The sequence below is a fragment of the Rhinoderma darwinii genome, chromosome 1 (genome assembly GCF_050947455.1).
Source record: "Rhinoderma darwinii isolate aRhiDar2 chromosome 1, aRhiDar2.hap1, whole genome shotgun sequence".
Classification (NCBI taxonomy): domain Eukaryota; kingdom Metazoa; phylum Chordata; class Amphibia; order Anura; family Rhinodermatidae; genus Rhinoderma; species Rhinoderma darwinii.
In genome coordinates, this window is record NC_134687.1 from 33,601,603 (window position 1) to 33,655,854 (window position 54,252).

At 43.8% G+C, this 54,252-nt stretch overlaps 3 protein-coding genes across 3 annotated transcripts in view; 1 reads left to right on the plus strand and 2 right to left on the minus strand.

The window, feature by feature from the left end:
* Positions 1 to 7,133, minus strand: part of SLC75A1 (solute carrier family 75 member 1) — a 38,861-nt gene extending 31,728 nt beyond the window's left edge. The window contains exons 1-3 of the mRNA XM_075857348.1: positions 7,063 to 7,133; positions 3,139 to 3,324; positions 1,645 to 1,741 (exon numbers count right to left, since the gene is read on the minus strand). Coding sequence (XP_075713463.1) covers positions 1,645 to 1,741; positions 3,139 to 3,294 — 253 coding nt within the window. The 5' untranslated portion in view covers positions 3,295 to 3,324; positions 7,063 to 7,133. The remainder of the gene's footprint in view (positions 1 to 1,644; positions 1,742 to 3,138; positions 3,325 to 7,062) is intronic.
* Positions 7,134 to 8,531: 1,398 nt separating this feature from the next.
* Positions 8,532 to 15,770, plus strand: LOC142749390 (vimentin-like). The gene is made up of 3 exons (XM_075857360.1): positions 8,532 to 8,976; positions 12,833 to 13,495; positions 15,534 to 15,770. The coding sequence occupies exons 1-3, from the start codon at positions 8,532 to 8,534 to the stop codon at positions 15,551 to 15,553; spliced, it is 1,128 nt and encodes a 375-aa protein (XP_075713475.1). The 3' UTR covers positions 15,554 to 15,770.
* A 3,500-nt stretch (positions 15,771 to 19,270) lies between these two features.
* NOP14 (NOP14 nucleolar protein) lies at positions 19,271 to 46,449 on the minus strand. Its single transcript, XM_075857372.1, has 18 exons — positions 46,172 to 46,449; positions 45,019 to 45,153; positions 43,268 to 43,409; positions 42,265 to 42,407; positions 41,021 to 41,155; positions 37,762 to 37,884; positions 37,119 to 37,247; positions 34,380 to 34,698; positions 32,016 to 32,146; positions 31,099 to 31,184; positions 30,628 to 30,763; positions 30,385 to 30,486; positions 30,150 to 30,303; positions 26,018 to 26,177; positions 24,919 to 25,066; positions 23,327 to 23,448; positions 22,836 to 22,991; positions 19,271 to 20,764 (listed from the first exon to the last, which is right to left on the minus strand). The coding sequence occupies exons 1-18, from the start codon at positions 46,361 to 46,363 to the stop codon at positions 20,662 to 20,664; spliced, it is 2,616 nt and encodes an 871-aa protein (XP_075713487.1). The 5' UTR covers positions 46,364 to 46,449; the 3' UTR covers positions 19,271 to 20,661.
* Between the last annotated feature and the right edge of the window lie 7,803 nt (positions 46,450 to 54,252).

Consider the following 54,252-nt stretch of genomic DNA (forward strand, 5'->3'; position numbering starts at 1 on the left):
TAAAACTGGAAATAAATTTTGGGAGCACTAAACCACTGAACACCAGAGAGTGGGACATCAAACCACTGGACACCATGGACTGGGACCTAAAGCTACTGGACACCAGGGAGTGGGACATGAATGCACTGGACATCAGCGGCTGGGATATGAAACCACTGGACATCAGGGATTAAGACCTGAAAACACTGGACACGAGGGGTTAGGACCTGAAACCACTGGACACCAGAGAGTGGGACATCAGCGAGTGGGACCTCAAACCACTTGACACCAGGGACTGGGACAAGTAGTCATTGGACACCAGGGACATGAAACCACAGTACACAAGTAACATGAACATAAAGCCTCAGTACACCAGGGAGTGGAACATAAAGCCAATCGACCCCATGAACTATGACATGAAACCACAGGACACCAAGAATTAGGACATTAGACCACTAGACACCAGGGACTAAAAACTGAAACCACTGGACACCTGGGACTGTGACCTGAACTACTGGACACCTGGGACTGGGATCTGAACCACTGGACACCTGGGACTGGGATCTGAACCACTGGACACCTGGGACTGGGATCTGAACCACTGGACACCTGGGACTGGGATCTGAACCACTGGACACCTGGGACTGGGATCTGAACCACTGGACACCTGGGACTGGGATCTGAACCACTGGACACCTGGGACTGGGATCTGAACCACTGGACACCTGGGACTGGGATCTGAACCACTGGGACTGGGATCTGAACCACTGGACACCTGGGACTGGGATCTGAACCACTGGACACCTGGGACAGGGATCTGAACCACTGGACACCTAGGACAGGGATCTGAACCACTGGACACCTGGGACAGGGACCAGAAACCACTGGATACCAAGGACTAGGTGCAGAGATTGCCGTTTTATCCAAGCTATGCTACAGTCACTGAGCGTAGCTGTGCTCTCATGCAACTAAGCTAAAAAGCAGTCAACTTTGAAGAACATAATTAGCAGGTAAGCATCAACCACGGAACAGTGGCTTTATTATCATTTTTTTTATACCTGAACTAGAATGTGAGGAATCACATCAAATCTGCAAGTAACTGAGTTTATACCCAAGTCTTATTTTCTCATACCGCTCATATGTCACGAGCTGGCAACATTGTAAATTATAGGAGGAAACGTAAACTTTCTCTAAAAGCAATCTAAGCAGAATATTCAAGGAAATGTATGTATTACTGGGAAGCATGAGAACTGATCTTTACTTACAATAAAATCCCTCCTAGTTTATGAGGTGTCTGTGTCAATAAGCTGCCTACAAGCTGCTCCAGTGGCTGTGTAGTTGCACATTTCATTGTGGTGTTTACATAGATGCTGTCACTGCTTATACTGCATATGTCATATAAATAGGGTAAACTAGGGCTAAAGGAAGGACAGGTTAAAACAAGGGAGAAAGAAACTTATTGAAATAAACTTAAATGGTCATAAAAAGTTTTATTTCAATAAACGATCAGACATGAAATATATTAAGATATTTACAAATTGACCTTTATGTGATGTGAAAACTGGAACTATACATTGAACTACCTACACAGGTAAACCGATCACAAAGTAATGGGGGATTTATGGATATTGGGTCCAATTAACTTTGGTCGATCCCACAACTCACCTCCAAACAGAACGCTGTTGTATTTCCTCTCCTGGGGAACCCCAACTGTTCCAGCAAACCAGTCCACTGAGCGCTGCAACGTCTGATAAAGTCCATCCTAGAGAACAAGAAACAAGGATACGGGTATATTTCATATAACTATAATGACCGCAGATACTATATATACGCTATATATTAGGTGGTTGCTTCCCATTGTGGAGCATTTAACATCTGTTTTTTGGGAGTCAACAGGGAAGAGGAGTTTATAGGATAACTTTACACCTCTCCTCCCGGGTCGACCACACGGATGGCAAATGCATTCTACCGCAAGCAACGGTGTGTGACGTGGACTTGAAGGGGTGCGTGCGCTTGGTTGTTTCCTTACGTCCTATTCATTTCTATAGAGATTTACCACACATGCACCTTGTTCTCCGCATCGTGGGGGGGGTCTGTTTTATGGCATATCTAACTGACAATGATTATTCGACATTAAACCCCCGATATCAGATATCCCTATCCTAAAGACAGATACTAATTATGACTTTGTATAAGTAGGATCATTATAATTTTAGGACTAGGAATACAATAGTATTATTCTCACTTCCCAAATACAGTCCAAACAGTCGTCCTGGCAATAGAGATAGCGGCTTTATGGACTTCACCCACTTCCGACAAGGGACACAATGACATCACTGAGGGACAATAGGCTCATGCATCAGTGCTGTCCCTTGTCCCTCCTGAATTGTAGACATTAATTCAATGCCAATATGTTAAAGGGGTATTTTCAGATATTTAGTAAATAAAGAATATTCATTGTGTAATGAAAAGTTATACAACGTTCCAATATAATCTCTGTATCAATTCTTCACGTCTTTCAAGATCGATGCTTGCTGTCATTCAATAGGAGCGGTCATTGCCCTGGTCGTGTGACGGACACATAGCAGCATGTCTTGTTACAGTCACAACAAGTTATCCGAGATCTTGAAATCCATGAGGAATTGTTACAGAATGTATATCAGAAAATTATATAACTTTGCATTATACAGTTGCTGAGACCGGACATCCCCTCTAAAGGGGTTATGTGGGGACCAAAAATTATTAGCAGTGTTCTGACTGCAGTATGTGAGAACACTCGCTAATATACATTCCGGTCCCCGTTGCGCTGATTCTGAGATTTTCATAGATTTTTATAGCGCTGTCGGGGGACCGGAAGTCTAGTGTCGTCTTTGATGATACGATTCTTCGTCATGTGACTGGCCCCGCTCTACTCTATACAATCGATGTACTACTGCTTGTACGTGGAGTACAGCGAGGTCGGTCACATGACGAAGAGTCGTACAATCACCAGAAAAGACTGTGCAACTAGACTTCCGGACCCCCGCCAGCGCTATAAAAATCGGAAAGTATATTAGCAAGTGTATTCACATAGTGCAGCGAGTACAGTGCTAATAATTTTTGGCCCCCACGTAACCCCTTTGAGCTAATTATATGTAGCACATTTGCATAAATACTTACATTAGACTTGCTGTAATGATCCAATATGGAAGGCAAGAGCGGCAAGATAAGGGTGAAACCCAAAAGGTCGATAAGCAGAGCCAAGAAGACGACAGTGATGACTCTCTGGGTGCTTTGCTCGGGCCCTTGCGGGGTCTTTGCCGTCCGGTCACTCATCTCCTGGGTTGTTCTTCGGTGCTCAGACACCTGTAAAATAAGCACACTCCTGAGATCTGCTTCTTCCTTCAAGGTCCCACCTCGTAGGCGGATAAATAGTGCTGACTCATGGCCGGGCACTTTATAGGTTACGGTGACGTTCCTGGTGCTGCTCTGAAACTCACAGTTATTATAATGTAATACCCAGAAGTTGCTACAGTATTTTAAGCAGGAAGCAATGCATGAAATAGTCAAACTGCCCGAAGAGGAAGCTGTGCCCTGTAAACGGAGATAAATGTTACAGGAGCTGGAATTATGCAAAAATATTCTCAGTGTTAAAACTGCAAGTAGTTCACAAATTCATCATTTCAAGAGACAGACTGGTGCAGCAATAAGGGATGCGGAGGTCACTTTTGCAATAGTTGAGAGGAGCCTGCAAGTTACATAACGAAATAGTAGGGACTTTAAGTGAATTTCCACCTTATTGTTTTTAGGTCCAACATTTCTTAGTGTATCTTTACAGGGTCGAAAGCTCCAATTAATAAGCCGACAAATAGAGCTGCATAAAGTGCAATAAAGTATTGAATGAAGACCACAGCACCAGCCACAGACTCCCTCGCCAAACAGTGCCACCCATAGGCAGGTGCTTCTTGTGTCCAGTGGCGTAACCACTGCTATAGCTGCTGCGGGGCCCGCCAGTGTAAGAGCACATTTACATGAGTGTTTTTTTTATCATTTTTTTCCAGTGTTTTTTGGAACCATCTTTTAAAAAAAAAATAAATAGCTACAAAAAACAACTCATGTAAACGCACCCTGAGGACATGGGAACGGCAAGTAAATAGAAGGGTTTGGTTTGCGGTCTGAATTCTGGCTTCTTCTGGGGGTCTTTTAATAATTATTAAGAAATGTGCGCCATTAGAGATATTGTCAGTACAAGGACTGGTCATTTTGGATTTCAACATCCCAGATCCTTTGTTAGTGAATATAAATTTTCCTTTAGGCTATGTTCCCGCACACAGGATATGCTGTAGAATTTCTGCAACAGAAAATCTGCAGCGGAATCTAAAAAAAAACCTGCATGTAATTCAGCCACAGAAATCTGCAACAAATGTGCGTTTTAGCTGCGCATATCTGCGAGGATGCTGCAATTTTTCCGCAGCGGTTTTACTTACAGACTTAGTGTCAAGCACTGATTATAGCAAAGTATACGTGCACCTGCGGATTTCCAGCAGTTTTTACTGCGTTTCCGCTCTACAAACTGCAACAAAACTCATTTGTTGCAGAAGTTATGCTCCCCATTCAAGTCTATGGGCCAAACAACAGAACCTCCACACAGAACGAGCAGAACCTCGGCACAGAACGCGCCGGACCTCGGCACAGAACGCGCCAGACCTCGGCACAGAACGCGCCAGACCTCGGCACAGAACGCGCCGGACCTCGGCACAGAACGCGCCGGACCTCGGCACAGAACGCGCCGGACCTCGGCGCAGAACTTCCGCACAGAACGCGCAGAACCTCCGCACAGAACGCGCAGAACCTCCGCACAGAACACCTAGAACCTCCGCACAGAACACCTAGAACCTCCGCACAGAACACCTAGAACCTCCGCACAGAACACGCAGCATTGAAAGTCACCTGCAGACTTTAGGGCGCTTTCTTCCGCAGCGTGAGCTAAATCTCATTCACTTTGCTGTAAATTCAGCAGAATTTCCCCACAGAATTCTGTTGCGGATACTCCACAGCGTTTACGTGGGAACCCTGCCTTATACGTCTCCATTTAGCATCCACATCTGGTTTTGACTAAAAAAAAACAACAACTAAGCTTTATGGGGCCTTGGGATTGACACTGATATGGGGGCTTTGCAACTGCCACGGTTAGGGTATGTTCACACGTAGTCAACCAAAACGTCTGAAAATCCAGAGCTGTTTTCAAGGGAAAACAGACCCTGCTTTTCAGACGTTTTTTACCAACTCGCATTTTTACCAACTCATTTTTTTACCAACTCGTTTTTGGAGCTGTTTTCATTGGAGTCTATGAGAAAACAGCTCCAAAAACGTCTGAAAGAAGTGTCCTGCACTTCTTTTGACGAGGCTGTATTTTTACGAGTCGTCGTTTGACAGCTGTCAAACGACGACGCGTAAATAACAGGTCGTCTGCACAGTACGTCGGCAAACCCATTCAAATGAATGGGCAGATGTTTGCCGACGTATTGTAGCCATATTTTCAGACGTAAAACGAGGCATAATACGCCTCGTATACGTCTGAAATTTGGCCGTGTGAACATACCCTTATAAGGAACTGGTCCTGCCACTGTTATGGGGCACTGCGACTGCTACGGTTATGGGGTATTGTGATTTCTACTGCTACGAGGCACTGCTACTGTAATGGGTGTACTGTGACTTCTACTGTTATGAGGTACTGTGACAGTTATGAGGTACTTAGACTGCCACGGTTATGTGGGCACTGTTGCCGTATCTCATTGGGACAGTGTGACTGCCAATGTAATGGATCAGTGAAACTGCCACTGTTTTTGTCCACTTTAACACATTGCTGAATTAAATAAGGAAACTTTAAAAGGTGGCACCATTGTCTAGGGACTATGTGGTCCTACTGTGGGGGCACTGCTGGAGTCAGCAGTTCCTGTAATGTAAGTCAGTATGGTCAAACAGGGGTGAGCGAGAGGTGTGGGGCTTCACATCTACCTCCTAACAGAATTTATTTCTTAAGTTTAGACGTGAACACCTGATACAGAAAACTTGAGATCACAGAAGACGTCGTGGTCGGATGATTCAGTCTCCATGTTATTGTTTTACCTTCCTGTGTGGGATTTTGTTTAATTTGTTCAAATCTAAACTGTTTGCAATGGGATTAATGGGCAGGACAACCTCTCGGGGAGCACAATCATTAATAATGAGTGAAAATGTAAAAAGGTCACACTATGCCTGAAATGCTCCAGATGTACAAGGCGAGTTTATCCATAGACTTCTATAGACCGGACGTATGACAGAAGAGTCTGATTTTGGCATACGCACTGCAGGAGTAGCTATTATACGGGCACATAAATTACTTTAATCCAGCATCCGATAATCCGGAAAATACGGCACTCGTTTCCAGCACCGAGTTATAATATAATGTGATTTTTTCCAAGATCAGAAGAATATGCAGCGAGAACCGATTCCGATGCAAAAATCGCCTGGATCGTTCATCTTGTCACATCATGTGATTTGGGGTAACAAATCATTTTGTGACTCTAGTCAACCATAGCCCTAGCTTAATTAATTGACCACCACCTATAGCTTTTTTTAACCCCTTGGTTACTGAACGTGATGTTAGGCCAGGGCTACACCTAGACTTTTAACTCTTGAAAGACAGCTGCAGTCCACAAGATTGCATGCAACCCAGCTGTAATCAATAGTAAGAAAAAAACAAAAAACAGCACTACAAAAAGTCTAGGTGCAGCCCTGGCCTTACTCCACCTACAAGAAGTAAAAAGTTTTCATTGAACTTCCTGCCAATCATCCCCCTAGGTTTAACTCTTTACACGCTGACTGGGACTGTTGTCCAGCATACAGCGCTGCTCCTCTTCTTCTCCTCAGGCTAGGATTACATAGCTTCCCTTATTATCCCCTCTACCTGTAGCTTCTTCCTCCATCATCTCAGCACCCCTCCTCCCTTAGTCTTCCTATCTGCTGTTCTCACCACCCTGCAGTATACACGTCCGCTCTGTGAGGGGGATAGTGTATTATATATACATTATTATTGTGCGCTGTCTCATTGAGCCTCCTTACCCTTGTCTTCCTGTAGTCTCACCGGTACAGTGTACAGTGCTGAGCACTCCTTCCTCGCCGTCCCCTCCTGCTGCCAGCCCTGACCCTCCCTTCTTCTCTTCCTCCTCCTCCCACAGCATCACATTTCCCTGCACTAAATCCTGTCTCCAAACTTCAGAAAATTAACAATGTCTCATGTTTCGTAAAAAAAAATGTAAACGTTACGACATGGAAAAAACCCCACAACGTATTAGATTTTTGTGAACATGTCCTTAGACCTTATTCAGACGGTTGAAATGTAGCCGCATTTTAAGATTTGTATTATGGCTATCTCTGTAGAACTTCAAAAACACTAGGAAAACCACATGTACAAAATGACACTTAATTTAAACAAAATGTAAAAAAAACGCTTCTAAAACGCATGTAAAAAAAAGTCAGAAAAAAAAACCGCTTCGAACACATGGCGTCTACATGAGTTTCAAAACACAGGAAAAAAAGTGTCGGTGTTAAGTAGACCATAGTGTCTGAAGGACTCCCCAGTGAATATGGGAACCTCATAATTCTCTTAAATTAATTTTTTCCCCATAGACTTCTCTATAGAACGTCAAAAAACACATGTACAAAATAATTAAAAAAACAAAACCCCATAAGAACGCATGTAGAAAATGCCCTAAAAAAAAGTTTGATACATGGCGGTTTTTTCATGAATGCTGAAATAAAAGTGTGCGTGCGTGCGTGCGTGTGTGTGTACTCCACCTAAGGGTATGTTCACACAGTCTATTTTCAGCGGTTTTTCGGGCCGTAAACGCCCCGAAAAACAGCTAGAAATGCGGGAGCTGAATGCCTACAAACATCTGCCCATTGATTTCAATTGGGAAAACAATGTTCTGTTCCCACGGGGCGTTTTTTACACGTCCGTTTTTAAAAAAAGAAGTTCATGTCACTTCTTGAGATCTTTTTGGAGCCGGTTTTCATTGATTCAATAGAAAAACGGCCGTAAAAAACGCAAGTTGCTTAAAAAACTTCTGAAAATCAGGGGTTGTTTCCCTTGAAAACAGCTCCGTATTTTACAGCCGTTTTTAGTTTAGCGTGTGAACATAGCATTGGGGTGAAGGACTGCCCGGTGAATATGGGAAGCTCAAGTTTCCCTTTGAGAAAACACTTACACTTTCGTTGGAAGCTCTTATAAATTGTTGGGAGACACCAAGTTTATCGTTGGGTAAAAGTTTTGTGTTGTGTTACAGTTGATGTGATCTCACCCGACATCTCTATAACATTAGTTATGTTGCACTCGCGTGCAAAACTTAGAGAATGTGATTAACGGTGATTCCATCCCTGCCAGCACATACGGTTTGGTATCCTGTTAATTGAGCCCATACGTTATATACGTACAGTTGCAGTCTATATGTCAAATTCCAGAACTCCATATATAAGTTTGTCCGGAGATGTCATTCTACTTCCCAAAGCGAAGGTTGAAGACAAGACTTAAAATGAAGAGCTCATCTTTTTCTCAGAAGACCCTGACTGTCAATGAATCCAATAGGACTCGGGGTTCTGCTGTCGCATCCAACTCTATTGCTAGGGATGGGCTCCAGGGAACTCCAAGAGAGGCCACCACAAAGGTCTACATCCACCGCCCTAACGAAAAAGAAGAGCTCCAGGAGTTGAACAATCGGTTTTCAGGCTACATTGACAAGGTCCGATCGTTGGAACAGAAGAATAAGGCTTTATGTGATGAAGTGGAGGAGCTGACCAAGCGTCTGAAGGAAAGGGGACCTGGCATTTCTGATGAATACGAGAAACAGTTCAAAGAGCTTAAGGAATTAATTGAGAAGTTAACCAAAGAAAAAGGTGCGGCTGACATTGAGCGGGGTAATCTGGAGGAGGAAATAGAAATCTGGAATGCTAAATGTGATGAGGAGTTGGCCTTAAAAGGTAAGGACATCATCGAATAAACGGGTGTGTTGTCAGTCTTCTAAAATAATTTATTTTTTATTTTTTTTAAATGCTAATAAATTCCTCTTTAAAGAGAACCTTTCACCTGCCCATACATGTGCAGCATGTAATAGGGAGGGCTGCACAAACCATTACATTGTTTTCCTATCCTCACCCGTTATTTAGATATCAGTGGCATTATATTTGGCACCCGATATTTAAATAACCCCCTGAACTGTCAATGGGACGTGTACTGGCAAGGGGGTGTGTAACATCGCTGTGGCACTGTCCAATCAGCTACAGACAAGAGCTGGAGAGAGGAGAGTGTGTGTGTGCGCGGGCGCGCCCACGCGCACACGCCCTCACTCTTTAGCTCTTGGCAGACAAGGACGACAAGACAGTGTGTGTAAGAGCTGAAGAGTGAGTGAGAGCTTGCGCACACTCTCTCCTCTCCAGCTCTTGCTTTGACACTGTCCGTAGCTGATTGGACACTGTCACAGCGATGTTACATGCCCCCTTGCCAATTACGCCCCATTGACAGTGCAGGTTTTTTTTAAATAACAGGCGCCAAATCTAACAGCATAATGGAGGAGGGTAGGAAAAAATGTAAGGTGCCCTGCCCATTACATGCTGCACTCAGATGCACATGCATGGGCAGGTGAAAGGTTCTCTTTAAGATCTACAAATTCTAGGGGGTTATGCTTTACAGCGTCACTACATTCAATCTCCACATTTCCTATTGATTCCAATACAGGAGAACAGGTGTGCGTGCTTTGAGCACAGATCAATGGTTGTCCCCTTTTTGTCCAACTGGTCTGTTATCAAGGGGATTTTTAGGTTTTAATAACCTGTTCATGAGATCCATTGACATAGCTGTAGGGGGCGCAGAGGTAGTAGTTGCCCCCAAGCTCTGCTCTGTGATGGGACCACAAAGGCCTGCACATAAAATGTCACCAGTATTATAAATGCCACATTATAGGGAGGATAGTTTTTGCAGTTACACCTTTCTTGAGGGCTCCATTATTCTGACGGAGGCCAAAAGTGCATTCTTTTGGCCTCCGCTGGGCTGGTATGAGTATACTGGTGAGTATACTTTATTTTTGGGGGGATTGGTTGGAATAGCATATTAGACAATGCTATAACATCCTGCCGGATACTGCAAAAAAATATATACCAGTACGGTATATGTCTTTTTAAAATGGGAGCCTACGGGTGACGTTTGCCACTGCATGCCATACGTCACAGGCATACGATTAACAATATATGTCATGGGCTTTTTAATAGCTATGACGTATACATTAAACAGATACTATTATAGTCTATGGCTGATGGATACGCTAAACGACTGCATAATAGTGCGATCATTCACCCATATACCATAATGGTATATGTTTAACGGATACGTCATGAACTTTCATGACTCCAGTTCTCAACTTATGTGTTTAATGGATACCATTAAAGTCTTTGGTGACAGGTGCCACTGTTAGGCATACGTTTAATGTATACATCGAAAGCTTTTTCCGCCCAGGGAACGTGTGTTATCACACTGAATGGATGGTATTATTTAGGCAACAGGCTGGCAGAGTTATATGGGCACTGTATTTTTGTTTTATTTGGGCACTATATGATACACGATAAGGGGGCATTAATGAAAGGTATTACACATGGCACAAACCAACTAAGACTGGTCGTGGTCTCACCTCTGGTGCATTATGTACATGCATATAGGAGAAGGGAAGAGCCGGCTGCGGATATGCGTGGCACTCTGAGTTGTAGTCTATGGGAGCTACAGAAACAGCCAAGCTTGTTACTGACAAGTGGGTCTTGCAAAGGTGGTATATCATAATCGTTGATAGTCAGAATACCCCTTTACATTTGCATCAGTTTTTACCAGTTCCGCCATGGTGTTTTCTTATCTTATTCTCTATCATTGATGTCAACGGGTGACGAATTGAACAACTAACTTCTATTTGTCATCAGCTTTTTAATCAGTTTACAGCAGTTACAGAGCAAAAAAATACACATATTTGTATTACTTTTATAACAAATCCTAAAGGGAGAGATGGACTATCTTGTGGCATTATAAACCAGCATTCACAGGCGCGCCTATGCGTAGCCAATTATTAAAGGATAAAGAGAGCAGAACATGATTATTTACGGTTGTCAGGAGCCTGGTAATTACATTATCCGGTGTGTGTCTTGTGATGTTTTATATATAAAAGACCAGTAAACTCCGAATTATTGTCCCCAATTATTAAAACAGGAGCTGCCTTCAGACGACCCCCAAAAAAACACTGGGTATGGAGGAGGCCTTAGTATTCTTATAATGAGGGAATACTGTTTTTATTACAAAGTAACATACAGACCCTGACCAGTGTACCTAGTTGGGAGGCACGGTGATCATTTTGAGCGGTCTATACGTCTCGTAACTAACGGCACCGATTTTACCACTTTCTTAAATTTAGACAATCATTACTGTACTTATCAGAATGCCACTGTTGCTGGCATTCGTATGGGCACTATATAGGAAGATTAGCTAGCTCCTATGGTGATCGTAGCTTAAACATATGGTAGCTTAGGCTGGCGCTTAGGGGGCATTGTTAAGGCCCATGGAGGGTGGCAGATAGAGCCCTTCAGTTGCATAATACGGGTGTATTGGTACTCCGTTTGCCTCCAATGCTTCTAAGGTAAATACCTTCGAATCGTAGCATTTCTTGGCACATACCACAATTTTGTGCCTTTATTTAAAATTGGAGAGGTACAGTATGGCCCATAGCAGTCTACGGGAGCTGCATTATAGAACCATACAACTATTTTGTAAGCACTGCGGCTTGCTCACTTATGGGTGCACTCAAAAAGGGGCAAATTAAAACTCTTCACCTATGTCAAGTGCGGAGGGGGTGACTATTTTTAATTTTGGAATGTTGAAAGATATGACCATACATTTAGGAGATAATTACAATTAACCCCACATTATCTTCCATCAGTAGTGCATGCACTGGACCGGACTTTTGAAGTAACCCTCATGTAGAACCACAGATGATAAACCCTTCCGGGGTACATTTGGTGGGTACAGCTATACTAGTTTAGCTGCATCACACAGATGTCCTTGTTTAAAGAGGTCTGTACTACTGACAGAGACTGGGAACAAAATGGAAAGTCAGATCTGGTTGGAGTCTTTGAGTAGTTTTCCAGCCTGCAATTTTAAATTACTACAGAACCATGAATGGCCATGTATTTGGGTGTATTAGGGTGCAGACACACACGGCAGATTTTGTTGCCAATATTTTCTGCGACTAAAAACCAGTTCCATTCATCGGAATGTGGTTGTTTCTGCAGCAGGTACATGGAGTTCTGCATTTAGATAAACTAAACAGTTTTTAAATCGCAGAAAATTTCTGCAAAAACAAAATCTGCCGCGTGTTACTTCACACTAATAGCTCTGAAGATCCTCTGAGTTTTACAGAACTGTAACAAGGCACCCATAGAAGTCTATTAAGCCCTACTGCACCTCGTATGACTTTGATCTCATATGGACGGATATTTTTCTGTTGCATACAAAAATAATTGTGATTTGTCCATTGGATGCTGTACTATGGAAGTATTCTCCCCTGGAAGCATTGTGCTGTATGGCTCCTTACAGGCTCTGTGCACACGGTTCGGCCATGTGAATAAGACGTAAGGTTGAAGTCTCGCTTTTGAATGTGAGTGGGCTTTGTCGGAAATATTTTGGATTTACAAACGGCTAAATTAGACTAATATAGATATCTTCTTTATGTATCCATATGTCACAAATTGATGGAAAGATTTTACGATGATAAAAAATGAAGCATGCCTTTTCCATTTGTTTTAACAGAGGAAGCAGAAAGAATATTAATAGAGTTTCGGCAAGACGTGGATGATGCCACAGTGCAAAAGTTGGAGCTGGAGAGAAGAGTGGAACAACTAGTGGATGAGATTGAGTTCCTCAAAAAACTCCATGATGAAGAAGTGGCGGACTTACTAAAGCAAATACAAGAGTCGAAGGTGAACGTGGAGATGGAGAGTTCTCGACCTGACCTATTAGCAGCATTAAGAGCCTTACGAGTTCAGATCGAACAAGCAGCCTCCAAAAACATTCAAGAGGCAGAGAAGTGGTACAAGACCAAGCTCAATACAGTGAAAGGACAAGTGGTCAAGAATGAGGAGAAGATGAGGAACATCAGGGAAGATATCAGTAAATATAGTTCCCAGGTATCTGACCTACAGAGTCAAATCGATGCCTTGAGGGCCCGAAATGAAGCCTTGGAGAAGCAGCTGGCAGATATGAAGGAAAACCACTCAGAGGAAGTCGCTGGACTTCAGGATATCATTGCTCAGCTGGAAGATCGTCTCCTAACAACAAAAGCAGATTTGTCACGATATTTGCAGGATTACCAAGACCTGCTGAACATCAAGCTCAAGCTAGATGCGGAAATTGCAGTGTACAGGACATTGCTGGAAGGAGAAGAGGAAAGGCTTGGTATCAAAGACGACGAAGGTATCAGCTATGCCAGCTTAACACATCAGTCAACTAAACTAAAAATAGTAGAAAGTAGACTAATATAACAATATATGATAGGACAAGTAGATTTTGTGGACATTCAAGTACTTTCATTGACTATGAGGTATAGCCATTGGGTTCTACGAGACCATCTTGGTCTAACCTAATGAACTAGTTTTGTCTCCGGAGAATATTTTATTAGGTCGTAATTCCCAAACTTGTCAAATCCCTGAATTTTTTCCCCACTCCTGTGTAACCCCATCACTACCTCCAAAACACAGTGTAAGGGCAGGTAAAAAATTCTTTAATTCTACATTCTCGCCTGAATTTGTTGACTGCTTTGCCTGCTGCCATGCCAAGCATCTATAGGAAGACGGTAAAAAGTAATAGCCCTTGCTGCTGTTGTCTTCTGAGGAACTAATGACCAGATTTTAGAGAACCCTGGTTGGAAAACATTATATTAGCCCTATTTCACACTGCTATATTATGGCCACAAGACCCAGACTCTCTATGGTTTAACTGAACCCAGCGGACCATAGAGTTTTATGGTGATCGACGTTCGATTGAGTACAACCCCACAGAGGGGGAGGGGGTGCTCCGGCCATATTTTGGCTCTGTGAAACAGGCCTTACTACTAATTACTATGAATAGTACCATCCCATAAAATAATCTACTATAATGATCTCATTGCTAAAGAGCATGGTTCCCTGTCCCTCACAACTATAGACTAACACAGTACATGACAGCACATTTGCAAACGATAGATGGCTTTAAAGGGGTTGTCCAGTCCCTAAAAAATGATGGTCTATCCCCAGGATAGGCCATCAATATCTGATTGGTCAGGGTCAGACTCCCGGCACCCCCACTGATCAGCTGTTTTGAAGGGACTGCAGCACTTGTACGAGCGCTGCTTCTCCTTCATTGCTTATCTGCTTGTATGGTGAATCGCCGACACACTTGCAATGTTGGTTCACAATATTACAGCCATCTATTCACTTCGATGGGAGAAGGCTGTAGTACTGTGATCCACCACAAGTGCGTCAGCAGATAAGGAAAGGATGTACCAGCGCTGCTGCCCCTTCAAAACAGACCCCGACCGATCAGACATTGATGGCCTATCCTGGGTATTCGCCATCAATTTTTAAGGACTAGACAACCCCATCTGTATTGAGACTGGTTAAGGAAACAGAAGTAGCCTGTAGCTTGGTTTTGGCAGCAACTACAGGGAAATGGCCTCCTCTCGGTCGCAGGCTTCTTGCTGCTGGAGATAGTTGCCACCAATGAGAACTTAATAAGGAATTGCATCTTATTCCCTTATTTATGAGGATATATTCACACGGTTAACAAAATACGGCTGAAAATACAGAGCTGTTTTGAAGCGAAAACAGCTCCTGATTTTCAGCTGTTTTTTAATCAAACTAGCGTTTTTCATGGCCATTTTTGGAGCTGTTTTTCTATTGAGAATGAAAAATGGCTCTAAAAACAGCTCAAGAAGTGACTTGCACTTCTTTTTACGGGGCATGTTTTTAAGCACCGTTATTTGAAAATGAGGCGTAAAAAACCGCCCCGTCGTAACAGAACGCCGTATTTCCAATTGAAATCAATGGGCGGATGCTTGTAGGCGTTCTGCTTCCCATTTTTCAGCCGTTTTTGGCCCGAAAAACTACTGAAAATAGCCTGTGTGAACATAGCCTTAGGGTGTATTCACAGTTCGCAGTCTACGATCAGCATATGCAACAGGAAAGGTTCTGGCACAAACACAGACCATATACATAGGACCCCATTCACCTGACGGACGCCATAAACCTGTCCTTTGAGTCTGTCCGGGAGTTTTACTTCGGTCTACCAACTGTATGGAATAGTGTTGTTGACTATAGACGCACCCCACAAAAATATGACTACGAGGGTGTGTTCTTTAATGTGGGGGCCTATGTGCTTTCTCCCAATATATTGCTCCCACTTGCACTGCGAATACAACCTTACCCATGTTTATCCCTGGCACGTAACACAGTTTTTCTTTGTTTTCCCCTTCAAGCTCGAGGTGACAAGTCATAAAACGGGAGATAACAGAAGCGGAGAGCATGCAGATAACCATCCGTACATCACGTCGGAAGAAACGCGTCGCTGTCTCAATATAACCTCTGTAGCCTCATTGCTTTTCGCCTCTATTACAGTTTAGCAAGTTGCATGTTTATTCAGTGTTAAAGGGAAATTACAAATTCTATTACTGCAATGATTATATTTATTTCTTCTTTGCATCAAGTATGAAAACAGGAATGGACTATGAATAAACTAGTATAGTGTGCAAAGCCGAAAAATAGTCACTGTGACTTCCGTATGCATGAATGCACTTACTCTGAGAGTATGACTTTCTTTGGAAACATTTCCCATCCCCCGTACAGATCATAGAAACGGATGGTACATTTGTAGAAAGGTCTTCATAGTAGATCAGAATATTCATGAACCCATGTTGTGTGAAGCATTTACCTGCTGGATACATTATTGCTGAGAAATCTCAAAGCATGTTTAGGCCTTGTTCACACAGTGCAGATTTTTCTGAAGAATATTGCATGTATGCAAGACAAAACCCAGGACTGGAAACTAAACAGAATATATAAAGGAAGGCCTTATAGGTCTGCTGTCCTGGATCCAATTCTGGTTTTGACTTAAAAAATGCATGCAAAATCTGCACTGTGTGAATATACACTGAAAGTTATGTAAAGTCCTATTGATTAGAAGATTATAAAAGAACAGTAAGGCCGGGTTCCCACGTAGTGTAAACGCTGCAATATTTCCGCAACGGAATTCTGTGCATAAATTCCGCAGCATTTACAGTAGCAGCAAAAGTGAATGAGATCTAGAAAATCTCATGCGTGCGCTGCGGGGGAAAAATGCACAAAAGACGTGGGGAAAGTGTTCTGCGGAGTTTTTCAATTCTGCAGCATGTCAAATTTTGCTGCGGGTTCTCTTCGGAAATGCTGCATGTTTGGCCCCTAGATTTCAATGGGGAGCAGAAATTCTGTAACAGATTTGTTGTGGCCGTTTTTAGCATTTACGCAGCGGAAACGCAGTAACAAAAAAAAATAAAACCCGCTGGCAATCCGCAGGTGCGCATATACTTTGCTATAACCAACGTTTAACACTAAATCCGCAGGTAAAACCGCTGCATTTCCGCAGCAATACGAGCAGGAAAAACACACTATTTGGTGCGGATTTCTGTGACAGATTTACCAGCGTTTTTTCTAGAGATACTGCTGCAGAAAATCTGCAGCGTATCCTGTGTGTGGGAACATAGCCTTAGGGGTGAGACCTCGATGAGGACAAAATACACACCATTTACAGAGACTGTACCTTATACGACTCGTAACCAGAAATGGGCCAAGTAGAATATTAGGTACATGGAGCATAATAAAAAATATATATATATATATTACATTTCAATTCACCAAAACTACATTCCAGAGCTGGAGATTCTAGAATCTAAGAGTTTGCGTTGTCTGAGATTCCAAGTAAATGGTCTGTTTTTCGTCCAGAACCAGCGCCACTCCAGTTTATAAGCAGTGTCTGGTATTGCAGCATTCTCGTATGACTGGTGAAGGGTAATAGTAGTGATTTAGGCCATTAAATCACTAGTAGAACTTATGGAGGACAAAAGGAAATTTACCAGTCAGTGACCATTTACTGATCCGAAGGAAATCCATGACTTGGAAGGGAAAGTGTGGGAAAGGGCACATCGCTAGAGAAGAGAACAAGAGTCTGATCGATCTGGAACAAGACAAAAGCCGTAGGCTGGATTCACACGAGGTCATTATGTCCGTAAAGGACGGAACGTATTTCGGCCGCAAGTCCCGGACCAAACACACTGCAGGGAGCCGGGCTCCTAGCATCATACTTATGTACGATGCTAGGAGTCCCTGCCTCGCTGCAGGACAACTGTTCCGTACTGTAATCATGTTTTCAGTACTGGACAGTAGTTCCACGGAGAGGCAGGGACTCCTAGCGTCGTACATAAGTATGATGCTAGGAGCCCGGCTCCCTGCAGTGTGTTCGGTCCGGGACTTGCGGCCGAAATACGTCCGTCAATTACGGACATAATGACCTCGTGTGAATCCAGCATTAGGGTATGTTCACACACACTAATTACGGACGTAATTCGGGCGTTTTTGCCCCGAATTACGTCCGAAAATTGCGCCTCGATAGCGTTGACAAACATCTGCCCATTGAAAGCAATGGGCTGACGTTTGTCTGTTCACACGAGGGGTATATTTACGCGCCGCTGTCAAATGACGGCGCGTAAATTGACGCCCGCGTCAAAGAAGTGACCTGTCACTTCTTGGGGCGTAATTGGAGCCGTTATTCATTGACTCCAATGAAAAGCGGCGCCAATTACATCCGTAATGGACGCGGCGTTCAAGCGCCTGCACATGCCGTTACGGCTGAAATTACAGGGATGTTTCCTACTGAAAACATCCCCGTAATTTCAGCCGTTACGGACGCTGCCGTGTGAACATACCCTTAGACTCATTACGTTAGGCCCCCCGATCAAAAATCACCACATTAACCCCTTTCCATTTATCACCTGTGCATGACACAAGCTGCTACGTATATTAGAGAAGTAGGAGCAATCTTTTTAGTAGCAGACGATAATGGCCTTATCTCTGACAAAGAACAGAAGTTTCTCCTACCATAATTCTCAATACCGGTTTTATGCAGAACCAAAAGGCGCAGAAAAGCGCTGTACCACCTGAAAGGGCATGGTTTTGCTCAGGCATAAGGGGTCTCAGCCGCCAGAACATCGGCATATATGTGGATGAAAAGCCTCAGACTATTTGTCAGCAGTTTACCGTCTTATCTGCGTGACTCCAAGACCATCTCATTTGAGTAAGTAGTCAGCGAACTGGACGATCAGGTATTGTTGGGGAGTATTAATGTAAAAGCGCTATACACATTAATTGGGGTCTGCGAGCGGTCAGAAGTTTGAGACACAAGAGGGAATCAACTTCGACTTCAATGGATTTGTCTTAGATGTTTTCGATTTTTTTTTTCTGTTGAAACATTATTACCTATTTGGTTGTTTTTTCCACCAGCTCAGGGGTACTGAAATGGGGATCCCCTGCGCGCCCTCACATGAAAACTAAGGCTATGTTCACACGCTTAACCAAAAACGGCTGAAAATACGAAGTTGTTTTCAAGGGAAAAGAAAACCGTCCCTGATTTTCAGCCGTTTTTCCATTTAAAAAAATGGAAACCGGCTCCAAAAAAGCGACATGCACTACTATTTAGGCGTTTTTTTTACATGGCCGTTTTTAATAACAGCTGCGTAAAAAAACACCCCGTGGGAACAGAATGCCATTTTTCCCATTGATATCAATGGGCAGATGTTTGAAGGTCTTCAGCCGCCGCATTTTTAGCCGTTTTTCGGGGCATTTACAGCCCGGCTGAAAATAGGCCGTGTGAACATATTACCCTTATTCCTGGGCTGCTAGTACGAACACACTCATATTTACAGATGGGAATAAGTGGGAGTCAAACATCCTATCCTGGCATAAGTTTATAGATGACTGTCGTGTGCCGATCACGCCATACACGCCGACAACAGACCTAAGAATCCAACATCACAGATGACCGATTTGGCAGACTGTAACCTGCCATCGCAAACGATAGTTCATGTCGAATTTTAAAACGATGGTCAAAGTAATGGTCAAAGTAGTTTTTATCTTGTGTATTTCCAGCTTAAAGTTTACAATAAACGGACCTGTGATCGTGCCAAGCCACAGTCTGTACCCTCAGGCGCCACTTTATTAGCTACACCTTTCCAGTATTCTGACCTAAGAACAGTCTAAATAAATGAATGAAATTGATTGAACTTTAAGCAGTCGTTAGATATTTTGGTCCATGTTAAAATGATAGTAAAAAGCAGTGGCTACAAATTCCCAGTTCCAAAACATCCTGAAGTATCTAGATTGGTTTAAGATCTGGTAAAGGAGTTTTACAATTGTTACATGGAGTTCTATCCGGTTAGAAGCGGCCATGAGAACATGGGTAGACGGAGTGAACAAAAAAAATGGAAACCACGGTCAACAACAATACACGGATAGGCTGAGGTATTTCAAGAATTCCTAAAGGGATTGTACAATATTAGAAAAGACGGATGTTTTTCGCTGCCACTGTTGGCCACCCATAGGCTGGGCGATAAAAAGCTCGTGATGGGTGGAGCGAACACAGAAGAGAAAAACAAAAAAAAAAAAAGACTTCTTTTAAAAGCAGAACCGCAATGGATCTGAACAAATCCGGACAGATCCCGTTGACTTGAAATGAAGACCATCAGGTTCCTGGTGGGGATTTCAGTATTCGCGTAGTGCTGTAGACGACACTATTTTGCCGTCAAAAATGCCAGTACTTCTGACAGAATGCAAAAAAATAATCTACACAATATTCCAGACACAATCGTGTTGTAATCACAATATGCTCCACAGATAAAGCTTTTCTGCTTCACTACACACTTCGGGTATGTTCACACAGGCCATTTTCAGCCATTTCTCGGTACATAAACATCCTGAAAAACGGCCGAAAAATCGGAAGCAGAACGCCTCCAAACATCTGCCCATTGATTTCAATGGGAAAAACAGCATTCTGACGGAGTGTTATTTTACGCCTCATTTTCAAATAACGCCGCGTAAAAAGACGCCCCGCAAAAAGAAGTGCATGTCACTTCTTGAGCCATTTTTGGAGTCGTTTTTCATTGACAATAGAAAAACAGCTCCAAAAATGGCCATAAAAACCGCTGCAGAAAACACGAGTTGCTTAAAAAAACAGCTGAAAATCAGGAGTGGTTTTCCCTTGAAACCAGCTCCGTATTTTCAGACGTTTTTTGTTAAGCGTGTGAACATACCCTTAGAAATACAACTTCTAGAAGTCCACGACTCACAAATAAGACCAGCCAATGGCACACTCCTCGCTTCCGGAATAAAACGTAGAGTCATACAACCACTCGGCATTGTGGGGTCCAATGTCCCGTTTTAAAATATAGAAACGGCTGTGAAAATCATAGTACGGATTGTTTCCAGTCTATCCTCATAAGAGACAGACGGCAGATGACAGTCTATAAGAAGCGGATGTCTCCCAGCTCCCGTCTCCCAATTCTCAACAACACCAAGTCCACGTTACTTCCCCTTCATCTTCCTCCTCTTTAAGGCTTTCCATTCACCCTCCTGCGTTGACAAACTGTTGAAAAGATCTTTTACCTTCTTCTTCCGCTCAGAATCCCTGGAGAAACAAGATTAGGGGTCAGTTTGAGAAGATCGAAAGGAGAATTTCATTTATTGATCTCAACTAAAAAACATTTGAATGTCAAATCTCTATATAAAAACTGTGGAATAATAAAACTATGGGCATCTTGTAACGTGTTGGTGATTGCTGGATCTTCTACCTGCCAGTAGGACGGAGTGTAATGTTAGTGCTCAATATTGAAATGATGGGACTTGTAGTCCCATAACACCAAGCTTGGATTTTGTCTTCAATAGTTTTTATTAGGCCCCATGCACACGAACGTATTTTTGCGGCCGCAATTCACCTCAAATCTCCGGGTGAATTGCGGCCCCATTCATTTCAATGGGCCCATGCACACGACCGTGGTTTCCACGGTCCGTGCATTGCCTGGGAGCCTGGACCGCAAGAACGACGGACATGTCTTATTACAGCCGTATTTTGCGGTCCAGGCTCATAGAAATGAATACACGCGGCCATGGGCACGGCTGGCGATTTGCCGGGCAGCCGCGGGTGACACTCCGCGGCCATCTGAGCCGCAAGTCACGGCCCGTGCACATGGCTACTGTCGTGCGCATGAGGCCTTAAAGTGTGCATAGTGAAAAACAGTTAGGCCCTGTTCACACTAAGTTTTTGGCCGCTGTTTTAGATGCAGAAACCGTGCCAGCCTGAAAACACCTCCCATTGATTTCAATGGTAGGCGGAGGCGTTTTTTTTTTTTTTTCTTGCGGGAAAAAGCAGCGTCATGCCCTTCCTTCACACGTTTCCATCTCGGACTTCCCAATGACATCAAAAAGAGGCAGAAAAAGCGGATTTCGCTGCGTTTTTTTGCCCGCGGCGCTCAATGGCCGAAGCCGAAAAACGCGGCAAGTGTTCTGCCGGCAGGTCAAAATCTGACTCAAAATTGAATTCTTCAATCAAGGCAGTACGGAGATGTGGGTAGGCGACGGGAGTTACGAATTCAGGGGCAAATTAGTTTCTCAAACTTTGAATTTCTATCAAGCAGAATGCGAGTACGTTTTTCATTGAAGAACATGAAGTCCCCTCAAAATGTAACATCTTTAAATGGGACCGTTTGCTTTTTCCAAGAGTGATCTATAGTTATTTTAGCAGCTAATGGGATAGAAGAGAATAATTTGAATTGAGAAGGAGTAAGTTCTGCTGGTTTAGGGTCTAGAGCAGTAGTGCTAGTTTTGATCTTTACATATGGTACGGCCTTGTTCACACAGTGCAGATTTTGCACGCATTTAAGGGAAAATCAGAATTGGATCCAGGGGAGAAAGTTTAAGGCCTTCCTTTATATATTTCCTGTTTAGGTTCTGCCTTAGAAAACTACATGCAAAATCTGCATAAAATCTGCACTGTGTGAACACGGCCTTATGCCAAATAAACCCGGCATTAAGTCAAACAGTCGGCTATAAGATCTCACAAGTTTAGGACAGGCCCACCATATGCGATACATGTCCAAAATAGACGAGCAGCCATACAAAAAAGGTTGCTGGGTAGTTGGGTATGGGTATTACATGGAAACCAATCTTGGATTTTAGTTCTGATGATCGTCAGTTCGGGCCGACAGTCAATTATTATTCTCTTTGATGTTGAGGGACAACGCCAGGTCTGCAAATACTACTGTACCTACATTACATTCTGATGTTCGTCCTGGAGGATTATACAAAGATAAGGGGCGCTACATTGGCACCGCTTCTCTCTTCCTTCCGAAGCAGTTTGGCACAGGAAAAGAAAATTCCTGCAAAAGCGCCAATTACGGACTGACATTTAGAGGTCCCTCTCTATAATACAATAATAAAAAAAAGGTTCCGCAAAACATAAGACCTACTCCAGCTGCTGCAGAGCTTTTTGAAAACAATGAGGGTGTTTTTTTATTTGAATAAATGGTAGAGATAAATCTCCTTGCTTGCCAAAAAAAAGAGCTTCTGCAGCAGCTGAGGCCTCGCACTACGTTCAAGACGACTTCTAATATTCCTGACATATACAGTGGAGGGGGCATTATCCCACCATGTGCATGGAAACGTCCTGCTGTAGTTTGCGTTGCATAGACGTCACCACTCACCTCTGCATGGTCTCGGAAAGCTTCTCCCTGGCCAGGAACTGATTGTCTTTGCGGATTTCTCGGACAGCTCCCTTAAACTCCCTCTTATGTTTGTGAATCAGTCTTTTCCGCTCTCGCTCCACTTTGTTACATCCCTGCTTCTTGCCGAACTCCAGCCTGCGAGAAGACGACAACAGAAGTAACATGAAGACTTAATAAAGCCGCAAAGGAATCTCAAATTAAAGGGGCTGTCCAGGGCTAGAAAAACACAGCTGCTTTCTTCCAAACACCTGTCCATGGGTCGTGACTTCTATTGTGGTTCAGTTCCATTGAAGTACATGCGGCGGAGCTGCAATACCGCACACAACCTGCGGACAGGTGTGGTGCTGTTTTTGGGAGAAATCTGCCATGTTTTTCTTATCCTGTACAACCCCTTTAATTACAAGTCAAATCAACAGATTTGCTGAATTACCGAGAGCAATAAAGACCTATATCCCATTTATGACACTCACACAGGCATGACTTTGGGAGTGAACATTTTCATTGGGACGGCCATCTGTTTCTCAAAGACGAGGGGACTATAAGGCTTCTTGCTGTGCTTCTTAATATCTTCTGTTATGTTATTACATAAATCCTGAAACAGAGAAGATACTTGAAAGGTAAAGTAGACACCACTGTTGGACTTTAACACGTATGCAGAGCATTAGGTGGCCCGCAGTGCCTTTCTTTTGTGCCACTTGCCATGATGGGTAATCTCAGTGTGTGTACACCCGACTACAGGACCCCTGTATATATCAGTGTGTTTTTTGCAACTTTCTAAAAACAATTTTTTTTAAATCTTCTTTGCTTTGAGATACAGTTGCTTTGTACCCTGTATCGTTCGCTAAGACCTGAATCCGCCAGGTCAGCAAGACTGACGGGTTCAGTGTCAGTAGGTCCTGCAGGTCTCGGACACCCAGGATCCACATGTAATCTATCACATCCAAGTTCATAACTTAGATGTGATCAGTAACAGGTGGAGACAGAAGGACCCGCTGTCAATGAACCTGTCAGTCCCGCTGATCTGACGGATACGGGTCTTCGCGAACGATAGAGCGGCTCTGTATACAGGATACAAAGCAGCTGTATCTCAAAAAGTAAAAATAATTTTTTAATAAAAAGTATTTAGAAAGTTGCACAAAACACCCTGATGAACATTTTTATATAAAAACACAGACTATTTTAAGGGTTTACATAGCCTTTAACTTATAATACAGGGTGTAACTCAGGAGGACTACTAGGATGTGTAATAGAACATATTTACCACGCAATGTTATATGGAAAAATGGAATTCACAGGTGAATATATATTTCAGGTCTGACTTGCTGAGGGTTTGTCATGAAAGAAAACTTGCTCTGCAGCCATGTTGACAGTATTTCTGGCTTTAACTAGTCCCCCCTATGAAGCCATGGGCCGTTGAAGCAGGGCTACCAGAGGTGTCACTCAAAGCTCCTAGGCCCCAGCGCCAAATCTGCAACAGTGCCCCCATCTAATATTGGCAGCTTTTACGGCAGAGGGGGGGGGCTTTGGATCCTCCTTAATGCACCAGTGCCTTCTGCACCCACTATAGCCCGCCCCTGAGGGCTACAGTGTCCAGAAGTGACGCATCCACATTGCATCTCTCCCACTTTCAGATGGATGTAATGCAAGTATATACAATATACACGTACAGCCTCATGCACACAGCCGTGCCCGTAATCACGGCCCACGATTGCGGGCGGTCCAGCCAATGACCGCACTTTCGTGCCATGCTTCCATACAAAGTATGGGAGCACGGCCCGTAAAATCAGAAAAGTAGGACATGCTCCATATTTCCCGGCACCTATCCGTAGCGCTACGGAAAGGTGTCCGCGGCCAATGGAACCGGGCAGATACGTAATGAAGGACCGTATTGCGGTCTGCAATAACAGAGTTTTTTACGGTCGTGTGCATGGGGCCTTAGTCAGCGATCAGGAATCACCTAAATATCTGACACACCAAATTATATCTCTCTTCATTACTGCATTGTCATTTCCTGACAATTTAGAAACTGTTCAATTCTGGCCACCATTGTAAAATTAGTTACCTGGATTTTCTCGGGGTACCTGCTTTGGGGCAGATATTCACAGATAACCTTCCCTATTGAGTGGAAAATCTCTTGGAAAGTTGGTAAAGAGCTATAGTTGTCCACACATCTTTTTACGATGTCCAAACACACCGCTATGCAGGTCAGCCTATGTGGGAGCAACGGATAAAGCATTAGCAAAAGGATAGTATCAATGGAGTCAAAGAGGATGAGAACACCCTCAAGTTGCAGCACATCTATGAAAGCGTACACAGGGTAAAAACCCATTTAATGTCCTATAGTGTAGATAGGACCAACCCTCAGTCATCACCATTGTACTCGCACTCCAAGAAACCCATATTCACTGTAGGGGCTTCTCGGTTTCTGGCATACTAAAAAAAGAGAGAATGATCCCCAGAGGTTCAACCAGTTATATCTACGCAACAGGGCACAGATGTTAAAATGGGTATTCCCATCCTAGGATATGCCATTACATTCTGATCGGTGGATCCCGACCTCAAGACCCACATTGATCTCAAAAACTTAAAGAAAAACCTGTCTCCAATGACTCCCAACAGGGAAAAAAGGGGATTGTTGTAGCCATTTATCCCCTTCTATACAAAGAATATGCTTCTTCAACCAACAGATACCATATATTACCTATGGACAGCTTAAAGGGCTTGTCTAGGCTGGGGGCTGTTTTTCATACTGATGACCTATCCACAGGATAGGTCATCAGTATATGATCCGAGGGGGTCCGACACCTGGACCCCCCACCGAACAGCTGTTCCGGCTGCCTCCGGGCGCTGGAAGCAATGCAGGGCTCTGTGCCGGAAGCAGAAAATACCGACCACTGTATTGCGGCCCTGCAGGGTTACTGCAGCTCTGCTCCTATTCACTTGACTAGGGGCAGAGCTGTAGTGCTGCAGCGCGGCCACTATACTGTGGTCGGAACCTTCTGTTCCCGGCACCAACCCCTGCATTGCTTCCAGCGCCCGGATCAGCTGATCAGTGCGGGGTCCAGGTATCAGACCCCCACCGATCATACACTGATGAACAATCCTAAAGTTTTACTGTACTTCTACCAGAAGAACAGAGGAAAATAAATTCAATGACTCACTTAAAATGATTGATCTCCGTTTTGTCCTGCGAGTCCAGGCCATTGATTGCCGTCAGCGGCAGAGTCCTCTTCACCCATGACGCAGCATCCTCCGTACTATCAATTAACAGCAGCTCTGAGGACTTCCCATTGACTTTAAATGGAGGAACCACAACATAATCTGTCAAGGTAAAATTAGTTGTGAGACCGGATACCGGTAAAAGGGCGCTCAGCTATATCCACAGTGTTAAGGACCTTTTATATTGGCAGATTTTCTGCCTGTAATAAGCACCGATCGGCAATCCAGTGATTGGGCAATAAACGCTCATTCCTGATCATTGCCCTGTGTAAAACAGGGCAATGATCAGCCGATGAACTAGCAAATGCGGCAAAAAAAATAAATAAAAAATGGTCGGTAGTCGGAAGCACCTATCCTTGTGTAAACAGAGAGATGTGCTGCTGACATGATGGAAATGTATGGAGACGAACGATCGTATGACGATCGTTGCTGCTTGTGAATGCAGCGAATGAGCGCCGATCGACAAGCTATATTGTTAATTGGCGCTGGTTTTTCCAGCCAGTATCGGGCTGCATACCACCACCTATAGCAGCACGGAGCAAGCAACGTTACGATACGTGCCCGAGTGATCATCAATGCGATCGTTCGGGCACATACAGTTTCTTTTATTGTCGGCAGCGCATGCCTGTTTACATGGGCAGATGTGCTACCGATAACCGATTATTTTAATGCCCGCATAAAAGGTTCGAACCTGATCGCTGGGCATGTTACACAGGCTGATTAATAAACATTTTACTGCGGAGAAGATAAGAGATCTCGTCTTTTACTCCGGTCTTCTTGACCCAGAAACTTGGAAGTCATCAGTCGAGGAACAAGAAGAAAATTCACCGTTCCAAAAATTGTGTAGCAAATCAGGACACAGTTTTCGGAAAGATTTTCAGTGCAAATTAATCAATAAAACCCTCTAAGGCTGCAGAATGTATTATAGGGAAACGGAGCGCCGGCTAGCTATAGACAATAGACTTCAGCTGTTGTGACGTCACTATTCTTGGGGATCCGGGGCTTAGCAGTCAAGTGGCATTATATGGAATGACTTTGCAATGTATAGGATCTGAAGACCATATAAAAGCGAAGTATTCCTGGGTATCGTATTACAGCTGCTTGCAGTTCACTGGCCCTTTAAAAACAAAACTTATTTCCTATATGGCAAAGTGAAACCGCGACCCCTCCACCCTCTACAGCTAGGCCACTGCCTGCTCTGCACGAGTCCTGTATTGACCATCATATTCTACAAGTAACGTCACGTTCTAGTAAAGTTTAGCACCTAAATCAATAAATTCCTATACACGTAAATACTATAAATTGGCTGCATGTCACATAGAAGTGGTAATGACGTCGCACCATCGTTGTCTCAAGGTTCACTGTGACCTTCCCCTTATTTCCATTTACACCAAGAAGCATAAAACTTATTTTCCTATCGACGTAGCGGTTTCGGGATGATTTGTGCATTTTATTGGCACATTTTGGGGTAAACAATTATTTACCTGGTTTTTTTTTTTGGGGGAAGGGGATACAAAATACAAATCCGCCATAGATTTTTTTTCTCTTTATTTTACACCATGAGACATGTGGTATAAATATTTCAGTTGTCAACTTAATTCTACAGGTCATTATGATTGCGGCGATACGATATTTGTATTTTATTATTATTCTTCCTTTTTTAATGGTTTATTATTTTTAAACAATGAAATATTGTGTTAGGGCCCTAATCGCCATGGTAACCCATTGGCACCCAACGATCGCGTTATAAGGAATGCCCATGGGTGGCTATATAGAGCCCCTGCTGTAAAGCTCCTTAGATATCACGGCTGCTATTAAAGGCGGAATCAAATGGGTTAAACGGTCGGGAATTTTAACTACATTATGTTATAGTCGCTGTTCAGACAGAGAACAGAGTTCTGCCAGTCTCGTGTTACCAGAGAGCAGTGCATGGTGGGAGCTCAGCTGCTTGGTCACATGACCTTGTGTAGAGTGCGGACAAATTCCAGACAGACTCCAAGAATTCTGACTTTCACAACCCAAAAAAAAAACCACACAAGCTCAAAATCAGCACGAGAAGTAATGGAAAGCGATGACAAAGTTACTCAACTTGTGATGTCGATTTTATCTGTGAAATATTGTTCAAAAGTGGAGTTCTCTTTTAATCCCAAAAATTCAGCAATTTTAAGCAAAACAAAAACCCACTTTATGGTTCAGTATCTCTTGTTATAAAGGACATCGTAGGAACAACACCATCCAGCGCCTCATGAACGGCTCATGATATGATGCACGTGGCACGATAATTGTATTATTTATTTTCTGGATTACCAGTTCTCTGCTGTAATGTCTAAGGCCGGGTTCACACAGAGTTTCTTGACTAGTTTTTTGACGCGGAAACCGCGCCGCAAAACTCGTCAAAAACCGGCCGAAAATGCCTCCCGTTTTACCGCTCGCAGGAGAAAGAAGTGACATGCTTTATCTTCGGGCGTTTACGCCTCTGACCTCCCATTGACATCAATGGGAGGCAGAGGAAAAGTATTTCGCAGAGTTTTATGCCTGCGGTGCTCACTGGCCGCGGACGAAAAACGCAGCGAGACGCCGCGAAAATTGGCGTGCAGGCAGAGGAAAATCTGCCTCAAACTTCCAAACGGAATTTTGAGGCAGATTTTCCGCCTGTGAAAAACTCCACCAAGGAAAGTGTGAACATGATCTTCCTATATTCTAAAATTAAAAGTAGGCAAAACAGAACAGCGCTCCATCAAGGGATAATACGCACGGCTGTATTACGGATACGTGGTGCACCGATTTGTGAAAATATAACACCCACAGCCTGCTATGTGCCCAGACCATACCCTCCACGTGCCCGATATCACACGGCGGCATGTGGCGGCTTTTATTTCCCCCTCAGATTCAAATCGTGACTGATCGCAGGCAATATTTGAGGTTTTCGCCCTTAGAAGCATGGCCTCACTGCAGTAATAACCGTAACAAAGAATGCACAGCAAATCTTATGGTAAATTAAAACTTGGCATATTTTTTGGAGTCTTTTTATGGGTTTTTTTTACGTGAAAAACGTATAAATAATGAGCCGTAACTCAAAGTCTCTTCCATAGCAGTCGTGCAGCTGGAATGAAATTTGTTTAGCACGCACGTCTCATTCCGCCTGAGGCGAGGCCAATAAGAACGAATGTTTGTTGTACTATGCAGAAAAACGGATATTGGTAAATAGCACAAGGATGAAAATGCACATTAAACAGCCAAAGTCTACTAAAAAAGTGATGAAAAGAACAATTTTGGACGCTGCCAGAGACTACGCAAAGCATTGTAGATTTAAAATGGAGTCTCGGCACAGCAGGGAATTGTAAGAGGACAAACCCAGGATCCACTACAAATTTTACAATTTGCACAGAGAATAGATTTGCTATAACCACGCAGCCAGCACGCGACCCACTGAATACAGAATGGTAATTGCGGCAATTTTATGACATTATGTGAACAGAGGTGGTCACAACCCCTGTCCATATGACCGATTTAGGCAGAACAGAGAAACGCTAAGAAAATAGCGGCTCCCGCTCTGGTGGACTCCAGCCACCCTTGTATTATATGGACACCCTTTTATCAGAAAGTCCACTATGTAATACTACATCCCCCCTGCAGGGTGGGCAGACAAGGCATTAGCCGGCAAAATCAGCTGTTTGACAAAAGAGGCGGGAGCCGAAACAGCGGTGACCAGCCGATCACCTACTGAAAAACGATTCTCCATGATGTGAAAACCAGGTACGTTCTCTGACGAGAGCTCAGGTAACCCATTTTCAGAATGAACCCATCTTCTTCAGAATGACAAACTGGAAACCGGGTAACATAACATTGCTCGGCAAGAGGCGTTTGGTCTACGGGTTCAGCATAAAAGTACATTTATGCAGAACTGAACTTCTGGGGAGGAGATCACCTCGAGTCCAATTTTTGAACTACATTTAAAAGCGTTGCCTCATCCAAGTCACCCCCTTTCAGAACTTAGCGTGGGCTCCACTTATGACTTCACGAGACACCCCCTTTTATAGTGGTGTAAATAAACCCAATTTGACAAATACGTACCAACAGAAGCCTTGTGTGGTGTGGCCAAGTGGAGAATTCCCAGCAGGAAGTTGATCAGCTCTGGTATAAACCTCTTAGACAGGGACACGTACTCCAGAAACACGCAGCCAATGAAAAGCCCAGCAGCGACATCTTCGAATGAGGACACGGGACACTGGAATCAATACAGAACACGAGTTATGGCAGAGACTGGTCAACGTAATGGTATAGGCTTATTACAGGCTCGGTCGCTCACCTTTGTCAGCAACTGGCTCATCACAGCGATGGCCGGGGTAACCACCGGGTGCCAGAAATCAGACGTAGGGAATAAAATTCCAGTAATTTTGAAGTATAAGAGCTAAAAGATAAAGACAATAGGGAATCAGGACAGGACAGGCTTTACAAACCAAATCACAGAAAATACATTACTATGGGCTCACCTGCCGGCTTATAGAAAGCCGCAAGCAAAAATCCACAGAAAGACTAAAAAATTACACACCACATGTAATGCTGGAAAGGTCGCTCGGCCTTTGGAATCCACCGCTTCATCCAAAGTGCGAGAAATATCCCGTAAAGCGTTCCTTACGCAATCAGCTGCTGCTTCTGGAAACATCTGGCACAACTGGTACAGTGGACTGTCATATGAGAGAAAGGACGGTTAAAAAAAAAACAAAAGAAAACAAACATTAAAAGAGGTTTTTTTAGTACAAAATTTAGTATCAAAATTTCTGCCCTTCCTCCTAAATTATTTCATATACTTGCTAAAGATTCGAGGTTCCATTTTTGCTCCCCCAAACATACTTCTCGGCTGCGTGTTGCGGCCCCTAGTGGGCAGATCTGTATGTGGCTCCCATTTAGAAGTAGTATACAGAACAGCCCTCAGACCTTCCCATGGAAACTTTTAGCATTTTTTTTTTACCAATTTAGGTCCATATAGGACATTATGTACATCAGTGAAAAGTCTATTTACATTATCATCTTGTCAACAGTTTGAAGATCCGGCGTCTCCTGCTCAGCCAGGTCTATGACATAATCCAGAAGAAAACCAAATAGTTTCTGGGAAAAGATACAATGACAGCTTTAATAAATCAATCATTTTTATATTCTTCTGCAGATAAAAAAAAAAAATACAGTATGGCCGTGCTGGGTTAGTGCAGCTCTGCTCCTACTAAATGGAATAGGAGCAAAGTTGCAGTACTCCAGCATGGCCGTTATACTGAGACCAGAGCCACCTGCTTCCAGCACCAACCACTGCGTAACCTCCGGCAGCTGATCGGTGCTGGTGTCGGACCCCCACTAATCATATACGGATGACCGAACCTTTAGATAGGTCATCAGTATGAAAAACCGCCCAGACCGGACAACCCCTTTAAGCTGGCCACAGACATCTAACCTACCAGACATGCGACTATCCTCAGACCCCTCCACCAAAGTAAAAAGGGAAGAATACACACACACCTACATAGATATATATATATATTTCCCATTTCCATACGTTGTATGTAGGTTGAGATCGGATTTGTCTATTTATCTTAGCAAGTTTACCAACCCTCCAATCAGCACCAGCACAGGAATTGCGTTCAGTACCTGTGTTTATTTTTTTTCCTTCACCCTCTGAAAACTTTAACACCTACTCTCCAACAAGTCACAAGTGCATTGGTCCTACTTTTCCTCACCATCATAGTATATGAGACCACCTTGTTTACCCTTAATGTCTTGTAGTAAACACTCTGGTAGTTGCTGAACCATTTCACGTTCACCCATTCTGCAGTTATCGGAGGACAGCAATATCTGAAGAATAACCACTGTACCCCCATAAACAGGCCTGAATATCTGATCTCCGCTGGCTCTAGTGTTAGGGATCATACATCAGCTAGAATCTCTCACCTCCAGCTTTGCCTTGTTCCCCTGAGCCAGACTCGGATGATTACACTTCTGAATTCTCTCCAGGATGAGGAGCTGCTGATCGGAAGGTTTCTCACTCAGAAGTGACTGGAAATCCTCATACAACTCCGGGACTTAGAGTAGACACAAATACAGAAGCAGAAGGGTCAGTTTTTATTCTAAACGTTGCAATAGTGAACACAATACAGGCGTTCTTTAGATGCAGTCGCCTGATGCATGTAACGTCATACAATTATATTTACAAAACCGTACGACAGATAATTTATTGAATTGAAACACGTAAAAGGTCATCCTCTGGCTCGTCCGGACTCGGTCAGTAGTTCATATTGATGACCTATCCACAGAATAAGTCATCAGTATATGATCGGTGGGGGTCCGACACCTGGACCCCGCACCAATCAGCTGTTCCGGCTGCCTCCCGATACCAGATGTCCATGACGGAAGCAGATGGCTCCGGTCGCAGTATAGCGGCCGTGCTGCAGTATAACCGCTATACAGTGTAGAGCCATCTGCTCTCCGAAGCCGGCAACTGCAGAACATCCGGTGCTCAAAGGCAGCAGCAACAGTTGATCGGTGTGGGGTCTGGGTGTCGGATCCACACTGATCATATACTGGTGACCTATCCCGTGTAGAAGTCATCAGTATGAAAAACCATCCAGTGTACGTACAACCCCTTTAAAGAGGCTCTGTCACCAGATTTTGCAACCCCTATCTGCTATTGCATCAGATCGGCGCTGCAATGTAGATTACAGTAACGTTTTTATTTTTTAAAAAACGAGCATTTTTGGCCAAGTTATGACCATTTTTGTATTTATGCAAATGAGGCTTGCAAAAGTCCAAGTGGGCGTGTTTAAAGTAAAAGTACAACTGGGCGTGTATTATGTGCGTACATCGGTGCGTTTTTACTACTTTTACTAGCTGGGCGTTCTGATGAGAAGTATCATCCACTTCTCTTCAGAACGCCCAGCTTCTGGCAGTGCAGACACAGCCGTGTTCTCGAGAGATCACGCTGTGACGTCACTCACAGGTCCTGCATCGTGTCAGACGAGCGAGGACACATCGGCACCAGAGGCTACAGTTGATTCTGCAGCATCGGCGTTTGCAGGTAAGTCGATGTAGCTACTTACCTGCAAACGCCGAAGCTGCTGACACGATGCAGGACCTGTGAGTGACGTCACAGCGTGATCTCTCGAGAACACGGCTGTGTCTGCACTGCCAGAAGCTGGGCGTTCTGAAGAGAAGTGGATGATACTTCTCATCAGAGCACCCAGCTAGTAAAAGTATTAAAAACGCCCCGATGTACGCACATAATACACGCCCACTTGGACTTTTGCAAGCCTCATTTGCATAAATACAAAAATGGTCATAACTTGGCCAAAAATGCTCGTTTTTTAAAAATAAAAACGTTACTGTAATCTACATTGCAGCGCCGATCTGCTGCAATAGCAGATAGGGGTTGCAAAATCTGGTGACAGAGCCTCTTTAAGCTTCACATATATCAGCTATACCATTTTTGCCTGAGCCAGATACAACTGATGGTAAAGGTGCGCACTCTATGCGCCTGTCTGGCGTCTATACCCAGACAGAGAAATGTAGAAAGCATTGCCCTTAAAAAATGATGGGATCCATTTTGTGATTAATCTATAAATGGATCCTTATTAGTTCTGCGGAATGTGTGATCAAAATTGTTCATAATACATATATTATCGATAGCGTAAGACATTTTACGGTTGTAACAAATTTGTGAGCTGGCTAATCGCTAAAAATTGGTGCAAGACATTGTGACTGGGGCTAAATTGAAATTCCAGAAGAAACAAAGTGCCAAATTATGAGAGCATGGAGGGTTAAAAGAACCACAACATTATTCCTAAATTCTGCGTTTATCTGGCCCAGGAAGGGTTCCCTGGTTCTAGCACATTCGGTCATAAGGAATCAAATGAAGCAACGCCACCGGATGTCTGTTATCCTTGTCCTATCAGGTGGAGCAACTGCAAAATATGTTTATTTTGTACCGTAGGTTCACGAATTCCAATATTTTTGTCACTCATCATGCCTCAGAATGGAGAACATATTTCATACAGTCCATGGAGTGTCCTCCTGGGCTCATTGTCACCCCCTTGTGAGTATCGTACTTTGCATGAAGTGGAGGAAGGGACAGAACATTTATGGCTGGTTCTAACGATTATAACCCATATACAAGTTGTACTAGGTGAATAGTATTCTCTTTACTTCATCAGCACTACCTACTGTAATACACTCCCCTATAGCGAACATGGTATGGTCCTCACCAGAAAAAGCAATCATCCCAATCACCAACCAATTAGATACTCCATGTTAGAAACTCACCTTTAAATGTGAAGGGGAGCTGAGAACTGGCCTCATCGGAACGCTTCTCTTTGACCTTTCGGGTTTTCTTTGTTATTTTAACTTGCACTTCTTCATCTTCCTCACAGTCTGCATTAGAGTCCAGGTCGGAGTGCTTGTCAGAAGCGTTACTTTCCTCCTCCTCCTCCTCCTCGTCACTTCCTTCAGCATCCTCATCTTCTTCACCTTCGTCATCTCCAGGTTCACTACCCTCATCATCACTGCCCTCATTGACCACTGCATCATTATCTCCAGTCTTCAGCTCATGGTCTTCAGAATCAGGAAGGTTCATCTTCCCATCCTATTGAGAAAAAAACAAAAAAAACAAAGATGTAAATAATAATGTCAGTAGTAAAATCTAGTATCAAGAAAAATGTATGTTAAACTATAGTACTAAAGGCCTAGTTCACAGTTTTTTTTAACCGGCAGAAAAAATCTGCCTCAAAATCCCTGAAGGAATTTTCAGTTGCCAGCTTTGCTGGATGCTTTCTTTTTTTCGTGTTTATTTGCCCGCGGCTGTTGATTCTAATGTAGAAAATGTGGGCAAAAACCACTGCATAAAATGCTCCAAACGAGCGCCGCAAGTTTTCTCTGACCTCCCATTGATTTCAATGGGAGATCAGAGGAAGAAACCGCACAAATGAAGAGCATGTTGCTTTTTTTCCCCCGCGAGCAGCAAAAGCCGCCTGGGAAAAAAAAAACCACCTCTGCCTCCCATAGAAATCAATAGGGGGTGATTTGGGGCATTTCATGGCGCCGATTCCAATGCAGTTTCCACGTAAAAAAACCTTTTATTTTCTTTATTTCCACCATTCAAGTCATCAAAACATTTGTCCAAGAACTTTTTTATTGAATTAAAGGGTTTGTGAGAGATTATGAAAAATATGGTTGCTTTCTACTAGTAACAGCGCCACTCTTGTCCAAGGGCAGTGTGCAGTATTGCAGCTCAGCTCCATTCACTTAAATGGGGGTGGTTTAGCTGCAATACCGCAAAAAGGACCCAATAGGTTGCTCGTCACTGAAACAAAGACAACACAGGAGTATTAAAATGTATTATATAAGAAAATTCAAAGTTAAATAAAAAAAAATAAAAAAAGCCACAACCATCATTTATTTCCCCTTAGCAGTGCCGTTATTAAGCACAAGTATAAATGTTGTTAAAAAAATAAATAAATCACTACACATATTTGCCATCCCGCAATGGTTTTAACCCCTTAATGACCAGCCTATTTTAGTCCTTAATGACCAAGCCATTTTTTACGTTTTTCCATCGTCGCATTCCAAGAGCTATAACTCTTATTTTTGCGCCGACATAGCTGTATAAGGTCTTGTTTTTTGCGGGACAAGTTGTATTTTTTAATAGCACCATTTTGAGGTACATATTATTTATTGATTAACTTTTATTAACTTTTATTTGGGGGGAAAAAAACCTGAAATTTCGCCACTCTTTTTCGCGTCTTAAATCTACGCCGTTTACTGTGTGATATAAATATTACACAATAACTTTATTCAGCGGGTTGTTACGATTGCAACGATACCAAATTTGTATAGTTTTTGTATGTTTTACTACTTTTACACAGTAAAACGCTTTTTTTTTTAAAAATTATTTGTTTTTGTGTCTCCATATTTGAAGAGCCGAAACGTTTTTATTTTTTCGCCGATGCGGTTGTATGAGGGCTTTTTTTTTGCGGGAAGACTTGTAGTTTTTATTGGTACCATTTTGGAGTAGATGCGACTTTCACATTTTTTTTAAAGTCAGGATTCACAGAAAACAGCAATTTTTCCATAGTTTATTACATTTTTTACGGCGTTCACCGTGCGGGTTAAATAATGTAATAGATTTATAGTCGGGGTCGTTACGGACGCGGCGATACCAAATATGTGTAACTTTTTAACTTTATTTTGGTTTTTTAATTGTAAAGCATTTTGTAAGGAGAAAAGATGGGTTTTTCATTTTTTTTAAAAACATTTTTAAAATTAACTTTATTAAACTTTTTTTTCACTTTTTTACTAGTCCCACTAGGGGACTATAATATGCGATTCTGCGATCGCTATTATAATACACTGCAATGTATTACTGCCTGTCCGTTTAACACGGACAGGCATCTGCTAGGTCATGCCTGCGGCATGATCTAGCAGGCATTCACTCCAGGCAGACCTGGGGGCCTTTATTAGACCCCCGGCTGCCATTGGAGACACAGACACTCGGCGATCGTATCGCCGGGTGTCGGTGGGATGAGAGGGAGCTCCCTCCCTCTCTCCAAAACCACACAGATGCGGTGCTTGCTATTGTGCACCGCATCTGAGGGGTTAAACGGGTGAGATCGATACTAATATCGATCTCACACGGCAGAGCAGGGACGCCCCCAGCCCTCAGCTACCTCTAGCAGCTGAGAGCAGGGAGATTTGACAGCTCCCTGCTCTGTTTACTTATTCCGACGCCGCAACGTAAAAAGTCTATGGCATCGGAATAAGGCCCGTTAGTGACCGACGTAAAAACACGATGGGCCGGTCACTAACGGGTTAACCCACACAACAAAATCAACATTATGGCTGTCGGAATGAGGTGAAGAAAATTAGATGTGTTCGATAACAGGAGGATCTCGCTGTCACCGAAGCAGTCAGTCCTGCTGACCTGACAGATTTGGCTCTGAGCGCAACATATAGCTTCCATGTATCCATGATGCATAAAAGCTGTATCTGAAAAAAAGTAAAAAATACCTTGTAGGAAAGCATCAGGCGATCGTCCTTATCCAGTACGAACCCATCCATCAAATCGTCTGCAGATATGTGTTTCGGTTTCTTTTTCGTTCTGTCATCTTCTCCTCGCATACGACGGAGACGGTCAGCCTATAATAAAAGGCAGGGAAAAAAAAAATTAACTGAATCTGAGCAAGCAGAAAAAACCACCTAGAGGGGTTCTCCACCTTGGACAATGTCTACTTGTTAGAAGGCTCCCTTAGTGATAACCTTATTGCAAAGAAACCCCATTGGGACCGCCAGTGATCAGCTGCAATCTGTTGGGAAACCTTGCAGTAAATATTCTTGCAGCGCCACCACAGGGGAAATGAAGCATTACACAGTGTCCATTCATAACATTGGTCGCGCTTTATAGCCACTCTCCACAAGAGATGAGGATCCTGAACAGGGGACCCCCCTCTATTATCTCAGAAATTCCCTAATAGGGTACATGAAAATGGGTTTTCTAAACGGTCTAAAGGTCTGGAAAGCCCTAAAAAGTAATCCTCCAATCAGACATGGAGGGCGTATATAATCAAGCAATACTTATGGAGGAAAACCCCTTTTAAAACACCAGAGATATTCGGAAGGGTATCCCTGCCTTCCACTAAAATCTAACTAATACCTCTAGTTGCTGAAGTCTCTCCTGTTGTTCCAGAGCGATCTCCTGTTCTGACTTCATCTTGTCGGAGGGTTTTGCTTTCATGTCAAAGAGAAGTTGCCGAACCATCATGTCGTAATCATCAGGCTGGGAAGAAACAAATACAAAAAGTCATCAGACGTATATCGTGTATACATGACAAGGTGTTAATATACCCCGAGATTAGCATTTATTAACCCCTTAATGACCGGCTCAATTTTTCTGTTTTTGCCTCTCTGCCTTCCAGCAGCCATAACTTTTTTGTTGCAATAATTTTTATTGGTATTTGTGAGAAAACAAAATAGCAGTATTGCATACAAACATTGCCATATCAACAGTACAATAAAACCATCCCTACGCATGGAGTAAACGTTAAGGCAGTCGTGGTTGGAGAGACGTCGTGGGATTACAACAAAGAAAAGAAAGGAAAAGAACATACATGTCATCTATATCAACGTAGCAAATTATCCTGGGGAGCAAAAATGACATCAATACCGAAATGAGTGTGTCACGTGGCATAGTGCACGCTAGTGGACCATGGATTCCATACTAGTGACAATTTATGAAACGAGGAGTTGCCCAATGAGATGATTCTTTCATAGGCATAGGTTGTGTTGATCAGTTCTCCTAATAACGGGGCAGCGGTCTTCTTCCAGAGACGGGTCACGACCAGTTTAGCCATGACCAGGATTTTACAAATTAAGCATTGTAGTGGTACAGGAAATGAACCCATATCTATAAACAGCAGGGCCAGTTGAGGGGACGGGGGGGGATGCGACATTTGGAGACTGTGGACACAAGGTCAAAAACCGGAGACCAATATGGGATAAGTATGGGGCATTCCCATAGCGTGTGATATAAAGTGCCAGTGTGGCCACAGCTCCTCTAACATAACGGGGGCGTCTCAGGGAACATTTTGTGTAGTCTATCTGGGGTATAATACCATCGCATAGAGGTTTTTATAGCAGCTTCTACGTGTTGGACACAGGGTAAGGCTTTGTAGATTAATTTAAAGGCATACACCCATGCTTCTTCTGAAAAGGAGCGTCCCAAGTCTCTCTCCCAGGACCGCATGGGATGTGTTTTAGAAAAAAGTGAGTGTGAGTGCAACATATTATACACAAGTCTCAAACCCCTGATATCCAAACACTTTAAAAAGACATACAGCATCAAAATTATTGTAAGTCGTGACACAATCTCTAATCTGGAGATATTTAAAGAAACAGCCATAACTTTTTTAATTTTTCATTGACGTGACTGTATGAGGCCTTGTTTTATGCGAGAGTTTGGGGGGGAAAAAAAAATTTTTTTACGGTGTGAATATAGGAAAAAGCGATTCTCCCCATAGTTTTTTCTTGTTTGTTTTTTATCCCGTTCACGTTTCACGCTAAATAACCCATTAGATTAATTCTTCAGGTTATTACGGTCGTGTAGATACCTAATATGTGTAGGTTTTTTGTTTTTATTTAGTGTAGGGGCAATAAAATGTATTTTATGCAAAATAAAGACTCTTTTTGGGACTTTATTTTATTTTTTTTGTCACTTTTTTTTCTTTTGATCCCATCAAGGGATAACTTTACTTGTAACATTTTTTTTTTACTTGTAATGTATTAGCATACTCCTGTACGCTAATACATTACACTGTGTCACTATGACACAGGCTGCTGATCGGGCAGCACATAGTGTGCCCGAACAGCAGGCAAACGAAACAGACAGCCCTGGGGTCCTTTGTAGGTCCCCAGGGCTGACTGAAGAGGGATTCCCCGGTGTTTGATCGCATCACCGGAATCCCGGTGATGCAATCAAAGAGGGGAATTCCCTTTGATCATGCCGCGGTAATCAAAGGGTTAAACAGCTGGGGTCCGAATGTTTTCCGACCCCAGCTGTGTTCAGGAGGCTGCTCTAAGATCAGGAGCTGTAGGCTCGGGACTTGCACCGCCTGACGCCAAAAGACAGTGGGCGGTCAGGAAGGAGTTAAATACCAGCACTTAAAGGCTATGTCTACCTTGCAACCAATTATTTTTTTATTGTTCCAATACACATAACAAAAATATCAAGCAATTTTGCATATAGTCTTAACCCCTTGGTGACATAACTGTACGTCACAGGGGAAAATGGACTGGGTTCATGGGCGGGTGTTGGCTGGATGATACAGTCGACACCTCACTGCAACGGCCAGGATTAGAGATCTCTGACTCCGGCCATTTAACCATTTAGATGTCACGATCAATAGCCACCACGGCATCTAAGCGGTTTGAAAAAAGGGACGGACCCCTCCACCAGTCCAAAGGCCCCCCCCCCCCCCCCGCTACGCTATTCTGGGGTACTGATGGTTGTCATGGCAGTCTTGGGGAATAATGAAAGCCCCCAGGTCTGCCATCTTTCTGCTCCTATCAAGTGCCAACAACATTTAAGTTAGAAAGAAGTAGGGGTACAGATTAGTAGGTAAAGAGCACCCAAACCATTTAAAGATCCCTTTTCTTTTAGTCTTGATTTTTTATGTTGCTCGGACTTAAAATAAAAATCAGCAAACTGCATTGTGGTACATACTACACACTCTCCATTCCCCCCTCCGCCGTTCGGAGATTGCCCTCTTCTACGCTGAGGCAGCCACGTAGTCCTACCTGCTCTCACCACTCTAGACTGTAATGTCTCTCTCATTCGTCCTACCTCTCTTTCTGCTGCTACTACTTAGATGGTCTCTCAGTCACTGTAGTCTGCTGTGTGGCATCTGAGGGAGGATGCAGCTACAGAATTAATGATAGAGAACAGTCTGTGTGCTGCAGAACATAAGGACTTCCGACAGGACCTGACTACAGAGGAGACTGTTCGTAGTCGGAATCCACTCGCAGGATTCTGAAAACCAGCAGCAAATGCACTCAGGAGTATTACAGGACTGAGGCATAGTAGGTAAATAAAATAAATTAGAAAAGTGGTAGACGTTTACATTTTATAGCAACACGACGGGTCCGGTGCACAACAGAGACAAACGGAAACCACGGGCACCGGATCAGTCACCATTGAAATCAATGGTGATGGAAACGGAAACCTCTGGTTTCAGTTTGTGTCTGTTCAGGGTCCCGTTCTGACGGAAAGCTCCAACGGAACGTCAGAACGGGACCCCAACGCAGATGTGAATAGAGCCTTAGTCGTTCAAAGCAGAACAGTAGGAAAAAATACAAACAATACAAAAACAACAAACAAACAGAACACAACAAGTACAAGAACTTTGTGGAAATCTTACCTTTGGCTTCTCAGGTTCCACCTTTCTCTCAGATTTAGGAGTCTTGTGAGATAACAATCCCTGAATCCCCTTCCAGTCACTGTCAAGTTTTTCCGTCAGCTCCAGCGCCTTTTCTCTTTGACTCTGTCGTTCTCTCTTTTAACAAGAAAAGAAACAGAAAACAATGAAAGTGTTGTTTGATGACATTACTACGTATAATGATAATAACCTGAATGTGTTTAAAGTGTAGCTAAATGTTTAACAAACTTCTCACATGTCATAGTGACATGTCAGGAGTTTGGATTGGTGGGGGTCCGAGCACGGAGACCCCCACCAATCGCTGGAAAGAAGCAGCTGAAGTGCTCGTGTGAGCGCTCAGCCGCTTCGTGTCTGTTCGGCTTTTTCTGGAAAGCCGATGTATCAGAGTACGGACTCATAGGCTTTCTATTGACCCCATACTCCGATACATTGATTTCCGGAAAAAGCCGAACAGACACGAAGCAGCTGATCACTCACACCTATGCTTCAGCTGCTTCGTTCTAGAGATTGGTGGGGGTCTCCATGCTTGGACCCCCACCAATCCAAACTTCTGACATGTCACTATGTCATGTCAGAAGTTTGTCAAACGTTTAGATACACTTGAACTCTACAAGACCACCTCAGAATACTTAGAGGGAGCCTGACACTATCATCAGCCATCTAAGTGCAAAGATTTACCCAATTTTTACATCTGAAGGTGAATAAAATCTTAAAACATTCCATCTGATTTTTTCCTTCTCTTCGTTCCAGCAAGAAGCTATTTTTTTTTTATAACCGATGGGGCTATGATTTGACCACAGAGTCACTTAGGCTTCAGAAAAATGCACAGTCCCTGCTTTCTTCTCTGTGCGGCCCCTCCTATTAAGGCACTAAATTTAATGCAGCGCCAGCTCTATCAGGCTGCGAGACGTCCTGAGGGACATCTCCACATGACGTATTCTAAGTCTGATGCATAAAAAGCTATTCCCAAATACATTGTTATTCGAGTAGGGTAGACACTGGATTCCCGGCCGGTTCGTGGTCAGGTCTCCTGCAAACTATAGCCCACCGTAAGAGAAATCTCTAGTTTGCGGCCAGCAATTAAAAATCTTCCTGTTCGTCCTGCTACATTTTTTTGGCTTACTCCCACTGCTTACATGAGTGAGTAAATTAATGTACGTATAAAATATTAGGATTTACATAATTAGTTTAAAGCCCTTTACATTTACATCAAAACAATCACATACCTTCTCCATCTTTGATTTGACAATCAGCTCCTCAATAAGCTCTTTCCGTGTTTTTGGCTTTTCAGGTTCCTCCTCTTTTTGTTCGGTAGCTGCTTTCCTTCTCAGCAATCCACCTCCGCCAAAATGTGCAGCCGTTAACTCAGCTGCAAAACATCAAGTCTAATGACACCAAATATCCAGATGCATTATGGAAGTCAACCGCAATTCTTTAAGGGCTGTCTCCGCACAAACATTGTAGGCATATTGACCATGATTCAGTGTTCAAGAAGTGGGGGCGTCCACTGTGACTTCTGTCAATCACTAAAGGGACATGCGGCGGTGAAAGGAATGCTATCAGCTCCCCTCTGCTCTTTCCGTCGGCAGCATGGTCAGTCTATTATAGTCAATGGCCACCCATTTAGCCTACAGAATAAAGCCCATTTATGGCCTATCCTGTGTTAACGCTGTAAATATCACATAGTTGGGGGTTTAACTTCAGGGAGTCTCATCTAATGTGAAAATGGTGGTTCTTTGCCCCCTTTCTCCAAGGCAACGCAACTGGCGACGACATCCAATTGGACCCCCAAGTGTTAGACATTTATGGCATATCCTGCGGATTTGCCGTAAATGTCTAAGACGAGAAAACTCCTTTAAAAGGGGATAAACCCAGTCCATATGTCCTTTCTGGCAGACCCAGCGCGTCCATGTATTACATTTGTACAAATCCATGCCTAGATACAGCGGATTATCAGGGGTTAGAGAAGCCAGACAGGGATGACTTGTTTTTTTTAAAGGGGTCTTCTACTTGAGACAACCCCTTTTAGTTGCCAAACAGTCAACATGGTGTAAACACAACATAAATAGCAATGAGGCAGTATAATTCTATAGGCAAGGGTTAAAGGCTCAAATACAAATCTCTTCCCAATTTACCAAACATGAAACTATTTTTCACTTGAAGATTTATCACATCAGATCTTGTCACCCGTTCTCATTACTGTAGGGTTAGGCTTAAAAATCACCACACCTGACAGGGCCCCACGTTCTTCTGTATCACTGTCACTGTCCACAGCGTCATTCAGCTTCTCAAATGCTGCCAGAGACTGGCCATAGTGAGTGAGTTCCTCCTCCTCATTCAGGTTATACATTGTTTTCTTATCAGTGTGCCTCTATAGAAAGGACACAAAAAATAAAATAAATAAATATATATATATTTATTAATAAACACGGTCAGTAACACTAGTGGAAAACACTACAACTCATGGAAAAGTCACTCATATTGTAGGAAACCCGTCCGTCAGATTGCTTATCGTACACAGCCAAAGCCATTTTTTGACTGCGTGCGGGGGAGAGAGAGAGAGAGAGAGAGAGAGAAAAAAAAAAAAGCATAACGCTCTATCTTGGAGTCACTAGGAGGCAGAAAAAAAAAACTGTTAGTTTGGAGCATTTAAAAAAAAAATATATACAAAAACAGAAAAAAAAAAAAAGCTTGCATTTAAAAATCTGCCTTCAAAAATCCTGAAGTGATTTTGAGGCACATTTTGAAATGGCAGTGTTTTTTTTGCTTTTTTTCAGCCTATAGAATCTAATGCAAAAACTGCTCCAAATGAGGGGTTTTTTCTGCCTCCCACTGATTTCAGTGGGATGTCAGAGGCGGAAAACACTCAAAAGAGCAGTCTGCCTCCCATTGATATCAATAGGGGGTGATTTAGGGCATTTCTTGGCGCCAATTCCATGTCGGTTTCCGTGTCGAAATCAGCGCCAGAAAACACAGTGTGAACTACCCCTGAAGGTGGAAATAAAATAATAAAAATTCCCACAGAAATGAAAACTCCAACTCTAACACCTATGGACAGACTATTTCTGCCCATTATATGACTTATATGTGGCAGCATTTAGCAGTTTTATCTCGAATTCTCAGTTTTCTCTGAGCTAGTGGGTGGAGCCTAACGGCTATCATGTATTCTATACACAGCACACATTGAGTGGAGATTCCTGCTCCCCTATCACATATATAGAAGCAACACAGAGATTATATAGCAGTAATCAACAGTGTAGCTGTGAATCCAGCCCTGGTGTGACATAACTCTTACTAGAAGCTGCAGCAGCGTCTCTCCCTGCCTCTCTCTCTGCTCCTGCCTCCCTCTCACTCTGCTCTCCATAGACTTCTATGGACAGCAGTAACCAGATCTCTCAGTGAGCTAATCGCCCGTCTTGTTAAGACGGAAAAAGCATTACATTCAGTGAGTGAACAGTTAGGAGGCAGGGGGAGGGGGAAGAAGCCTGATTAGTAGAAAGAGGTATTATTCCCTAAAAAGATATATTACAAAGTTTCTTATATTCGTTTGTACTATTGATTTTTGCAAAGTTTGTTGAAAAGTTAGTGACCATTTAATAATATATCTTCTTTAGAAGTTCAGTGCCGTTTTGACTCTCTGAAGCCACGCCCCTTGTTAGCATAGTCTTCCGTCACTAACACATGCCACTCCCATGCTTAATATGGCTGCGGATGGAGGGCCATGTGACAAGACACGTCCATCAGCCTCCTCCATTGCAGCACGTTGCGCAAGTTTCCTGGACGTCCAGGACATGCACAAGCGCAGGTAAAGGTTTTGGGCCATAGTGCTACCAAGGTTCCCCTCGAAATGACAACTCCATATACTCCAACTATAGACAGTACTCGGGACTTAAGAGAAATGGTGTTCAGCCTTTCATCAGAGGAAACACACAGTGCTGATGCACCATGTTTGGGTCCCAACTCCTTGCTCCATGAATTACCTTTCGCTCTAGTGCAAATCTTTTCATCATCTTCTCCTCAGGAGCCAACTTGGTGTCATATTCTCCAAATCGTTTGTCACTGAACACACTGGACTTTCCTCTTTGCTGGTACTCTTTAAGAAGAGTGTCCTTACGCTGAAAAACGAAAAGAAAAAACAATTTAATAGTTAAGTACGCAACTGGAATGCGAGCGAAGACAGATTGTGTACAACCGGATTGGTCTTCAGCATTTCTATGGGACCTCCCTTTATATTGGTCCATGATTTGTGGATGTTATTATATTATCATTTTGCTAATTAAAGGGGTTGCTATCCCATCAGGACAGCCCCTTTCCATCGGCCCTAGTAAGGCATACGGAGAGGGCCCTATAAAAACCAGAGTAGATAAGCACTAACGAGCTTCAGCAGACCTGGCCCGCACATGCACTGCCATATGTCTTAAAGGGGTATTCCTCAGAGGATATGCCATAAGTGCCAGACAGGTGCGGGTCCCACCTCTTGTACGGTCATCTATCAGGAGAACGAGCGTTTGGTGACCTCGGTTCGCTGATTCTCTATCACTGCATTCTCCATGCAGTTCAAATGGTAGGACAGACAGGAAAGTTATTCAATGCCAGTCATCAACAAAGTTTGCTGGAGCTAGAACCACAGCAGGTAACCGGGTGGTCAAGATTTCAGCTTTCCAGCCTGTTATATATCAATATTATCTGTGTAGCATGAGCCTGAAGCCGCAGGTGGCGGGATATATTGTTGTTTTGAGTCGTCCAATCTATGACGTAAGTGACAAGTTGCTGTTGGATGCAACTTTACCACGGCATCAAATCACAGCTGCAATAAGATGCACACATTGCGCAAACAAAAGAATTGTCCCACAACAACCCCTTTTTTTTTAGTGTAACCGGTCAATCAGATACTTGTTCTGTTCTCTAGCCGAGAAGGAGGACTAAGGACTTTTATAACCCCTTTAAAACAGCATAGCACGCGCCTCAGCTGCTGCAGAACAGCATAGCCCACACCTCTGCTGTGCAGGAGAAACCAGTGCTATACCCCTTTAAAAACTGTAAACAGCCCGAGGCACTCAGACCCTGCTGAGACTTCTAGTACCCCCCTAGTAACTGCACCCAGTGTATAGGAACACATCACTAGTCAGTCACCTTCTTCAGAGCTTTGGATTTGGACACCCCGGGCAGCCCCACATCATGCTTGGTCTTCCTGCCCAGGACACTGAATTTCTGCTTGTTGATCTTCACTTCAAAGGGGTTATTCCGGACCTCGCTGCGGGCTTTCTTGACTCGTCCTGCGGGTCCTGGTGGCGGCATCTTCCCTTTCTTCGTATTCTTCCCCATAACAGCAGTGACAGCTCAGCAGCCGGGGATCCACAAGCTCTGTAAACACGTGTGATCCCACAACCGGAAGTTCTACTACACTCGGCGCTCGTCGCGCTCTAGTGACGTCAAGTCAAGTGTACTTCCGGACTTGGTGTCGTGAAATGGTTTGCCGGCCGTAATACGCACTCTAAAATGCACCAGTGCGTATGAGACCTTATAATACCAGTTCTGTCTAGGGAAAGGGAAGTCTAGGAGTTACTTGGCCTCTATTCCTTGAAGGACGTCAGGCTTGTTCACACTGCTGTTATCTGCTTACGTTTTTAGAATCAGCCTGGTCTAATTTGACAGAAACTGCATAGGAGTCTCCATCGCAGATCCCTTCTTATATGGCCGAACAAATAGAGCATCGCTATTTTTTCCAGTAAATTATAGACACCATGACGGCCTCATGCACACAACCGTAATGGTTTTGCTGTCCACATTACTACGGGTCAGTTGCAGTCCGTTAGACCGCAAAAAAAACCCTTGTGCCATACCTCACAACTTTAAAATCGGAAAAGAGGGACATTTTTATGCCACGCTCCCTAACCACGCCCAATATCCGGCATAAACACATCAAATCACGGCCAGATCCTTCTGCAAATAACGCGCGCACATTCTCACTGCGGATCTCTACACTGTCTGGATATCACAGATATTATGGATCCGGTTATATCGTCTTTATGTTACTTTTCCTATCTTAGGTATAACATTTGCTCATCACGGCGGCAGCAGCTGCAGGACAAACCTAAAGGCTGAGAACAATGAAAGTCAAGGGGGAGACCCTGTGGTTGATGACTTTTCAATTGACAGGTAGCAGAGTTACATGATGGGGATTTTTTTTTTCCAGTTGTGTAACTCTGCTACCGGTCAATGGAAAAATCATCCACCAGAGCCCCCCTGTAGATAGTTCCAGACACAGCCCCCCTGTACATAGCTCCAGACACAGCCCCCCTGTACATAGCGCCAGACACAGCCCCCCTGTACATAGCGCCAGACACAGCCCCCCTGTACATAGCGCCAGACACAGCCCCCCTGTACATAGCGCCAGACACAGCCCCCCTGTACATAGCGCCAGACACAGCCCCCCTGTAGATAGCTCCAGACACAGCCCCCTGTAGATGGCTCCACACACAGCCCCCTGTAGATAGCTCCACACACAGCCCCCCTGTAGATAGCTCCAGACACAGCCCCCCTGTAGATAGCTCCAGACACAGCCCCCTGTAGATGGCTCCACACACAGCCCCCTGTAGATGGCTCCACACACAGCCCCCTGTAGATAGCTCCACACACAGCCCCCCTGTAGATAGCGCCAGACACAGCCCCCCTGTAGATAGTTCCACACACAGCCCCCCTGTAGATAGCTCTACACATAGACCCCCTGTAGGTAGCGCAACACAACCCCCTTATACTTTGTGCCACAATGCCGCCAGAGCGGAGAGCGGTAGAGGTAGCCAGCCCTACTGCTGCCACTCTCCGCTTTTCTTTGACGTCACTCACCATCAGAAGAAGGCATGAGTCTTGCAGCTGCGTTCTCACTGGTGTTGATGCCGGCCCGGGAGTGGACCAGTCCAGTCACCTGACCGGTGAGGTCAGATGACTGGACTGATCCACTCCCGTGCCGGCATCGATCACAGTGAGAACGCCGTTGCTGCCGACAAATATATTTCAGTTTTTTAAAACGATACGAGCAGCAGATGATTTAGCGTTTGCTCGTTCATCTGCTGATCGCTGCCCTGTTTACACAGGACAATTATCGGCAATGAGCGTTCTATGAAGGCTCGTCTGCCCAATAATTGCCCAGTGTAAAAGGGCCCTCAAGCTCTGTTCACCACAAACACTGCCAGATCCATCGATCGGATGATCGTGGCGCCCAACAGACCCTCTTGACTTATTATGAGGTTCTTTGGATTTCCATTGCTTGGAAATCGAGTACAGTGCTGTATGATTCGCTTTTCTTGTCGTCAAACGTGACAGAACTGCAGCCGGATGCGCCATACACAGGTGTGATGGTAGCCTTGTGAATCTCGGCCTGTTCAAGACCCTTCCGTTAGGATGCATGCAGTGATATTTTTTCAGTCAAAAATGCCAGACGCCTTATCTATTCTAATGTGCTTCGCCGGATGCATCACAGCCTTGTGTGGCTTCAGTTATAAATAGATGCCACAATGCAAATGTGAACAAAGCCTTAAAGGACAGGTGTCACGGAATTTATTTTTTTAATATTATATTGCTTTTAGTATGTCATTAAAATACATTTTATTTATTTGTGTTTTTGTGTTGTACTTTTTAATTTTTTCTTTCTTTTACTTCTCTATGGGGGCTGCCATTTTTTTTTCCATCTCTGTATGTGTCGATTAACGACACATACAGAGATGGAATACGGCAGCTACAGTGCATAGGAGTCAATGAACGGGAGCCGCTCCATTGATTCTGCTCTCTGGCTCTGTACTGCGCAGACGCAGGTCTGAATCACACAGCAGAGCAGCTGTTTGCAGGGAGATAGCAGGCGCCATACTGAAGACCAGCTGCACTGCAGGTAAGGTGTGTGTGTCTGTCTGTCCCACTCTCTATCTCACAGACCCCCGCTCTCGTGACCCCCGACGGGCCCCCCTCCTAACAGCCCCCCCCTAACGCCCCCCCTTTGTATGAAGGACACATGATGCAACTGTACTGGGAAAGCCCTGAAATCTCTCTAGTTGTGCTGAGACTGTTTGGGGATGTGACTAATGAACCTCTCAGTCTCAGCACAACTAGAGAGATTTACCGTTCAGGGGTCTGGGAAAGCTGGATGACCACCATTACCCCTCCTACTGGAGTGTGTTTGGGGATGTGACTAATGAACCTCTTACACTCCAGTAGGAGGGGTAATGGTGGTCACCCAGCTTTCCCAGACCCCTGAACGGTATATCTCTAGTTGTGCTTAGACTGAGAAGTTCATTAGTCACATCCCCAAACAGTCTCAGCACAACTAGAGAGATTTACCGTTCAGGGGTCTGGGAAAGCTGGGTGACCACCATTACCCCTCCTACTGGAGTGTGAGAGGTTCATTAGTCACATCCCCAAACACTCCAGTAGGAGGGGGTAATGGTGGTCACCCAGCTTTCCCAGAAGCAGATATAACCAGGAAAGGGCTGGATAGATGGGCTGAGGGTGCACAGGGTTTTTGGTGATCCCCCTCTGTCATGTGATTGGACCTAGGTTACCAGTTCATCAGATGGGGTTCATGTGACTATAAATCTGTCCATAACAAGAGACAGTGCACTCAGGACAAGCTCTGCCCTCATGCCGTAGTTGTGTGGTTCTGTCTGCAGTGATGGCGCTGGGTGGCTCTGACACCCACCTCCTCCGTCGGGTCATCTCAGGACAGAAGGGGTGTCCGGATTGGAGACACAGCGCCGCACCTGTCCTCAGGTTGTGTCTGGTATTGCAGTTCACCTCCGTTGAAGTGAATAGGACAGAGCTGTAATACCACACACGACCCGAGGGCAGGTGCAGCGCCATGTTTTCCTGGACGACCCCTGTAAGTCTTTTCCCGTGTGTGTGTGTGGCGCAGAGCGGAGTGTGCAAGGGCGCCTCTGATACTTCATAGCCGCTTATCAGCGGTTTTGAAGAATCAGCGGTGAGCGCACCCCCCCCCAAAACACACACTCAAAAATCCCCCAAACACGCAAAATCAAGTGTAATCAAGCATTTTTTTTAATGTGCTTTTTGGCACGTAAAATGTGCAAAAAAAAAAACGTGTCAAATACATGGCGTGTGAACCGGTTAACTGAAAAGTCATTCACTTCACTTTCATCATTCTAAGGGTATGTTCACACGCTGTGTTTTCAGCTGAAAAATCGGAAGCAGAACACCTACTAGAATCTGCCCATTGGTTTCAATGGCAAATACGGCGTTCTGTTCCGACAGGGCGTTTTCTACGTTGTTGTTTTCCAAAACCGGCACGTAAAAAGACACCCACAAAACTTCTTGGGACGTTTTTGGAGCCGTTTTTAATTGACTTTATAAAAAAACAACTCCGGCCATAAAAAACGTGAGTTTGATTAAAAAATGGCTGAAAATCAGGAGCGGTTTTCCCTTTGTTTAGTAAGCGTGTGAACATACCCTTAGCCTTTTGGTGTGTCCTATAACTTCTGCCAGCTGCAGAATCACACCCAAAATGGCTGCCGGACACTGCTTAGCAACTTGAAGACACCTTTTCCTGGCTTGTGGGAGGGGGCGGGGGTGAGATTCCCTCCCACATTTACGGCAGCTGTGAGTCAGGTTGCTTTGCCTTATTCACCTTGCTGTAATTCTGGGAAGTTCTCCCCCTGGTGGCCAACATAGGAAAACATGTCAAATTATTATTTAATTTTTAATACTTTCCACCATATGGAAGAAAAAAAAAATACAGCAAAAAACGTTAAAAATATAATAGCAATAAGTAACGACACGTAAAAAAAAAAGGTTTAATTCGCGACACATTCCCTTTAAACCCTGAAAAGCCCTGGACTACTCCACTTCTGGGTTTTGATTGAACGGTAGGGTCTGACGAAGCAGCGACCAAAACTCTGCTCGGGTACAGTGACCTATGGCCGGACAATTTTTCGAGTAATACCCGGCAAAATTGGCCGCTGCTACGTCGGACCCTACACTATCAAATCATTCATTCCTGCTTATCACAACCTGTCAGAGGGAGTGGGAAATAAGTGGGGTTTCCCTTCACTGACATCAAGTACTGGAGACACAGCAAGTACAGGATATACCTTGAATGCCTGATGGGGTGGTCTTATCTCCTGGACCCCCACCTATCAGGAAAACAGATATGACCAACCTTAGTTTCCCGATGCAAATCAACTGCCAGCGGCCGCCTGTTGCATCAGCATCAATTGAGAGATGGCCGAGCTTGGCTGCCCCCTTCATGTTTTTTTTTTTTTTACAATAGTTGCAATAATAAATATAACCAATGGACAAGTGTGGTGCTGAAATTGGAAGAAATCTGGTTCTTAGAGGGGGGTTTCCAGGCACTAGTAAACTGCCCCTTAGGCCGGATTTACACGAGCGTGTGCGTTTTGCGCGCGCAAAAAACGTGGCGTTTTGGGCGCGCAAAAGGCACTTAACAGCTCCGTGTGTCAGCTGCATATGGTGCGTGGCTGCGTGCTTCTCGCGCAGCCGCCATCATTATGACACTCTATGTTTGTAAACAGAAAATCACGGACTGTCTGCACGGCCTCATAGACTAACATAGGTCCGTGTGAGGCGCGTGAAAAGCACGCACGTTGCACGAATGTATTACACGTTCGTGTAAATCCGCCCTTAGTGCGCCCCTGACGTCAGTGTATGCGTCGGTAAGTGCTCCCGGCATATACTCCAAACGCATACCATGAATGTTCCCTCTTATACGATTCTCAGAAATAATCACTGTCCACATTTTAAGGTCCATTTAAACGTGAAGATATTTGTAGTAGCGATCCTCCATACGATTGCTGTAAGCGATCGAATAGCGATTAGACAAGTCTTTACACACAACAGTATGGCCTTAATAATGAATCGCTTGGTCGCCCATTTAACAATGTTACATGTTGGCTTTCAATCTAACGATTCATGTTTACATACCACAAAGTCGGAACGACCAGCGATTATTTTTTATTGTTCACATAGACGAAGAATGTATGATGTAAGAGCTTTTTATCGCTAGTCGTTCAGTTGCTACACCTATTCACTTTAAGCGGTTATTTCGCATGATCACTCGTTAGCGTTGTAATCTGATCGATTAAGGGGCTTTTTACACAGGCAGATATTCACCTAATAAATGAGCACTGATCGGCAATACAGATCGTTTACTCCATTTAACGGAGCAATGATCGGGATGTATGGGGACAAATGATTATTAATAAAATCCTTGTTCCCATACATCTTGCCAGCAGTACATCCTGTTGACATGGGGAGATATGATGCCGACAAGAAGCCATTTTTGACGCCGCATAAACAAACCAATTAGCCGACAAAAGAGCGTTCATCCAATCATTGTCCTGTGTAAGGGCCCTTTTACACTGGCCAATTATCGGATTATCCTGATCATTGCCCTGTGTAAACGGGGCAACGATCACCCGATAAAAGAGCAAGCGTTCGTTCATCGGCTGATTATATCGTTTATGCAGCAGAAAATATTATCGTTGTCGGCAGCACATCTCTCAGTAAACGGAGATGCGCTGCCAACAGGGTAGAAATGTATCGGGACGAGTAATCAGAGTAACGAGTGCTCGTCCCCATACATAGCCGCTTGTGAAAGGAGCAAATGAGCGCCAATCTACGAGACAGCTCCTTGATCAGCGCTCGTTTACAGGCCCTCGTCGGGCCGCGTAATAGGTCCCTTAAAAGGCCTTTATCTGCTCATGTAAATGGACCTTTACAATGGTAGCAGTAATCCTGATTGGATCAGAAAGATTTTATTGCAGGTCAGATAAGGAGGATAAGTCTGATCTTCTCTATGACATTGTGGCAAATATTGTGGACGCCTCGTTTGCTATTAATAATAACCACAGAAAGGAAACAATTACGTAACGTGTTTATTATAGAATCTGGTAAATTTCAGAAAACATTTAAAAGTACAAAGAACAAACAGCACAAAACCCGCTACATATTAGACTATGCAGAGCCGGCTTCATGTGAATCTTTACCTGTGTTGATACAGTACTATAATTTCTAATTTTTTCATTAGTATGGCTGCCATATCAGCTCCCTTCGGTGTTGTCACCCAGCTACCAGTTAGCCAGAGTCTGGGAAAACGGTGTGATACTCCTGTGAAGATTGGAATGGCAGCCATAATAGTTGTCACCCAGCATTCAAAGAAAAAGAGCAGACTAAAATTTTTACCCTCTAGACTCTAGAGTCTTATACTTCCAAATTTTTTATTTTTTTTTATAAATTTTAAACTAGACTAGATGAGTATCTCGTTGTGGGTGGAGCCGGATTTCAGGTGGTGTTGTTTAGCGGATTATCATCCAGGGCAACAAGGATCGGGCATGTTAAATTTCATGTTAAATTTTTTTCTCCCACTAAAATAGACTGGTTCAGCTGACTTTTATCTAATGCTAGAGGAGTATAACCTTGGACCGCTGGCTTACAGTATCTACAGGGCCAACCAACTACTCACGTTCAGAAATATTGGGTGGAATATATTTTAAAAAATGCAGTTTCAAACTCCAGTCTTATTACAACGTTATGTCAGCGGAAAATGCACCAAACTTACCAATAAATTTAGCGCATATTTGGCTGTTCATGTGACAGAAATGCAAATCTATGCCTACTATGAGCAGGCATAGATTTGTGCCATATCTTACCCCAGTTCCTGTCGTAAATTATGATCAATCTGTAATTCAGCTAAATCCCGCTACTTTTTCTTGCGCCAAAATTTGCTACTTTTTTACACCAGAAAACTTATATAAGCCTGTCGATATTTTCCCCCCATTGGATCTCTACTAAGATAGACTTAACTAGTCTGATGGATGAATCTCTAAACTTAAAGAGACTCTGTCACCACATTATAAGTGCCCCATCTCCTGCATAAGGAGTTCGGCGCTGTAATGTAGGTGACAGCAGTGTTTTTTATTTCGAAAAACGATCTATTTTTACCACTTTATGAGCGATTTTTAGCTTTATGCTGATTAGTTTCTTAATGCTCAAGTGGGCGTGTTTTTACTTTAGACCAAGTGGGGCGTTGTACAGAGGAGTGTATGACGCTGACCAATCAGTGACCAATCCGCGTCGTACACTCCTCTCCATTCATTTAGACTGGACGTTTACCTTGTAATCTCGCGAGATTACGCGTGGCTTGCTGGAATCTCACAGAAAAGATTCCGAAGTGTCAGGATTCTGAGTACACA

Coding starts and splice junctions, on each gene's coding strand:
- LOC142749390 (XM_075857360.1), top strand. CDS start 8,532: ATGAAGAGCTCATCTTTTTCTCAGAAGACCCTGACTGTCAATGAATCC. Junction 8,977..12,832: donor TGAGGAGTTGGCCTTAAAAG/GTAAGGACATCA, acceptor TTGTTTTAACAG/AGGAAGCAGAAAGAATATTA. Junction 13,496..15,533: donor TGGTATCAAAGACGACGAAG/GTATCAGCTATG, acceptor TTCCCCTTCAAG/CTCGAGGTGACAAGTCATAA.
- NOP14 (XM_075857372.1), bottom strand. CDS start 46,363: ATGGGGAAGAATACGAAGAAAGGGAAGATGCCGCCACCAGGACCCGCA. Junction 42,408..43,267: donor AGAACGTGGGGCCCTGTCAG/GTGTGGTGATTT, acceptor GATGTTTTGCAG/CTGAGTTAACGGCTGCACAT. Junction 20,765..22,835: donor CTTTCCGAGACCATGCAGAG/GTGAGTGGTGAC, acceptor TTGTTTCTCCAG/GGATTCTGAGCGGAAGAAGA.